The sequence below is a fragment of the Gymnogyps californianus genome, chromosome 10, assembly GCF_018139145.2.
Source record: "Gymnogyps californianus isolate 813 chromosome 10, ASM1813914v2, whole genome shotgun sequence".
In the NCBI taxonomy this organism is placed as follows: Eukaryota; Metazoa; Chordata; class Aves; order Accipitriformes; family Cathartidae; genus Gymnogyps; species Gymnogyps californianus.
Genome location: NC_059480.1, coordinates 17,640,101 through 17,701,048, shown reverse-complemented (window position 1 = coordinate 17,701,048; position 60,948 = coordinate 17,640,101). Strand labels below are relative to the sequence as shown.

General features: G+C 53.6%; 2 protein-coding genes and 1 long non-coding RNA gene across 3 annotated transcripts; 2 read left to right on the top strand and 1 right to left on the bottom strand.

Annotated features, from left to right (window-relative positions):
* Positions 1-1,438: 1,438 nt before the first annotated feature.
* Positions 1,439-3,263, top strand: LOC127020187 (receptor-transporting protein 3-like). Its single transcript, XM_050902658.1, has 2 exons — positions 1,439-1,584; positions 2,696-3,263. The coding sequence occupies exons 1-2, from the start codon at positions 1,439-1,441 to the stop codon at positions 3,261-3,263; spliced, it is 714 nt and encodes a 237-aa protein (XP_050758615.1).
* Positions 3,264-11,396: 8,133 nt separating this feature from the next.
* On the bottom strand, positions 11,397-37,102 carry MASP1 (MBL associated serine protease 1). Its single transcript, XM_050902461.1, has 11 exons — positions 36,882-37,102; positions 34,535-34,760; positions 26,018-26,195; positions 25,636-25,767; positions 24,937-25,133; positions 24,469-24,616; positions 23,850-23,968; positions 22,909-22,987; positions 18,186-18,323; positions 17,082-17,156; positions 11,397-12,480 (listed from the first exon to the last, which is right to left on the bottom strand). The coding sequence occupies exons 1-11, from the start codon at positions 37,100-37,102 to the stop codon at positions 11,585-11,587; spliced, it is 2,409 nt and encodes an 802-aa protein (XP_050758418.1). The 3' UTR covers positions 11,397-11,584.
* Positions 37,103-46,235: 9,133 nt separating this feature from the next.
* LOC127020339 (uncharacterized) lies at positions 46,236-47,332 on the top strand. The gene is made up of 2 exons (XR_007767060.1): positions 46,236-46,295; positions 46,689-47,332. It is a non-coding gene; the product is annotated as an uncharacterized LOC127020339 (long non-coding RNA).
* The last annotated feature ends 13,616 nt before the right edge of the window (positions 47,333-60,948 follow it).

The following is a 60,948-nucleotide window of genomic DNA, read 5'->3' as shown; positions in this document are numbered from 1 at the left end:
CCAGCGATGGGGCATCTACCACCTCTCTGAGCAACCTGTTCCAGTGTTTCACCACCCTCATTGTAAAAAATTTCTTCCTTGTATCTAGTCTAAATCTACCCTCTTTTAGTTTAAAACCATTACCCCTTGTCCTATCGCTTCAGGCCCTGCTAAAAAGTTTGTCCCCATCTTTCTTATAAGCCCCCTTTAAGTATTGAAAGGCCACAATAAAGTCTCCCTGGAGCCTTCTCTTCTCCAGGCTGAACAACCCCAACAACCCCAAGTCTCTCAGCCTGTCTTCATAGGAGAGGTGTTCCATCCCTCTGATCGTGTTTGTGGCCCTCCTCTGGACCTGCTCCAAGAGGACCATGTCTTTCCTGTGCTGAGGGCTCCAGAGCTGGACGCAATACTTCAGATGGGGTCTCACCAGAGCGTAGTAGAGGGTCAGAATCACTTCGCTCGACCTGATGGCCATGCTTCTTTTGATGCAGCCCAGGATATGTTTGGCTTTCTGGGCTGCGAGTGCACATTGCCGGCTCATGTCCAGCTTTTCATCCACCAGTACCCCCAAGTCCTTCTCTGCAGGGCGGCTGTCAATTTCCATGGCAAGTTGAGCTTGCCTTATCAAGCTGCAGATCTTCCTCTAACTCAAGACCAGTTGTCATTTGGCATCTTATCTGACCTGCTCCCTGTCCTGCATCGCTCTCCATGGGATATCCTGGGGGACCTGCGCACCCAGAGAGGGGTGAGCTGGGGGTCAGAGTGCTGCAGACAGCCCTGGCCCTGCTGTTTATACCTTCCCTGGGTGCTCTCAGCTCAGAGCACACCTCATCTCTTTCGGTTTTACGTGAGGTGCCATCCTCCCTGACTTTCCACCCTGCGGTTTCACATCAGGCCTTTTTTTGCTTGAGCTGGCTGAAAGTTGTTAAAAACAGCCCGTGCTTGGTGGCAGCTATCGAGATAGATAAGGCTACCTGGGGCTTTATCAGCTGCTGAGTCCTGCATTTTCGGTGGGTTTTGCTTCTGTTATTCCTACGCTGGGCATGATCTTTGCTGGTTCACCCCCGCTGCCGTGATAGTGATGGGCACGGGCAGCCTGGCAGGGGGTTTCGTTTCCAACCTCTCTGCCTACAGACACAGCAGCATCACGAGAGCATGGCTTCAGGAGGGTTGGGGGTTCATGTGTGGGGCTTGGGGAAACCCACTTTGTCCTTGCTTTGGGGGACATTTCACCCAGGCAGGACCTGGTGCAGTGTCAGCAGAGCCTGTTGACACAGGGATCGGCACGGGGCGGTGCTGCTCACGCGGGAGCAAAGGTTCCCCTCTCCAAGAACAAAGGCGTCATACAAAGAGGAAAAGTTTGGGGAAAAGACAGTTGCACACATGTATCGGCACTCAGAAGCCGCAAGCCTGACCCGCAAGCTTGGTCACTGATTCTTCCCCGGCTCCAGGTGGGACCATGGGGATCTGGCAGGACATTTTTGCAGCGAAGATTGCAGATGTGCACTTAACAGAGCCGTGGATGCTTCAGGAGGATGACACCCTGCAGGTGCACGTCCTCAAGCGTGGCTGGAAGGAGTTTGTGCAGCGCCGTGCTCTTGGGAGGTAGGGGGCTGCCGGCTCGGTTCCTGTTGAAGCATGACCGGGGACAGTGGGCTGCCATGCGGACCTTTCCCTTTCTCAAAGTTTGCTTGTAGGAGACAGCTTTTGACACGAAAGGGGCGGTTTTGAGGTGGGTGAGGCTGGGAGGGGTTTTCCCATTTTGTTCCAAGCTTGGTGGGTTACTGCCAAACTGGAAAAAAATCATGGTAATTGGAGGAGAGGGGAGTGCGGCAGCTCCACAGGGCCAAAGCGCAGCTGGTATTTGGCCAGAGTTTCTCCACGTTGGTGTCAAGATACAAAGAGCTCCTCCAGCGAGCAGGGGTAGTTATACCACACTAGAACCAAATCTTCTGGGTTTGCACCCAGAGGATGAGGAGAGGGAGAGCTGCTGTCTACTGGGACATGGGGCGATGCCTCAGCAGTCCCTGCATCTGCACCAGGCTGTGGGGTCCCGGAGCAGAGAGAGGCCGTGGCTCTGCATTGCTGGTGAGAGGCCCCATCCCAGCCATTTCCACCCTGGGCAGGACCCTGGGCATCGACCAGACACCCTGCCCGGCTGGCAGCAAACAGAGACCTTGGCTGCCAGCCCCCACGTAGATTGTGCAAGACAAAGAGCTGTGGGTTACACACCTTTCAGCTCCTCAAGATGTCTCCTCACCTGCCCTGCAGCCCCCACCCACACCTTCCTTCTATTTTTCTTTTTTTTTGACTTCCCCAGCCCTGGGTTTGACATTGGCTTTCTGCTGAGCTGTGATGAGCCAGCATGGGTGAGGGGCTGGAGATCCAAATAGACCTGGAGCCTGATACTTCCCACCCCAAGGACCCCTGCTCCTGGCAGTGGGGCTGGGATGGGGTAGGAGAGGGACCAGGGTGGTCCCAGCAGGCAGCCTGACTCCTAAAATTTTTAATGCTGGGGCCAGCCCTGAGCTCACACCTGTGTTGAACTCCCCAGACTGGCAGCATGCTGTTAGGGGGAGGACAGTTCAGTGTAAAGCTTGCATGAGTGAAGTTAATCCATCAGCCCTGGCTGCCCTGGTCCCTACTGACTGCGCGGAAAGCTGCCGGCTCAGCACAGGGAGCCTGGGATGAGCTGATTTCCTCCGTGCCCTGGCAGGTTTCAGTGTTCCCAGTGCTTTCATGAGTGGTCTTCAGCCAAAGTGCACATCCTGTTCCACATGTGCCGGAGCCGGCGCCGGGGCCAGGGCACGGTGCGGATGCGAGCCTTTCGCCAGGCGTGCAGGCGGTGCCCTGACCCCCAGCTGGCGGAGCCCGAATTCAGCCAGGAGACTGTGGAGAGGCTTCTGCACAACCTGGTGCTAAAGATCCTCAAGTACTTCTACCACATGCCCATCCAGCCCTCCGACCTCCTGGAAGTCGTGGTGGATGCACCAGTGGCGGGGCCGCACGACAGTGCCCGCTGCGAGGGCTGCCAGCTCGGTGTTTGCAGTGAGTCGCAGCTGGCCCCGGTGTCGGATGCCTGGGAGCCCTTGGTGGATGCAGACAAGGCCAGGACCTATCTCACCCCAAAACGCCGGGGCATGAGGCCCTATGCAACCCAAACCCACCAACCCTCGTCCTTCAATAGCAACTTCCCCTGGAAATGCTGCTGCATCATCATCAGCCCTTTACTCTGTGTTTTGGCAGTGCTCCTCTTCATCCTGCTTTATTTCACCGAGAAGTAGTGGACGTGGGGGATTGCAAAGAGGAACCAGGGTGATGGCTGGGGGGGGCTGATGGAGCGCCTGGAAAATTGGGTGCCCAAGGTCAGCCCTCGCTTGTGGCACAGTGAGGCTTCCCTGGCTCCTGGGGGCACGGGGACACATCGGGGTGCCTCAGCCAGGCACCTTGTCCCACAGCCTCAGGGAGCCTGGTGGGTCTGATGGTTTCTTATGGGACATATTCTGCATGAGGACGACCCTCAGCTGCCCCATGTAAAGGACGAGTGTACTTGCAAGAATAAAACAAGCCATTTCACCTCAGCCCCAGGATGCATTTGTGCTTTTTAATTTCTCCAAAGCCTTTTCTAGGTACCTGTGAGCAGCTCGGAGGGAAGCTGGGGACTGCCTTTAACCACCAGCTGAGCTCAGCTTCCAGGGAGGCACATCCCCATTCTTCCCTGCCTTTGGCCTTGATGGAACTGGGCACCCAAAGCAGCTGAGGGGCACCTAGAGCTGGAGGTTTGCAGCAAAAAGTCATGGGAGCTGGTACCAGTGGACACTGGCACTGCCTCCTATGAGCTGTGTACAGCAGCATCTGCTCTGGCCCCGTGCACCAGCAGATGTCCCTTGTGTTACCAGGTGTCCGGAGATTGTGTCATCCTCCAGAAACACCTGGGTGCTGAGCTTTCATGAGGGGACTCTTTATCAGGGAGTGTAGTGATAGGACGAGGGGTAACGGTTTTAAACTGAAAGAGGGTAGATTTAGGTTAGATATTAGGAAGAAATTCTTTACTGTGAGGGTGGTGAGACACTGGAACAGGTTGCCGTGAGAAGTTGTGGATGCCTTATCCCTGGAAGCATTCAAGGCCAGGCTGGATGAGGCTTTGAGCAGCCTGAGGTAGTGGAAGGTGTCCTTGCCCATGGCAGGGGGGTTGGAACTACACGATCTTTAGGGTCCCTTCCAACCCAAACCATCCTATGATTCTATGATTCTATGACTATGGCTCTGAAAAACACCCTGGCAAACACAAACCCCTCCCAGCTGGCTGAGTACCCTGTGCTGGGGGCAAAGGGTGCCCAATGTTGGCAAGCACAAGAAGGCTGCGGCAGCAAGTCCCACGTCTCTGCCCTGTTGGGTCGATCATGGGGAAATTGCACTTATTGGGCTACAGGGGCTGGGCCAAGGGGAGGATGCTGACTCCTGCCTGCTGCTACTTTGCCCTGCAGGGCTCAGGGGACCTGGTGGGCATCATAAAGTTGGGAGGAAACCTGTTGTCCCACTGCAGCCTGACACCCCTCAGCCTCTTACCTTCCCTGCAGGGGAGCTGCTGGGCTCCTGCAGGACTTACCCATGGGGACAGCATGTCCTGTGGGCACGACTTTGGTCCAGCCTGGACAGCAAGCCCAGCCCCTAGGAGAGATGGATCAGCTGTGGATGGAACCTGGAGGGAGATATTTTATGAACACATAGATAAGGTGAAGCCAGAGGATGAGTGGGACCTGAAGATGGACCAGAGTCTCACTCCTAAAGCCCTGCCCTGGGGCTGGACGCAGGTGGTGGAGAAGCATGGCTTGGCCAGGGGAGGGCCGCAGAGATGGGGGCAGCCAGCCCCAGCCTCCAGCAAGGGATGGGTTCAGAGGGCAGGGTGAAATGCTGCCTGCACAGGCAGAGCCGCAGGAATTACCTCTTTTATCTACGAACTGCACCAGACCCCTGTTTTGAAGGCGCACCCCTGCTGCCTCCAGGGGAAGCAGTCTGCCTCGGCTCATCTCTCTCTGCCTGCTTGCCTGGGGTTTAAGGGACACAACCTTGGGTCTGGCAGGGTCTCCTGCTCTCTCATGAGCTGTAAAACTGATGTGGTAGCAGGAGCCTTCCCCCATCTCCCATGCCTGGCCCAGCCTTAGAGACAGTCGTGTCTCAGGCGGCGCTAGGCAAGTTTGTGCAGCTGTGCTGTGCCTCAGTTTCCCCATCTGTAAAATGGCTCGCAACCCTACCTGAGCCCTGGGGCACTGGGCTCCTGCAGTGCTGTCAGCCAGGGGAAGAGTTCAGGGTGCAGCAGGGCTGCCGTTTAGCTCACACTGGGGCACCAAGACTAACGCTTCAGCCCCTCTGGGGTAATCCTGTGGGGATTATTTTGGGAGGGGGGTGGAAGCAGGTCAGCCCCTCCATCTGCGGCCATCCAGGATTTCTGGGCCGGGTGAGGAACAACCCGGGGCTGAGCAGTGACATCTTGAGTCCCTCCCCAGTACCCAGAGGGCAAGGTGGATTTTGGGAGCCTCCAGCTTCATCTTGCAGGAGGTGGGGGACTGAGCCTGATTCCCCACTGGAGGATCACCAGAAAGGGAGGGGGATGCAGTGTGGTGGGTGTTGCACCCAAATTCAGCTGCCTGGTTGTAAGAAGTAAGCCTGGGGGGAAACTGGAGAGTGCCCAAATGGCCTGTGTCACGGGCATCCGCTCACTCCCCGTCCCCTCCAGCATCCTACCACCCAGGACATGTGCCCATGGGGCAGGTGGGGGGCATTGGGTGCCTCCAGCTTGCTGCAGCAGCACAGATGCAGGGTGATGGTGTGGCTGGCCCCATAACTCTGTGCTCCTCTCCCTGTGGCAGCCTCCATCCCACCACTCGGGCTCTCCTCTCTTTCAGCTTCTGGTGCTCCCACTGCGAGCGTTTGTGGAGCTCAGCCCAAACTGTCATCCTCTTCCACGTCCACCTGGACCATACTGGGGCATGTGGCTGGGCGAGGATGAGGAACTTCAGACAGCAGTGCCACCAGTGCTGGGTGTGGGCAGAGCCAGTTTTCAGCCAGCAGAATGCCAGGCGGATCCTGTCGGATTTGGTCGCCAGCATCCAGCAGAAGTGCTATAGCGAGGATGTCGTTCACCCCCGCATGCAGGAGGCTGCAGCCCCACGAGAGTGAGTGCTGCAAGGCCTGTCATCTGGGAGTGCATCACGGGATACACTGGGGACACCAGGGACACTGTGGGAAATCCAGCTCCATGGGGCTGCAGGAGAAGCCCAGAGACGTGGCCATCCCCTGGGGAAGCGGGGTGCCAGCAGTGAGCGTGCAGTCGCCAGCCCACCGCCGGGCCCCGGATGGGTTTAGGAGCGACTCAGGAGATATCACCCCATGCTGTGCCTGTGCCATCCTCATTGTAGCTTTCATTTTTATTACATACCTCTCACAGAGAGGCTGGCCAGGGGTGCCTGGCTGGTGAATGACTTTTATTAACTCCATCAACTTCCTGGCTTGCTCTGCTTTAGTGGCCCCAGGCACCTGACTGCGCTAGGATGCCGGCTGCTGGGGTGAGGTGGGGGTTTCTAACACTCTTCCGAACTGAGCTGCCTGGCTCACTCTGCTGTTTTCTCTGGGGTCCATACACTGCCTGGGTGGTTGAAGAGCAGAAACACAGACGCTGGCAGACCTGCTGCTCACCACGAGTAGCAAGAGCTGAAGTGAACAACCCCCAAACTACTCTGGGTACTGAAATTGGTTTTTGGGCTGTCTGTCAAACGAGTCCAATGAGGGCCGGACCTGCAGAGCTGCCGAGGCAGCTCCATTCGTCCCCTCCTGACTTTGCAAATGATTTGATGCTGAAGGTGGAAATGGTAGAAAAAATTTCATGACTGAATTAATGGAAGAAAGATGGGCTGAAGGAAAGGCAGTAACCAAACCAGCATCACCAGTGCAGCTTGCACAGCATCAAGCCCTGGCTATGCAGCTTCCCAAGTGCTCTCCTCCCTGCTTGTCCTGCAGGGCCTTTTATACTGCTCACTGTGGGTTTGTTTTTTTTGCTGGTGTAAGATTCACCTGTATTTTCATATATGCAACCTGCAGGCTATTGGTTAAAAAAATAACAAGAAAATCCTGTGTGATCCAGGGGCCATGTGGATTTTGTTTCTTAAGTGCTCTGTCCTGCTCATCCCATCAACTCTCCCCCTTCCCCAGTGCCTTCCCTCCTCTGCCTTCCCTCTGCAGCCCTGGCCATGGAGCCAGCAGATGGAGCTGCGAGATCTCCAGCACTGCACTGGGAAGCACTGGGACCATTGACCCGCCAGCACTGGGACGGGCCAGCATTCCCCAGATAGGGGATGCCCTCCCCCCCATCCCTGTGCCTAGCTGTTTCCCTGTAGCATGGTCCCCCCAAACCACATCCTACATGGGTACAGTCCTGGTCTGTGGATGAACTGGTCTCTTGCTTTGATTTTCCAGTTTTGGAGCACTGGAAATGCACACATGATGCAAAGTACAGGGCCTCAAGCCCCTCCTGGTCCCCAGCTCTGCCTCGGGGACAGTGGTGCTGCAGCAGCAGAGCTGGGGACCAGCACGGTGCCACCAGCAGGGACTTCCCCAGGAAGGAGAGCCAGCATGATCTATCCTGCCTGGAGTGAATATCAGTGATGTCCTGAGTGTTTTTGGCAGGGGAACAGTGGCTGAGGGAGTGCTTGGGACCCAAAGGGTCTCCCATCTGAACGGACCTGTCTTTCTGGAGGAGGTCTCTCCTTGCTTGGGGTGGCCGGGGCTGAGTGGCTCTGCTGGGGAGGAGGAGGCTGATCCTGCAGCCTGGACCAACTCCCTTCCCTCCTGTGCGGCTCTCCCCGTGCTGGGAGCAACCCGCCCTCTCCCCGCTGGCGTTATGTCATGAAGCAGAGACATGGCCAAGTTTCTTGCTGCCATTGCCCGTAGTCCTCTTCTTTCCATGCTGAGGTTTTCCCAGCCCCAATCATCACGTCTGGCTGTCTGCAGCCTCCCCAACCACCCAGCTGCTGAGGGGGAACTCCCTTGCCTCCGCCTGGGAAGCGAACTCTGGTGGAGACCACATCCCTGTGGGGGTCCTTATTTTCTTGCTTGGGTCCCTCTGCTCTTTTACAAGGGCAGAGCTATCCTTTGCTCCTCTGCAATGCCCTCTGCACACACCCCACGCTCCTCCACCCACGGTCTTGCATGCATACGCTGCTTTTTCCCTGGTCCCCTCCTGGCCACTGCCTGCTTGCCTGCCTGTCTCCTTGTGCTGTGCATGCATGTCCCCTCCATCGTGCAGCCCCTTCATCCCCTCCCCATGACTCAGAGACACCTGTGTATACATGGGCTTCTCACCATGGCCTCATTTTTGGGGTCCTTCCAGGATACCCCTCTCCGACGTGCAGTTGTGCCCATCTCTCACTTGTTTCTTAGCAAACTGCCCTCGAAGTGCTGCTTTTCGTGGCTCTTGGTAATTTTGAAGCCCAGAGCAAGCCCCCACGGCTCAGCTCAGCCCCTAGGGATGGTGAGCAGTAGCCAGCCCCCCAGCTGGCATGGGGACAGCGAGCCCATCCCAGGGAAGGCGGCTGAGGGATGAAGGATGCTCTCTCTCCCTGTTGGTCCCAGGCTGGTCCCGGCTGTCCCCCCTGGTCCATCTGAGGTTCGTCTCTGCTGCAGCCAACTCTCAGCTCGTGCCTGGCACTCAAACGTAGCCAGGGATGGGCAAACGTCACCCAGGGACGTTTAGCTGGCCTTTCACTGCAGCCAAACAGATAAATTGCTGTCTCCACGCCTGTCTCCCTGGAGAGAAGCTCTCACCACTCTGGCAGGTCGCGAGATGCCAGCAAATGCAAAGCCCATTGTTGTTGCTCTTGCTTTTCTCCTCTGCTGCCCGTTCCCAGTCCTCCCTGCAGCCAGCTGCAGCGGCTGTGGGGCACGAGGGGTTGGCGCTCGGCAGCATGGCAGCTGGGTGAGCAGGGGGTGAGGGCTGGGTTGCGTCAGGGATTTCCCAGCAGAGCTATCGACGGGAGGCAGAGGAGAGTCTGTATTTTTGACTGATCTATTATACGGAGCAATATTTTTTAATTTGCCCAGCATCTGTCTAGGCTCAGATCCTACAGATGATGGTTTAATGCTCAGGGGACCATGCCTTGATTTTGCTTTTTCTCTCTCCTCCCCTTCATCTGTCTGATGTCTCTGGACATGTTAGCAGACCTGTGAGCGAGCGAGCCAGTGCCGCCACCCTCCTCCCTGCTGTGAACCCAGAGGATCCCGACGCTGTTATTTCAGTTCTGTGCCACAGGAAAATAGGGATCAATAACCCAGCTCTCAGCCCTGGATCCAGGCACATGGTAGGAAACTCTGCCCATGATTTTAAGCTCTCTCCAAAGGCTGGATTTTCACAGCCTGTGATGCAGAGAAGAGATGCCCGGCAGAGCTGTGTCCCTGCCTCAGCTCCCATCCGTGCTTGCTGCAGAGCCTCTGCTGTGAAGATGCGCTCTCTCAGTCCAACAGCTAGCGGGGATGGGCTGATTTTTCACCCCTTTGAAAGCAAAAGTCACATACCTGTTATTTTTTTTCACATGTCAATTGAACCCAGATTTAATTGCTCTTCTCATCATACAGGTTGCTGCACTCTCCTTCTGCCACCGCCCCCGTCTTCAGTGAAGTGCTAAGGCTATAAATAATTGAAGGGCAGGATCTCATCTGCTGTTGTTTTTTGCAATTTGTATTCACGGCTGGTCAGGGTCTGTCTCAGCCCATGAAGCTGTGCGGGCCACGGCTGAGCAGCCGTTGGGGTGAGGGACAGTGTGAGAATCCCCCTGGGAGCGCAGGCCTGAGTGGCAGAGATTAGCAACCAGCCTTGACCGCATTTCTCTTGGAATAAAAGCCTCAGGGCACAAACTCAGTACATATCAAAGTTTTATTTTGTTCTTATGAGGAAGATTACACAGAACCATCCTTACATGACATGGGCTATTTTACAGAATGTAGTATCAAAAAAGAAATATATATATATCTATATATAAAAAAATACCTTGCAGTTACATGACATAGCCAAGAGTACAGTTCTTAGCGTGTCTGCAAGTTCAACCTTCCTTAGGCCTTCTGCTCCTCTACATGCTCTACAAATGGCTTTTTGGATGATAGCAAAATGACAGAGTGGCTCATTCACTGTTGACTCCTTCCTTGCATGGCAAAACCAAAGGAGGAGGAGGAGGACGACTGGCCCAAAGGAGGCTACAGGCATGCAGAGAGGACAGCAGGCAATTTTTGCATGTTGCTTACAGCTATAGGAGGGCTTTGCTGGCAAGTGAAGGAAATGATGTCCCCTCTGAAGGAAGGTTAGCTCACCTGACCTTGTTCCTTGGTGGGGCTTACTTGTCTGCATGGGCCATGGAGATATGGGGAGATATGAATACTTCTGGTGTGTTAGGTGAGTTGGGGTCAGTCTAGAATGACTTGGACACCTGCAGTAGGCCAGAAGAGCCATGAACAAGCACTGAACACCATCAGTAACCTGTAAATCAGCCAAATCAATGGCCTTAAAAGCAGTTAAAAGGGACTAGGTTCTTGCAAGAATGAATGTACTGTCATGCAGGACTATACAGGCCCCTAAAGAAGAGGCGAAACCCCACAGAAGGGCATTTCATCTGAAATTATTCTTCTGAAAATAAGTATTGCTTAGATACAGCAGATGTGATGCTGTCTCGTGTGTTGGAAAACTTTCCTTGGGAGGTCTGCTGTGGCTGGGAACTATTCCAAGAGCTAGTCTGGGGGGAGGACTGAAGAGGGCTTGAGGTGATGGAGGGTCGGAGAAGTTTTGGTGGCTGGAGGTGAGGGTGACACTGAGTCCAAACCCCACTCCCTGTCCTTGTGTCCTCTGTGGGGCACCCATCCCACATGGTGGGGTAAGGGTAGCCCATTTGGGTTGGTGCTGTCTTGGCAGCCATTAGCTTTCCAGTCATGGCTGAAGTTTAGGGCTAATGTGGATGCACCCTCACATCCCCGGGGCCAGGTGGACATCACCTGGGACATTTGTTTGCAAATAAAAATAATAACAGACCCCCAGGGCTCTCTCACTACTCCTTGCACAGAAAAGGTGTTCCACAGCGTGGGGGACCTGTGAGGTCCAGGCCTGCCCAGCTGAGTTTCCTGCACTGTCCGTAGCCTCTGTAGCTCCTGCAGTTGCATCGTCTGATGGGAAGATCTGGCTGGAGAGCCCCGGGGGTGGGGACAATTCTCTGTGCATGGCTCAAAGCTTTGGTGGCAGGGAAATGCTGCCTCCATCGCTGTGCTTTTGTCCTGGCTTGGAGGGAGGCTCCCTGGGAGTGTGGGTGAGGTTTGGAGACAGGCAGCACAAGCTGAGGATGCCAGCTGAGATCTTGCCCTTCACTCCCTTCCCCCAGCTCCCTAGCAAACATTTCCTAAGAGCGCAAGCGAAGGGATGCGGGACCAAGCGAAACAAATGATGTGGAGAGCTGGCAAAGGCCTGGCGGGCGCTGAGCATCGTGGCTACTGCTTGCGAAAGACCAGAGTCTGGAGCACATTAAAGAACAACAACAACAAGAAAGGGAGCTGCGGCTGCAGGCTGCTTAGTCACTCATCTCTCCAGCTCTGGGTCCAGAAATGTCCACCTCTCTGAGGAGCCTGTTTTCTTCTCCACCCAGTCCACATAGTTAGAGACTTTGGTGTATACGCCGTACACCTGCTTGCTGCCGCACTCTTCCGGGCCACCCCACGAGACCAGCCCTTGGGCCACCCACCTCCGGGTTCCCGGGTCCTGGATGACGAAGGCTCCCCCGCTGTCTCCCAAGCAAGTGTCCTTCCCACCTTCATAGTAGCCAGCGCAGAACATGTTCTCGGTCACGCTGTAGTTCCCTGACCGCGACTCGTAGCTGGTCTTGCACTCCGCGTGCAGCACCACCGGCAGTTTGACGTACTGCAGGATGTCGGACAGCGTCCTCATGCCCGAGCTGATGATCTCGTCCACCGTGATGTTGGGGTTGGAGATACCCCAGCCAGCCACCAGCCCCAGCGTGTTGGGGTGAGGCCCCTCCAGCTCGTGCTCAAACTGGGGCAGGCAGACAGGCATGACGTAGCTCCCAATGGTCACCTTTTCCTTCAGCTTGACCAGAGCGATGTCATGGTTGTAGTTCTGGATGTCAAACTCCTCGTGGAGGATGATCCTCTCCACCGTCCGGTTGATGGCCTCCATCTTGTTCCTCACATCGTGAAGGGCAAGGTAGACAGTGACGTGCTCCTTGGAGACGGGGATGACAGTCTTGTCTCGCCGCTGGGAGCGGAGCACGTGGGCGGCTGTCAGCACCCAGGAGTCTGAGAGCAGGGCCCCGCTGCCAAACCATTTGTCATTGGGCACCCGGGACATGTCCTCCACCACAATCAGGGCCTGCCAGGGGAAGAAGCCGGGCTCTGCATTTCGCCCGCCAATGATGCGCTTGATGATCCCAGGCAGAGGACGAGCCGGCCGGCCGCACACTGGGGACAAAAAGGACAGGACAGTTATGCCCAGCACTTATCTAGGGAACAAATGAAAAGGGACATCCCTGTAGATTATGCCACATGGCTGGTTATCTTCAAACCAAACACTCACTTGTGTCTTTTTTTTCCATAGAGGGCAACTCTTCTCCTTTTCTCAGTGGATAAAGCCCACCCTCCCTGACATCTTTACCTTCTCCTGGCAGAGAGTGCTTCAGAGCTTGGAGCAGGCTGGGCATTACACCCCATCCCCTACGCTAGCAGGTCTTTGGAGATATGTCTGGGAAAGGAACACATCTGTCCTTCTGAAGGGTTTTGCTTCCTAAAGGCAGCCCCAGCTCCTTTTGTGTCTTCCTTGCCTGGTGGAACCATTTCTGGTGGCAACGGTTTGCCCTCCTGGAAAAGGGGCAGTCTATTGCTCTTCCATGAGGATGGTGGGGTGAACTTGTTCAGCCCTTGTGAAAGCTAGTCGTGGACAAAGAGGCCAGTCTGAAGCCTGCATGGGTAGTCCAGTTTCTTCTGTGAAGTAGGAGCCACCCTATGTTTTTCTAAGCCTGAGGGTTAAACATGAAACCAGGAGACCTCAGTGCTAGTGCTGCCTCTGCCACCAGCCTGCTACATGACTTTGGGCTCTTACCCTCTCTCTGCTGTCTGAGCAATACTTTTGGAGCACAGAGCATGTTTCTTTGCTCACAGCGCCAGGACAATTGGGTCCAGCTCTCCAAGAGTTAAAAACAGCCATACCAAGCCCTCTGGATGTCCCATGCTTTCTGTGGCTGTGGACAATGAGGCATAGATTAGAGAAGTGTCTTGTCTATGGGTCAGGAGAACCTGTTGGTTTCCAGGATTTGGGCCCCCTTTCCCCAGGTGCCCATGGAAACCCCAGTCCTGGCATCTGCTCCCACATGGCACCCTGGGAGACCCAAGGGAAGATCTCAGGCAGCTGCCCCAGGAGGTACCGCTAGGCCTTTGGCATAATCTACTTGCAATGATGAATGCATGTTGCTCAGCACCATCCATCATTGCACCTTTGGGGCCTGCAATACCTTCACGGTGGGGGAGAGGGTCCAAACTCCCCTTGCATCTCCCCAGCACACATGCACCCTGGAGTGTGGCTGTGTGGCTCCCACGGTTATGGCAGCTTGCCCAGAACAGGCCATTCTTCTGCTGGCAATGAGACAGGACTGAAACCAAGCTGAGTCACTGGACCCCATGCTGGACCAGGGAAGGAGGCATCTTCAGGGCTGGGAGCTCCCTGCTCCTGCTGTCCCAGCTCTGTGGGAGTCCATCCCGGGTTTGGTCATGGGCAGTCAAGGCCCAGTTAGTCCCAAAAGTTTGCTCCAAAACAGTAGCCTCCCTGCTGTCCTCTCCTTCCTCACCCTTGCTATAGGCTGTGAAAGGAGGATGTGAATGCTCTTGGCCATGAGACCATGGACTTTCTAGGCACACTTCTGGCTACTAGCCCAGGTGGGTCTCAGGCCCAAAGATTCTCCACTGAGCTTGGGAAGGGTCAAGCTCTTGGTACCTGTCAAGGCAGGGCTGCAGCACATGTGGCCCTGTCACAAAGGGAAGTGGAGAGCCCTTGATGAAAAGGGTGGGCTTGAGCCAAGGTCCCATGTGCTGGACCTCTACTCCAGAGAGGCTGGAGGATTTACCCTGAAAATAACAGGCTCATCTGGTGTAAAGAGTGAGCTGTTGCCCACTGGGCATGAATATGGACGGTCAGAATTGTGTATAGCACACTATGGGGCTGTGGAGGCTTTCATCCAGGGTCAGCTACCCCAAAGCTGTACCAGATCTCCTGACACTGAAGTCAGGCATGGATTCAGCAAAACACGTTAGCCAGGGTGGGACTTCAAGCACTCTAAGTAGTATCAGCCCTTTGTCTTGGTTTATATCTATGTGATCTGTGCTCCAGATGGGGACCATGGTGCTACCAGATTCCTTAGGGAAGGGCAAGTGGAGGGATCCTTCTGCTGTCTCGAAGACCTGGCAGATGCTATGATTTCTGCCAAGCCTGGATTGCAGTAAAACAGGGCTGTGACTTAAAGGGTTGTTGTACAGTTGAGCTAGTAGGTGGGACAAGGAGACAGCTTGAGGGCCAGACTATACTTTGCAATTCCTCACTTTGCAGTTCAGTTTCTGGAGTGATTTGGCTGGATCCACACCACTTGAGAAGCAGAAAGGCCAAATGAGTAATCCTGCAGCCTCACCGTGCCCCGTGAGCTTGCTTAGCCCTTCCCAGACTGTCCAGCCGCTTGTCCGGCTCCTGCTCAGTGTGCCAAGAAACCCAGGGGAACGCCGGTGGGAGGACTGGAGCCTGACATCAGCCCAGCCTCACCCTTCGCTCTGAGACCCATCACGAGGTCTGTGGTCTCATGGCCATGGCATTTGCCCTCCCAGAGGAGCTGTGGCTGGAGAAGGCTCGGCCGTGGGATGTTGCCTAGCACGATGGGCTTTACTCCTGCATCTCAAGTCCTCACCACAATTCTGGCAGCCAAACCAGCATCCCTCTGCTCAGCTCCTCAACAGACCCAGAATTAATGTCTGAATAGCCCTGATGTGCTGCCTGGTTTGCATCCAGGAGCTTCATCCAGGCACTGTGACACGGTGTGAGGAAGAGGAGGGACTCAGCATGCTGAAGGTGGCTCTGAGAGGACTGGACAGGGTGGGCAGGGACAATCCTGCCCCTGGGGAAGTTAAGCCTCGGGACATGGTTGGTGGTGGTGGGCCTGGTTCATGCCTGTGGCAGCACTGTGGAGGGGGACTCCCAGGTTGCTTGGGGGTGCTGATGTCGCTAGGAGGTTGTGGGAGCCGATTTGGGCTTGCCCTTCTACAGCTGGAAGAGTCCCGAATCGCAGCAGCTCAGGTGCTGGTCTCATCCCTCCGAGACTGCAAGGGGAACCCACATCCTCCATGGAAAGTGCCAGGACTCTGCCCCGATGCCCCCTGTGCTGCGAGGGGAGGATGCAAACCCTCGCAGAAAGAGGGTCTGACCCCCTGGGCAACGGGATCGGAGCTGAGAGTCAGCCTTGCAACCAGGGCAGGAGCACCAGGAGTTGCTAACGCAGATTTGTTGTGGCTGGGGTCTGCAGCTAGGAAAACTGCGACTCTGGCAGGGAGGGAGCCTCATGAGTGTGTCTGCGTGTGCTCCGCTCCCCTGCCTTTCCCAGTGCTGCAAAGAATAGAAAACGTGCTCAGGCAAATAATTCCTGTGTCCCAGCCCAGCCCAGCTGGTCTGCTGCACCAAAGCTGACGGCTGTCCCAGGGAGATGGTTTTAGAGGAAGCGCATCCAGCCAAATATTTATTCTATTAAATTACATATCAGAAATGCTGACCAGGCTGCAAATGCTCCCACTAATGGCAGAGGCAGGCGCAGAGTGGCCTGGAAGAGGAGCTTCTATTGATGGGGAGGTAGCGTGAGACATGGGGGAAGATCTGAAGAGCAGCTGGCCAGCTGCTGCCTGCAGATCCCGATCTCAGGAGAGCGTCACCCTCTCTCTGGGATTTTCCATTTTCCTGAAGTCTCTCTGACTTCTGCCACTAATCGGGAGGCCTGGAAATGGCCCATGAAAGCAGCTATGGCCCCAAAAGATGTCCCCGTATGCTCCCAGCTCAAATTAGTTCAGGCTGAAACATCAAGGAGAGATACAGGGAGCAGCCGCCGCAACAAGAGCAACCACAGCCCTGGTCTTGGAGCTCCGTGGGATGCAGGGAATCACAGGGGGTCCCTCCTCTGGCCTTGCAGTGGCTCAGCATGGCCGGAGAGCAGATACCCTCCATGGGGCTGAGCCAGCTCCCGAACCCCAGGGTGGTTGCAGCTGCAGCTGCTGCACGGCAGCCGGATCCCTGCATCTCCCTGGAGAGCCGTCCCTGCACATCTGATCACAACCTGCACCTGGGGCTGCCTCCAGCCACCCCGCCTGGCAACCAGACCTGGCCCCACGCTTGGCTATGGCCAGCCAATGTCCCAGGGACTTTTGTTTAATCCTGAGTGGGCGCCCGGCCTGGAAACTTGCTGGCTGCAAACATTTCTGCCACTGCTCAAAGGCTTGGGACTTTTCCTTCCCTGCAAAGCAGCTGGGTTTTTCTGCAAGGCTTGGAGAGGTGCTAATTGGTCCTGCATGTGGACACACTGCTAATGGGAGCTGACAGCCAGCGGCGCTGGGCAGGTAATGCTCTGCCCTTGGCTGGAGCCATCTCCGGTGATGTTGCGGGCTGAACATGGCCAGTGGGCTCTGCCCTGGGGCTGCTGGTTTCCGTGTCTGCTGGAGTGGGGAGCTCGGGGAGCCCTGAGAGCCAGGATGGCTGTGACCCCCTTGCTGCCCTATACTGCCAGGGAGACATGCCCTCATCACTGCTGCCCAGTGCCACCACTGCACCCTGACCGTCTGGGCCAGCTGGGATAGCAGGAGGCCTCTGTCCCCATCACCCTCCCGGCCATACATGGCAGCAGTTGGATACGTATAGCCAAGGCACATGGCATTGTCACCAGGGAGCAGGGTCCCTGCCTAGGGAAGCAGCAAGTCAGGTCAGGCATGGAGGCATCACCCCCCCGCACGTCCCTGCTCCGCACCCTTTGCCGCCCCAGCACTAGTACCTGGTCGGCAGGACGGCAGCTTGGTCCCCAGCTCCTCACTCCTCCATACCCCCGATGCATCGCACGTGTAGGTGGCTGTAAGAGAGCAAAGCATTAGCTGGGCTGTGACCCTGGCATGAAGGGGTGTCTTTTGCAGTGAGGAGACGTTGCCCAGCTGTCAGGACCCTTTGAACCCTTTTCCAGAGAAGGAGATGACCTCCCTTTTACGCTCTCTGTGCTCCATTCCCTGGGGGTCCCTGGCAGCCCTGCCCCCATGCAGGGGACTTGCCACCATCCTTGGATTCATTGCCTCGAGTTGTCTGGAGGACTGTGCTGTGCCCTCAGCCTTGGCTGGCAGCTGCCACCCCATTAATGCTGCCAGTGCCCGTTCCGCTAATGCATGCAGGATGCTGGGACCAGATGCATGGGGCCAGCGGGTGTGCAGGGGGATATGAGCAGGGAGACAGGAATGTGAGGAAATCCTTTGGCTTTGCTTGCTGAGGGAGGAGGAAGAAGGGCTGGGGTGGGTACACACCCCTTCTGCTGCCCAGAGCTGGGTCTGAAGGGTGCAGAGACCTGTGGTGCTTGGCAAAGCACCTTGTGGTGTCTCTGTGGTTGTGGACCAGGAGGATAAGGGGGAAACTCAGTCTGCCATGATCCCACTGCTATCTGTTCAGCTTTAGCTATGCTGGACTTTTGGGTGTTGGGATGGGGAGCCTTGTGGAGCCCTTTGTGAGGCTGCTAGACCTGATGGTCTCTCCAGCAGCAGCTCCTTTCACAGAGAGACAGAAAATTTCATATGCTGCAAGGAGCAGACGGCAGAGTAAGAAGGCAGAGTGCAGAACAACCACCACACTGCTCTGCCAAGGCTGTGAAACACGCAGGCAAAGCACCAGGCAGTGCTAACTCCATCCTACCTTGTTGCGGAGCAGGATGCAGCCAGTCTGATAATCCAGGCGGTGCAGATGCAGAGCATGATGTGTGTAGGCTACATCCACAGCCTGCTGCTTGCAGAGCATCCCAGAGCGGCCATCCCAAGCTCCCCCCGCTTGCAAACACACACACGAATGGCCACACACCCACCCGCACCGTGCCGTGGGGACGCGGCCCTGCCCCACTGCTCACCGGTGCTGTTGGGAGCCATGTGGTAGTAGGGGTGCTGGCAGTGGTACTGGATGGCTGCTCGGTAGGTGGTCAGGTTGTTCCTGGAGGAGAAGGTGACAAAGCCATGCTCCAGCTCCAGCGGCGCTTTGCAGTCAGCAACTGAAAGCCAACACAGAAGGGGGGTTGAGCCCTGTGCTGTTTCTTGGGGTGTCCAGCCAGCCAGTGGGCAGGTAATGCTGGGCTTTGGCATGTGACAGTGGTCCTATGGGGCAGAGCGAGGGTCCGTGTTAGTCCTGTATCCCCTTTCTCTAGGGCACTGCAGGGGGCACAGCCTGACATGGCCCCAGATGGCAGCAGGAGGCTGTCCCCAGGCATGGCAGCCTGGCCCCGTGAAACCCCACCACGGCCGCCCTGCAAAGACAGGGCATGCGGGTAGCACCGCTGAACACCAGCAGCACAGCTCACCCACAGGCTGTACGGCCAACGCCACTCACGCTGGTGGAGACCCCAGTCCTGGGAGCCCCTCCTGTGCACTTCATTTGGTGCGAGACCTCTCTGCTATACCTTTGAGAGGGGAAGAAACCTGCTCTGGCAGGTGAGATCCGTTGAGAGATGGTCCCAGAGTATGTCTTTGCATCCCTTAGGAGTGGGCAGGGAAAAACAGGCAGTGATTCACTAATCTACACCATGCATCAGGGCTGTTCCTCTATGCACAAGGCTTTGCTGAGAGCATGGTCCCATCCCTCCTGCTCTGGGTCTTGCTCACCAAACAGTGCTGATAAGCATTTACAGATCAGGCTGAGCAACCCTAGTTCCTCGCTGTCCTGCGACAGCAGGAGATGTGGAACATTGAGAGCATGGCTCGGTTTCTCTGCAGGCAGGGGGAAGGCCAGCAGATGTGGGTGAGATCCCACCGGCTCCATCCCCAGGACATGGGCAGGTTTGGCTCTGCTTCACCCATCCCTGGTGTGGGCTCAGGGTCTGGTGGAGGGAGAAGGATTTCCAGGGTGCCGTTGCCCTTTCCCATTGTCTGTCCATGGTCCCCTTTCTCCCCCACATCCCTCACAGTGCCCTGCCCAGCCTCTTCTCCCCAGCTTGTCCCCTGGTTTGGGCTTGTGCCACCCACCCCAGGCAGGACCCCAGGCTGCAAGGTGGTTCATCTGCCAAAGCCAGGAGTCACCCCGTGGGAGCTGCAGCTCCCCGCTGCGTGGGCAGTTCACAGCACGCTTGGCTGATGCTGTGCAGCCTCCCCCTGCCCTGTCCTGGGGGACCTGCCCCAGGGGAGGGCAGGAACCGGGGTCTGATCCTGCCGGGAAATGCAGTGCTGCGGAGCTGGGTTCTGCCGCATTTAAGATGAGGGGTTGAGTAGGGGATGGGTGACTGCAGAAACCAGGTCCTGTGGATCGGGGATGACGTGAGCTCTGTGGGTCTTCACGTGCTCCAGGATGGGAAGGGGGCAAAGACAGGAGCCCTAACTCCTCACGCAGTGATCCGGGCTAACAAAGAGAGAATTCACTAGAAGCAGTAGCTGGCCCCAGGGACATGTACTGATGCTCAGGGTTAACCACCTGCTTGGGTGAAAAAAGCCTGGTTTATGGCAAAATGCTGCAGCTCACTGTTCATCAGGGTCCCCTCCACTCCCCCTGTAGGGACAGCAGGTGATGGGATGGGTGTGTGGGGGCAGCCAGGTTGGGTGGAGGCTCTGGGTACCTGTGCCTTGCAGAGGGGCAGAAGAGGGGACACAGACCACTCTCACCAGCCCCGGGGGTCCCCGGCTGGCCTGAGCTTTCCTGCTCTCTTCCCATGGTGCTTGGGTGCACGGCGCTCCCGTGCCACGGTGCCAGCAACCATGGGACCTTTATAAGGCGCTGGTGGATGCTGGGGCTTGCAGGAAGGAGGGAATGGATGTTGGGGGACCAGCCTGGCTTGCACATCTGCTCTGGGGTTGTTTATGGCTGCAGGGCAGCATCCACTGGCCTGCACAGCCCGTCCCCTCCCTGTGTGTCCCCCAGGCCTGGGGCAGGCCTGATGCCTGGAGAATGGGCTCTTGCACAGAGGTGTTGCCCCACCAGTGTCCCGGGTCCTGCTGAAAGGGTGAGGGGAGGGAGTTTGTGCTGTAAGCCTTTCCAGACTTTTACCTTGGGAAAGCGGCCATTTAGCATCTCTGTAGGACCAGAGGTGGACTGAGCTCCCCAACACACACCTCCTCCTCCGCTCCCAGCCTCTGGTCCACATCTCAGCATCCCAGTGGAGCCTCCGACGCTTCGGGGAGTCCAGGGTGCATGCCCTCAGCTCTTGGGGACATGAATGGGGCCAGACACCGGGCTCTGACCTCCTTCAGCTGCAATCAGCCTGAGGCCAGCCTGCCCTCGCCTTTGCCGGGCCAGCAGTGGGGAGCAAAGGGGAGGCGGAGGAGCATCCATCCCCCTGTGCCGGTGCCAGGGCTCGCTGCCTGCAGGAAAGGGCTGGTGATGCCAACCCATCCTCCAGGCCTCCTTGCGTGGAGTGTCTGAAAGGCACCAGGACTCTCAGAGAGAGGAGAGGAAGGAGTGTTTCTTATTTGCGACGCTGGGCCAGGGAGGAAGGGCAGCGGGAGGCTGAATCCAAACAAACAAACAAACAAACAAACAAACAGGCAGCCATGCCGCGCTCCTTGTGCAACCGCCGCCTTGGAGGGGGAGCCAAGCCAAGCCGAGGCATCCGAGCGGAGAGGGAGGGATGCAGAGGACATGCCGGGAGCTGGCGGCAGCGCGCAGTCCCCAGGCAGCAGAGCTGGGGCCAGGCAGGCACCCTTCCCATGGGGCGGCACGGCAGCGGGAAAGGGGGGCTCGACTCCAAATTTCCTTCCCCCTTCTCGAGATGAAGTTAAGAAAGCACCAGGCGCGGGGGGGTTAAGAGTGCCATGCCGGTTAGACAAGCCACGGAGATGGATTTGGCAGCCGGGCCAGGGGCAAAGGGGACCTGCCCTGAGTACCGGACAGATCAGAGAGGGGCATCGAGACAGGCTGCCCGTCGGGGCGGCGCGGCCAGTGCCAGCCTCACGCGGCCACTTGCTCCGAGCCGGCTCTTCCCTCTGTCTGGTTGTCGGCTCTATCTGCGGCTGCACCGAAAGCAGAGGGGAAGGAGGAGAGCAGAGAGAGAAAGCTCAATTAGTAGATGAGCAGAGAGAGGCATGCAGGAAACCCAGCCCCCAAAACATCAGAAATTGTTAATGAGCGCCCAGCGAGCCGTGCCAGGGTGCCACGGATGCTGGCGGAGCCATGGCCGTGCCGGGGACCCACTCGCTCTGCTCGGCCGGGGCAACCTGGGGACAGTGGCTGGGAGAAGCCGTCACGGGTTTGTGTTTAGCCTTGCCAGGCCACGGAGCTGGATTTTATCCACCTTGGCTGAGAAGTTTTCTATTTTCTGCATTGCTTTCTAAAACCGTTTTTGCTTGTGCCCTGCCTCTCCCAGACATCCCGGGGAGGTGGGAGACATTGCAGTTTGGAGGCCTGAATTGCCCATTTAGGGGCTTCTTGGCTTTCCAAAAAAAGTCTTAGAAATTTAGTGTAGTGAGTCATATCACACAAAAAGGGATCAGTTCCAACCTGGCTGGAATAATGCAGGTAATCATTTCAATTTTCTCCAAAAAATAATACTTTTTGGGGTTAAAAATATTTACCTAGATTTTTGTTCTTTTTTTCTAGACAATGCTAATTTTTATCTGATCACTGTTCAAGCTGGATAAAATCAATGGGAGACTGTGGTAGTGAGAGTTGTAGGAGTGGGGAGTTCCCTGGTAGGGCAGAGGCATCACTGACCCCACACTTTCTAAGGAGCCCTTTCAGATACGAATCTATTTAGCAGGTCTGAGAGCCTCCCAATTTCCATTTTGAGTGAGAAAACATGAATTAAAACTCCAGAAATACTCTTCTAAGGTAAGATCCACAATATCATTAAAAAAAAAAAAGGATCTGCCCAGAAGAGGAGAGCCTGTATCCCAACATCCCTTGGGAGCATCTCGTCCCGCCTCTCCTGGAAGGTCTTGGGACCTTCTCTGAGTGTGTTTGCTGCTTTTCTCCTCTCTGGGCCAGCCTTACAGCAGACTGAGCAGCAGTGAGAGCCTCCCTGAGGGCTGAAGGTGTTTGGGGGAAAGGGAAAAGGTGTTATCAGGTACTTCTCCTAAGCCTGAGCTGAGAGAGGAGCTGGCTTAGATGAAAGAAGAGATGATGCAAATCATCACCTGTCCTTTCAAATGGCATCTCCTTTCTTCTCTCCTTTTCTCCTGTTTTAAGGTTTGTAAATATTTGGGCAACTTTTCTCTCCCCTTTCACTTTACTGAGCAGCGCCCAGTTTAGGCTAGTACCTGGGACCTCTCTAATGCCCTGGGTCTTAGTAGCCTCCATTGGGAAGGAAATTTGGACCAGGACTACATTATACCAAATTGTCCCTGATTTATCCAACAGAGCCAGCTCTCAAAAGCCTTGCTTGCTCTTTCTTTGACAGGGAGACAGCAAAGGGGCTCACAAATCAAGTTATATGAGTAATCTAAATAAAAGCACTAACCTTCTGCTTGTGGCATTTGGAGCGAGCCCCGTTATGTTATCCAAGAAAGAGCCAAAAGAGCTTTGCAGAGTTACGTAGCCTCTCTGGCTGGGCTTGTGTCTCTGAGTAAGGAACTCTGCTCTGGCAGGGCAGCTCCCTTTAGCATGAAATGATTTCAGCAGGAAAAGGACATTGGCAGGGTGGGGAAGGGTGTCCTTACTTTTGCAGATAGGGATCTTGTTACTCCATGTCCCATCCTTTAGACACTCGATCTGGAAGGAGTCGCTTTCCAGGTTATCCTGTGCAGAAGATGCCAGCAAAAAAACCACAATCAATGTACAAGGCAAGGAAATTAATCTCTCTATAAAAAGACAATTTCTTGGTGATTTAGTGAAGATATATCCAGATCCCTCTGGAAGAGGACTTTTCTAGCTAAAAATTGCAATAAAATCATAATGAAAAACTTGAAGAGTTTTCTTGTTGCCAGCAACTCAGTGGCAGGCTGAATGCAAAAGAACTGGAGTCATTTATTCCTGTTCTAGGTGCTGGGATGGGTAAGGAAGCAGCTCTGTGTGAAGGATGAGGCTGGGAGGAGATCAGAGAAATACCCAGCTCCATGTCGGAAGTCAAAGCGGGCTACTGGTTTGGAGGGAAGACAGCCACCCCGTGAGTCACTCGTGCTCCCCGTGGTTCTCGGCTGTTTCCTGGAGAGGGCCTGCCAAAATCCCAGCCCCTTTGACTCGCCAAAGCTGTCCCAAAGTCCCGGAGGACCTCCTGGTCTGTGGAGGCTGGCCTTTGCAGGGCTGCCCGGGAAGCTGAGCCAGCACCTGCCGAGGTGGGGAGCAGTCAGAGCCCTGGCAGCTCGCCTGGGGCTTCTGCTGGCTTTTTCTCTGGCAGAGGTGCTAAGCCTGGCATCCTGTGAGCTGGCTGGCTCCGGAGGGATGCTGAGAGGGTGGCTCAGGAAAGTGCCATCTCCTCTCTTCCTCTGTGTCTTTGGAAAGGAATGTTGGTGGCTCTCATAGGAGGCTTTTTCCTTGCCCCTGGGAAGGGGGTAAGGATGGTGTGTGGGTTGTGTTCACTCTCCCAGAGATGCAATGGCTTTGGGAGGAAGGATCCACCCTTTCCTACCCAGGTGTCCAGCTCCACACCATCACCCCATACCTTCAGTACTTTGTATCCGGTGTTGCAGCTGATGACAACCTGGTCTTTGAAGGTGTACTTGGCTTGGGAAGGCTCGATTTTCCCATTGATCGGTGGTTGCACCAGTGGGCACGGGTTTCCTTTGAATAAAAAGCAAACGAAGCAAAACAAAACTCAGCTGAATAAATGGAGGAAATGTAGAGTCCCAGCTCTGCCACCCAGTCCATGTAGCAGACTCTGAGCATCCCTGCCCTGCTCTTGCTGTTAGCCTACACTGGCATGGCTCAGCCAGGCTTTTCTCCTATAAGGAGTGGAGGCTCCAGGTCTTTCCTCCGGTCTGTAATAACCTGGCTTTGGGCGTTACAAAGCTGGAAGCTAATAACAGTAGCTTGTGCAATTATGCTGCCCAAAACTGCTCTGCTTTGCAATGTGGTCTTGTTTCAGGGCCCATCTGGAAAAAAAACATCCTTTGAAGGGAGGGCTCTGTGTTATTTTATTCCTCTCTTCTTGTGATTTCTGGAACAGACTCTTTCTGGAGACAGGATCACGGACCACCAAACTCATGGTCTCCACCTGCATGGTTTATAAAGCCCTTCCCATTGCCCAAGCCCAGCAAATGGAGGAAAGCAGCAGGAGTTACCAATTGCTGTGTACGACAGCTTCCAGCCCCTGTTCTCTCCCGAGTTGTCACTGTGGAAGAGGATCTGCACGCTGTTGGTTTGGGTTTCAATGCGTCCTGGGGACTTCTCCCCGCAGAAAGGGCCAAACTCCCTATGGCCAGCTTTGATCTGCCAGGCAAAGAAGAGTGGGTGGTTTGAGGGGGATCTTTGATCCCTGAGGATTGCTTCACCCTGAGGCTAATGGATGGGGCTGCAGTGGAGTCAGCGGGGCTTAAGCACCATGTGTTGGGTGGATGTGAACTGAAAGAGGGCCACTATTGGCTGAGGGTCAAAATCAGATGTGGTAAGAGACACGGGGTCGATTGAGCACAGGGCTCCTGCTGACTTCATCACCCCTGTTTAGACCGGGGCAATTTTGGTCCCATCACCAGGGCACCGGGGAAACGACAGGAGAGCAGGACAGGAGGAGTGTGCAGAGCGCAGCTCACCTTGATGTAGTCATAAGGACAGGTCACCTCAGGGTGGTCTTCCACGTCGAAGCTGTCCTCGAAGCTCAGGGTGATAAAGAAACCCTCCTCCAGCTCGATGCGGTACAGGCAGTCCGAGCTCTTGGGGTAGGGGCTGGGGAAGTCAGCGCTGGCGACCACCCCGCTCCTCTGGGTGTAGAGGTTGTCGCTGCACTCCACTGAAACACAGCCACGGCTCGCTCAGCGCCCCGCCAGCCGCATCCCAGGCTGACCACACTCAGGAACCCTCCCAGTGGAGCGGGGTCTGGTGGGTGGGTCCATGGACCCCGAATATGGGTCCATGCAAGGAGAACCTCACACAGCCAACCTCCAAATATGCCTATGGCATAGAGGTACTGGGCTGAGAGCTAATCCCAGCTAATCTACGTGATGCAGATTCAGAGCAGAGACTAAACCTTTTAATTTCTCTGATTTGAGGAGGTCTGTAGAGCTTAGCTGAGGAGCACAGCCCATGGGAGGAACCACATCTCCTTCCCACACAAGAGGACTGCAGGCCTTGGGCACTCTCCAGTCCCAGGCTATTGGTTTGTAGGGGAAGAGACACCTTGTCCCTCCTGGCAGCAAAAGAGGGCAGTTTTGCCTGCATCTGGTAGGTCTGTTGCCTGCTCAGGGACCCCTCTGTGTGACCATCCCCATGTCCGAGCTGTGCCTGGGTGGTACCTTTGCAGGTCCTGTTGTCGGAGTGGAGGATGTAGCCAAACCTGCAGGAGCAGTAGTACCCGCCGATGTAGTTGTGGCAGTAGTGGTCACATGCCAGCTCCTCGTCACTTTTCTCCAGGCACTCGTCCACATCTAGGATGGAGATAACAAGGAAGCGAGGTCACCCTGCAGCCCTCCACACATCACTCCTCATGGGGACATTTGCCACAACACTGAGAAATTAGCTGTCCCATGTGGTGGGTCACACAAGCACCCAGTGAGTCCCATATGGCCCAAGGGCTGCACACAAGGACTTCTCTTGCTAGGGTCCCCCAGGCTGGCCTGGAAGGTGTTCCTAGCAAATTTGTTATGCTACCCTAGCAAGCCGGTCCTGCAGGCTTACCCACGGCGGTGTAATGGGCGTCAAAGCCGGTGAAGCGTTCCTCGTTGGAGAAATCGGACCTGAACGTGAGCCCCATGTAGGGCCCCGGGGACAGGATCACCTGCTGGCCAGGAGCCTGCTCTGTGTCGGTCGTCTCCCTGCCACAGAAGGTTGCCAGCTCCTGGTCCTCAGCTTCAACCTGTTAGCAGAAAGAATGGGTGAGCACTTGGCAGGGCTTGGGACTTGCCCCCTGGGCTCTGCTGAGCGCTTGGATAGCGCAGGAGTTTGACATGTCCCTGGGGTGCTCCTCAGTGCTGGTCACCTCTGAATTTTCTCTGCGTGGGGCTGTGGGTGTCTGCGAGCCCGGAGAGCCCGTGGTGTTTTCCTGGGGGAGGCCAGGCTGCGCTTGCAGTCATGCTCTGCACCTGAGAGCTCAGGTCCCAGCCTGTCCCTTGCCAGGGCTCTGCAGTGTCTCCATGGGGCAGGCTGCCTGTCTGGCAGCCTTTGATGGCCACAGCCTAAAGATGCAGCTCTGCACCCTTGGGTGCCCCGTCCTGCTCAGCCCTGTGCTGCCTTGGCCCTAAAAATCAATTTCCAGCCATTCCCGCTGCATTCACCTCACCTTCTGCAGCCAAGCGTGACCCTGGGGATGCTCAGAGCATGGCAGGTCTGACTTCCACTGCTGCGGCTCTCTGAGATGCCGTTACTGCAGTTAAGCAATTAAATGGTTTCTGCAAAATGAACACAGGGACTCAGGTCTGCCCACTCCTGCCTGTGGTCACCCTCTGAAGCAGATGCTGAGAGAGCAGGTAGGATCTGGGATGCAGGGAGGAGCTGGAGGGTGTGAGGGGAGGATGCAGGGAAGGAGCCTGTTTGGGAGGTGGGGTGAGGACGTGGGCAGGAGGCGCGGAGGAAGGGGAGTGAAAATCAGCCCCGGGCTGTGTCGTTCCACTCAGAGCTGTCGGTACCTGAGATGCTCACCCTCACCGCCTCCCTCGGCCCAAATGCTGATCCAGGCAGCAGCATCTGTGTGAGGGGCTGTGCTGCTGGGAGCGTGCTGGGACCCCAGAGGAGGCCCTGAGCATTGGTTTTGCATCAGCTCAAAGCAGCAGCTGTAATTTGGATGGTGTTTCTGTCCCCTGAGCTGGCTTGGACAAGCTTGGTCCTGTCCCTGCCACCCAGGGTCCCTGCCTGGTTCCAGACCTGCAGTACCAGGCACTGTCTGGACTCAGAGCTACATGCCCAGAGGGCTACAGGAGGGGATCAATGAGCCAACATGCCCATGTCATGTCAGCATGCTCACTAGCCTCTATGTGCATCCCTTTAAAGCACAGCCATGCCTGTGCCTTCAAGCACTGTAATACCTGCAGAAAACCCTCCGGTTTTCCCTGGAAACCCCCTCCCTTCCTTTTTCCTCACCATTTTCCCCAGGACCATTTCAGCATTGGCCCCATCTCCTCCTGCAAATCCCACCCCCAGCCCCTGTCTCCACCACAACCTCTCCCAGCTCATTCCCAGCACCCTGTCTGCTTTACCCCAGGAGATTTGAATATGAATAACCCCTCGGCTGAGGAATGTGATGAACACCACCACGCCAGCTCCCGCAGCTCATGCCAAGCCAATGCTATTGAGGCCATGACGAAGCGTGCAGCCCCCCAGCCCATCCATGGGAAAAACAGCCGCCTGCTTGGGGACCCACGGGGTCCCAGAGGTGTTGCAATGCCGTCCCTGGCTTGCGTGGCCTTGGTGAGGCCAGACCCTCCTCTGGCTCCATCTCTATCTCCTGGAGACCCTCAGGATGCGCTGGCCGGGGAGGGTCTGGGGCTGAAAGGGAAATTTCCCAGGGCTGAACAAGCAGGCGGAAACTCGCTCACACCAGGGAAAGCCAACGTGGAAATGGTAACTCAGCATGCCTTGACATTGCCTCCAGATATTTTCCATCCTCTCATACAAGCTGGAGCTGGCCAGAAAAGAGAGAGACTTTCCGACGATAAATTTTGAGAATTTAGAGAAAAAACACGCGCCCCGCATTGGGACAAAAACCCAATTGAATTTTATTTTTTTTTGTGAAACAGTGTTCTGAAAAAAAAAAAAGGAAAACAAGCAATTTGGGATCCATCTGGTTTCAATCCCTTTGAAATACATTGTGGTGCTTTAGAATCTCTTTTAAATCCATGAAATGAAATAGTGTTTCAGACTGAAAAACGGGAGCACCATCACCAAAAGCAAATGAAAACGGCATTTCGGCCCCGACACGATGTCTCGGCTGTGGCAGCGTGAGCACGCGGCACGCAGCCTTTTCTGCAGAAAATGCTTTTTCTTAAGGAAAGCTGTGGGAAGGAGCGTTTTCCAGCTGGCTCCTCCATGCGGGGCCAGTGGCTGTCACCTCTGCAGGGACACGAGCCACGGTGTGAGCTCCCATCCCTCTCCTCCAGCCCCAGCCGGTGCAGGACCCACAGCACAGTGTCACCAAAGCGCGGGAAAACCTCCCCGGTGCCTTGTGTCTTGGCCCGAGGATGCTCCTGCCACGGGGCCAGCCCCAACACTGCCCCCAGCATCCCTGGATACAGCCCCGGAGTGGCAGGATGAGGCCCGGGAGAGCTGTGCTCTCCTCGCCGAACGTATCCACGGCCCCTTATCTGTGACGGGTCCCATGCCCCGAGCCACAGGGAGCAGAGACAGCCCTCCAGCAGTAAACTAAACAGAGAGGTCATCATCCCTGGTTAATATTTGCTGCTTCTGCTGAGGACTGTATACTTTTTCGTAGATCATTTACATCCAGCGAGCAGGCTGGTAATTAAATCCTGGTTGTTTGTTTGGAGTTTCTCCCTCTCGGGTCATGATGTCGACGTTTTCACTAGAGAAGATGTGTCCCTGAGGGAAATATCAATTGCCGCAGAGAAATTCCCTATAAAAATACGCTGAAAGAATCCTCCTTTGAAAAATAAAATATAGTGACACTCTCGTGCCTTAAATTTACCCTTGCGACTGCCTCCTGCCGTCTTCCCTGTTTCCGCTTGCCTCATTCCCTCATTAAGATTCCTGCCCCTCTGGATGGAGGCAGATGGGGGTCCCTCCCAGGCTGTGGCTCTGTCCCCCTGCATTTCAGCTTGGCGTGTGGCTAAGAGAAGTGGTGACCCAAGCTGTGTGGCCTCCCGCTGCCCCATATGAATTTCCCGCTTCAGGGCAGGAGGCAGGAGCTGGGGTGCCCCAGCTCGGCAGCAAAGAAACGCTGCCCCAGGACATGGGCTGCTGGGGATGCCGGAGCAGCGATGCTCTGGAGATGCCTCCTGCAGCGGGTGGGTTAACGAAACACCACGAACACCAAGGGGAATTTGGCCCGGCAGTTCAATGTCTGCTGCCGGAGAGGAGCAGGCAGCCGACAATACGGAAATGCAGCCGCCACCCCCCCTTTCCAGCCCTCCAGGAATGCACTAATTGGACTGATGAAGGCCAAACATACCACTTGTAATATATATAAATGGCTCATTAGGCAGAGAAATCGCAACGCTGGGCTGAAGACACTGGGAACATGACATGGGGAGGAGACGCTCAGAGACAGGGAAGGGCATGAAACAGCCCCTGCCGAGCTGCCTTGCAGTTAGAGTACATGCAAGAAGGCAACACCCAGATGAATGGGTTTTTTTTGCAAAATGACTGATGCTGATGCTGATGCTGACTGTTGGAAATGAGGCAGGGAAGGGACAGCCCCAGCAGGAGCCTCCATCTAGGTCTCCTGGAGATCCTCTCCCCAACACGCATGCGTCCTCTCCCCGATATACCTTAAGGGTCCTTTTGTGTGCAAACATGCACCTGAATTTCCACAGGAACATACACGGCAGCTGTGCCGTGGGCGAAAGGGGAGGATGGCTGGTTTCCCCTGCTGTGGACTTGGCTCGGCGTCTGGAGACCGTCACCTCCTGCAGGTTGCTGCACCCACATGCCCTATTCCTGGGCCACGCCTGTTCCCTTGGGGGGCTGGGGGTGCAAGGAGAGCCCATGCTGGGTGCTGATGGAGCTGCTGGCTTGCTCCCATGCCTGATCCTCCTCCTTCCCCTGCATGGGGGATGACTGTGGTCCCCAGCAGTGCAGGGGGTGGCCGGTGCCACCAGGCTCCTCTGCGCAGAGCCAACGGGATGGGAAAGGCGAGCAGCAAAGTCCTTGGCCCTCCCTTCCTCCCAGCTGCCTCCTGGGATTTGAAGTGCTCCTCTTGGGACCCCACACCCCTGGGGCATGGGTTACCCCCTGGCTGAGGCCGGCTGACAGCACCAAAAGAGGATGCTCTTCTCCTGACCCCCCAGTTCATGCCAAACCCTGATTTGTGCTTTTTCCCCCTCCTTTAAGCAGAGGAAGGTGTAAATGGGTCCCATGCACCCTTCTCGCAGCCCCAGGCTGGGCATGCACTGCCCTGAATGCAGCATTGAGCTCCTTCCCTGGCCCTGCATGGCCCCTGCCAGCGCCGTGTCGAGCACCGACGGTGTCCCTGGGGACAGTGCCACCGAGCACTCGGCACGGCACAGCACGCGGCCCTGCCCTATGCGAATTGCCTGTGGAAGGGGATGGCACACGGGGAGCCCAGGACACCACGTGCAAAGCCAATCTGCTACGCACCCTAAACACCATGCCAAACCTTGGGGGGATGCAGCTCCGTCACATCACAAATCTTTCATAATCCCCCTCCCTGAGCACCGTTTCCCAGAGAGGTGGCACTAGCTGATGCTCTGCCTGCAGCCCTGCCTCCCCAGCTTGGCCCATACCCCTGTTTTTCCCCTCACCAGCCCCTCACTGGGGCCAGCAAAAACTGCCTCCTGCACTCGGTTGGGCCCTTGGCCACCCTTGAGCAAATTTGTTTGCAGCCACTGGTTTTGCCTGAGGTGCCTGGCCAGCTCCTCGGCACCCACATGTGGGGTTAGTAGGAGTCCTGCCTGGGTGAGCACCCAATGGCACAGATCCTCCCTGGGGACACGGGTGTGAATAGCAGCTGCAGAAAAGTGTCCCAAGTGCCATGTGTGGGCAGAAGTCTGAACACAACATGAAGAGGTGCATCCAAGGGAGACTTGGGTTGTGTCAGGGGAGATGGGACCCACCATGGACCCCTCTGCCCTCCTGCCCCCATGCACAGTTGGAGACACCCATCACAGACGGCCCCTGGGCTTGAAGGAGTGAAGGGAAAGCCCTGTGGCATGTGCTGAAACCTGCCAGGTCTCAAGCATGTGCCATCCTGAATCAGGACTCAGTGCTAGGGATTGGGATGAAGAGATGTAACCCCACGAGGACCGTGAGCCAGCAAGTACTTGCCATGGGCTCACTGGGGTTATCGATGCTCTCACCACAGGCCCCATCTTCACTCCAATCAAGGAACTGGTCCCAAGCTGGCTGCCCAGCCCTCAGGGGCTGATTTCATTCCAGAGCTTGACCAAGCGACATGCAAAACCTCTTGGACAGGACCCCAAGCTGAGATTTCCCTAATAAGCTCGGGGATTTACTTGTGAAGGCGCCTCAGAAGTCAGGATTTCATCTCCCGTCTCTGGCCCTCCACTGGGATTTCATCTTCCATCTCCCTGCCTCTGCCACAGCGCTCCTCAGTGACACTAGTCAAGTCACTTAGTCTTATTTCCCGGTCACGGCTGTGGCTTTTGGGGTGCCCTGAGCCAGTGCTGGAGACTTGTGTGCAAAAGTGCTCAGTGCTGGGTGGCCCCAGAAAGGAGCTGGGCAAACCACGGTGAGACCCCCTGCAAATGAGGAGCCCCCAGATCAGCTCCCTGGGGACAGTGATGAGCCAGGCAGAGCCTGCCAAGGAGCACAGCAGAGGGCAGAAGCCAAAAGCCCAGCGCGGATGGCTGCTCCTTCCACTTCCCCTGGACCTGGCAGGCGGCTGAGGGCGGCCATCCAAAACCCGGGGAGAGGCTGTCTCTGACACGCCGGGGCCCGGAGCTCGGCTTCCCGAGGCAGCGTGCGGCTGGTGTTTCTGACCTGCATGGGTCTTCTTTGGGTGGGCATTTTGGGGGTGGCTGTTCCTCCCGTTCCTCCTGGCTCACTTCCTTACTGAAGTACCACTCCCCCTCTCTGCCATCCCCATTTGCACAAACAAACCTCCTGGCCTGTGAGCATTTCTTTAGGAGCCATGTTCTTTTTATATATATACACACATGCACGCATATATGTGTATATAAATAAATAGCTATTGTTTTACTTAGCCATTGTTTCAGAGCTCTGGAAACTGTTCCCTTCTGAAGACCACCCCGAAGGCAGAGATCTGCATGGGTTTACAGCTCGGCTCGCCCTGAGCTTGCCACTCAGGATGACTCTACACTGCTCGAGAGCTTGGGCACGTGGGCAGCCAAGGAGGTGAGGAAAGCAAAGGCCAGGGCATGGTGGCTTTCTGCCTGTCCTGAGCTGGGTCCCCACCTTGCATCGAAGCTGTTCAGCCCCCATTTTGACCTCCTTCTTATGGCAGTCAAGATGATGAAGACCCTGATGGACAGCCCATGGTCAGAACAAACAAGAAGGTGTTTCTTCACACACACACACACACACACGCATGTGCGCGTATGATCATATATTTAACCTGTGCAACTCTCTGCCACAGGATGCTGCAGAGATTAAAGTCACCCGTGAGTTCAGAAAGCAATGGTACAAGTTCATGGAGGGGGAATCCATTGAGCACCATCGAATGCAGAGATACCACCTGTGGCTTTCTGAGCGTCTTCACTGGGACTGGCAGAGTATTATAGAGAAGCACCTATATGTGTTGGGTCTGTAATTATATTCTATAGCCATGCACTGTTGGCCTCTGTCAAAGAGCAGGCTGACGCTGTTTTTAAGTCTTGCGCTGATGCAGACAGAGGCTGAACGCACAGACCCAAGGAGGAAAATAGCCATGGAGTCATTTGCTGCTCTCCTTAATGTTTTCTAAGCTGGTGGTTTAGCAGCATCAAGATTGCACCCCTTCCCAGCAGAGCATCGTACGGATCTCCCGTAATCCGTCCATTTTCATCACTTTTCAAATGTAATTCTGTGGTGGAGGCTCCGCAAGCTGAGTTACAGCCCTGAGCAAATTTATACAGCTGAGATCTAAATCCCTGTGAAAAATACCGCCTTCTTATGGAAATCCAGCGGCAGGGAGAGCTATGGTGCCAAGTTGGCACCATGGCCAAATAACAGGGAGCCTTATGAAAAAGGAAAAATGAGCAGGGGGTGAAGTGCGGGAGGAGGGGTAAAGCATGGAATGGGGAAAGTTTCCAAGAAATCTGCTCCTTGAGCTTATTGGGTTTTTAAAGCAATATATCTCTATATATGTCCCTGGCCCTTGTGCTTGGAGAAGATCCAGGAGAAGCAGAAAGAACTAATCAAACCTCAATGAGAGCTGTTAGTAGCAGAATGAGTGCCAGCACAAAGGGGAAATTAAAGCAGCAAACAACAGATCCTAGGGGAAAAAACACATAAATGTTTGCTTTGTTTTCTTACGGAAAGAATAAAATAATAATTTCAATTAGCTGGCAACTAGCACCAGGGCTGAGTTCTGTGGTTCCAGACCTGGGTGCAACCTCCACCTGCCTCCGTGCGGAGGGGCAGGGTGAGGCTTGTGCTGGGCGATGGGGTAAGGCATGTTCAGCCAGGCAAACCTGGAAAGCACCTGCTTGCTATGGCTGGTCTGCTAGCATGCACCAAATCTGACCAAGTTCAAAGATATGGAGAACCCAGCTTGTCCTGGATGCAAAGGAGAGCCCTGGTTGAAGAGACCTGTGGTGCAAGAGGCAACGATGCTCTGTGGCACTGCAGTGTGTGGCCCACCGCAGTTTCTGATGGGTTACTGCCCAGCAATGAAGCAGACTGAAATCTTTTGTGGTTTTGGCCATGACAGCTCCCTGGGAACCTCCATAGCTTGTTTATGCTGCAGGTATTTGCCAGCAGTGGCCCCAAAATTTGTATCATCTCAGCTGTGAAATGGGTTTGCATTGAACCCAAGGGAACCTTTGGATCTGTGCCCTGTGGCTTGTGGGAGGCTCTGCTTGCGGACCCCAACTTGAAGCCTCAAGCTCAGGTCTAACCTTTCCCTTTTGCTTCCCTGGGGGCTGGACAGGGTGTCCCAAGAGCCTGCAAGCCGCAGCCAGAGATCCAGGCTGGCTGCAAGGTGCACCCACGGCCATGGTCTGGCAAAGGGTGCCCAACTCAGGGATCCTCCTCGCACGTGGCTGGCATCAGAGTGGCACAGACTGGGAGTTTAGCCACAGGGGTTTCATCAGCCCATAGGTGTGTAAATCCCCTTGAGTCCAATGAGAATTAGGTGTCCAGATACCTTCAGAAATCTGGTCCTCTGTGGGTAAGCTATGAATCTGGTGTCCCACTCACTGTTAGTCGAATGGATGTTGTCAGCTTACCTGTGCTCTCCCCATTGTCCACTGGACTGACAACTCCTGTTGCCCAATAAATGGGGAAAACCAGCTTGTTCCCGGCTTCTCTAGCACTAGCCTCTCTCAGATGGCCAAACAGGTCTGCTGTCTACCCCACTATCTGCCCCGTGATATCACAGCTCACCTTCACATAGTCGTATTCACAGAGGTAGGATGACTCCAAGTCAAAATGCATGAAGTACAGCTTGATTTTAAATCCATCGGGCACAGAGATGTTCCACGTCACTTCTGAGTCGCTGGGATAGGAATCGGGGAAGTTGGGAGACTGGATCTCCCCAAACATGTCTGTCAGCTCGATGGCATCTGCCACGCAGAGCAGCAAGGCACAAAAGGACCAGGTCAGGGGATACCTGGAAAACACATGTGAGGAGACGAAATGAAACTCTGGCAATGCCAAAACCTGTTGAGGGCTCAGTCTCTTTTCCCAAGTGGGTCGTGTAAGGTCACACACTCGAAACGGCTGGGAGAGGAGGTGCAGCACCATGTCACCATCAGCAAATCCCCTGCCAAGCCACGGGGAGCTGGAGGTGAGGGTGGGAGCTGCAAGTGGCTCCCAGGAGGGGAAAGCCCCTTTGAAAGGTGGGTGACGCAGGTGCCACACGCGATGCCAAGGCACCTCCACAGCCCCCAGCCAGCTCCAGGGGCCGTCAGGAGCTTGGTGTTTCTCACGCTTCTGGGAGCAGCAGCCGCTGGCAACATGTCCTTAACTAATGGGGCTCTGATGGGCAAATCTTCATTTAATGGAAGAATAAACATAAGGATGCTTAATAAAATAATGACGCTTTCTAAATCGGTTTAATGAAACCATCATGGCAATAACTGCTAAGTATCATTATTATTATTACTGCTTAGCCTCATCCTGCCAAATTGGGATTGTTGACTCTCAATAAACAGTACATGTCTTTGCAGCTGGGCAAGGATGGACCGGGGCCCCAGCAGTGTAACCCAGCATGTTACTCTCCGCTATTCTCTTCTCTTCTCTTCTCTTCTCTTCTCTTCTCTTCTCTTCTCTTCTCTTCTCTTCTCTTCTCTTCTCTTCTCTTCTCTTCTCTTCTCTTCTCTTCTCTTCTCTTCCCCCTCCCCACCCCTCCCCTCCCCTCTCCCCTCTCCCCTCTCCCCTCTCCCCTCTCCCCTTTTTATTTTCCTTTCTTCTCCTTTTTTCTTTTTCTCTTCAATTCTTAGGGTACCACTCACCCCACATGGAGAAGCATACAGATATTGAGATCCTTAGAGATCTTTTGTCATCAAATTCAGCTTTTAAAAAAATCTCAGCCTAAAGAGTTTGTCCCAACTTGGTAGCAACTTGTTTGTCCCAGAGGAGGGCGGAGAGGACAGGTAAATCAGTGGCCGTCCGGCTGACCTCGCACCAGCCTCGAGCTCCATTTGAGCATGAAAATGAGCATAAACCAAGTATTTCTCCGTGCAAGGGGAGAACACCGCTTGTGCTGGAGGTGTAAACATAAAAGCCTGTGCCATTGCATGGGACCCAGAAAGAGGAGCAGACCTCAGGCTCTTTACACCCAGTGGAGTGCACAAAGCAAAAGAAACATGCAGGAAATGAGAGCCATTAGAGACGAAAATTTCCACTTTCTAAAATAGGTACTAGGGCCTGGCAAAGGCTTGTAAGTGTGTATTACAGGCGCTGGAACTACTCACATGTACACGTACACCCGTTTTCAAAATCAGGGCTTGATTTAGGTATGCTCATGAGGAAATTGAAGCTCTATGAGTGGATTATTTTTTAACCTGTCTGTGTTCTTTCAAAACCAGGGCAGTAGATTTCTGAGGGTCATTTGTGTAGTGCCATCACTTTTCCCAGCTCTTCATTACAAAGCAAAGTTAATGGGATCTGAGAAATTTGGATCGATTTTTCTTTCAAGCAGTGTGAGGTTTAACATGCCTTTTTCTGACAGCTTGTCTGAAACCACAAAAATGTGTGAAGGGAAAATCTGTTTCTCCTCTGGTCAGAGTACATGCACGGGGCTGGATGCTCAGCTGGTGTAAATGGGCATCACCTCCTCTGCTTGAACGGGCCGCTTGCTGGTGCAACTCTCTGCTTTCCCTTTAAACAGGGGAGGCAAAACAACATCAAACTTCTTTCCCATGCCAGGAAAGTCTTAACCTCACGTAAAAGTGATAAACGACCGTGGCGTGCACAGAAACCTGAAGCCCGTGCAGCACGTCCAGCCTCGCTCGCACCTTTTGCCCATGGACCATGGCAGAACGGTACGCCCGGGCTGCGTGCCCATCACCCGAGGCTCCCTTCGGCTCTGCCGGGATGCCGGCACGCAAGCTGGGCTGCAGCACGAAGCCGAGGCATGAGCAATGCCTCGTTCGCTGGCGGATGGGGAAACCGAAGCCACGGTCATCACAAGGAAACCTTCCTCAGCGGGATGGCCCCCCCTGCCTGGCCGTGCCCCGAGACCACGGCATGCGGGACCCTGGGGTCAGCCCATCGCGGAGGTACTCACCTCATTTTGCTGCCGGGAAGGTTTGCCGGTGGGTTTGGCGCAGAGGATTGCTGGGTGGTTTGCGGGGGACGGCTTTGCCTCCTTCCAAACGCTCCGCTGTCCGCCTTATCTCTGTCCGGAGATTTGTGAGCGTGTGTGCGCCTATGTGTGTGCGCGTCTGGAGTTGTCTGGCATTTTCCATGCAGGTCACGCCTTCCCCTGCCTGCAACCGTTCCCCACATCCCCACAGGCACGCAGGCAGACCTGCCTGCATTGGAACCGTCCTCCCCGCCGCCGCCCGCCCGCCCGCCGCTCCCTCCTCTCCCGCCGCGGGGCTGCCCGTGCGCTCCAGCAAAAGCCGCGGCATTCAGCGAAGTTTTTGTCTTCCCTAATCTCCAGAGTTTTGTGTGTGTGTGTGCCCATGCACATTGTGTTTTCTCTCTCTTTTTTTTCTTCCCTACAGCCTGCTTTGCCAGATGGCTAAAATTTGCCTTTCAATAGGGTCGGAGGCTCCAGCAAAAACAGAAGGCAAGAACGTGTGAAAAAAAAAAACCTGTGCGGGGATAAATAGCTTTAGTGGTGGTGCTGCAGCTGGGATCGGTGCTCGGGACTTGCTTTCGGCTTCTCCGCTCAGTGCCATGCAGTGTTTGGGACAGGAATCTGGTTTCCAAGAAACTTTCGAGTTGTGACAGTCCGAATACAATCAAGACCTAGTTTGCAGCCTCCTGCAGAACTGAGGAATTGCTGGGTTCAGCATTTTGTCCCAGGGCAAAAGAGCAGCTTTAGATGCGGACTCTGCTTGGGAGCGAGAACTGTAAACACTAAAGTTACAGGCTTTGAGCCTGACTCCCTCCTGTCGAGGAAACAGGTAAAAACATGAACACTCCCCACTAAGCCACAGCAGATTAATTTCCCCTCCCTTTGCCAGGCACAAACCAACCCAAACCCCTCTTGTCTGCATAGCTAAGTAGGAAGAAGATCTATTTGGGCTGCAAACAAGGGAATAGCCCATAGGAAGTCAAAGGATGCAAGTGACTCCCTCGTCCAGAAATGACACCCTTGGAGATATGAGGAGCAAAACTTTAACAGCTGTTTACCAACTTCAGCTTGATCTGGTTAAGGTAAACCCTGCAGACATCCACTGGCAGGCATGGATACATATGCGGCGTGTTAAAAGGCACACACAAACAAGAGCGGGGAAGAGGCAGGGAAACAGGGATGTGTTGGCACCACTCCTGGAGCAGCAGCTCCCAGCCCTCCCCGGACTCCCCAGCTCGCTGATGTCAGGCTGCCGCGCCGCCGTTAAAGGGGCGATGTTAACTCCAGCCTCTGCGGCTGCTGCTGCCCCTCCAGCCATCCCGGAGAAGCTGGGAGGGAAGGGGATAGAGTGAAGAAAATAGGGTTTTCCTCTTTTTCCATTTCTTGTCTTGGTGCTCTGGGCAGTGACAGTTCCTTGGCTTCCCATGCAGAAGCTGCTTCTCTTGCTCCTGTGGGTCTCTGGTTCTGTGCTGGGGAAGAAATGGTACCTAGGAGACCCAGTCAAGTAACATAGAAAAATATGAGTGGAAAAGCACTAGAAAAATGGTAGAAAGGCTCTGGGCAAAGGGAAGATCTCAAGCTGCCATTATTTGTAGCTCTATTTGGGAAGTTTTAACAGCTCATCACTGTGCAGACACGAGCTCTCACTCATGTTAACACACCCAGGCAAGCTGATCAAACTAATTAATATGTAAGCAATGTGTCAAATGCAAGGCTTTATTTTTGCAGGCAAGCATGGACTTGTCTGAGCCCTGAATACATTGTGATCTATTTTTTCCCCATCTGTTCTGCAGGGTGGGTCCTTCATACACTCATTTTTTCATCATGACAGCCTTCTATAGCTTTTTGGAACAGCTCTTCCAATTCAGGGACAACTTTAATTCTGAAGTGACATTTTCTTTGCCTGCCGATGCCTCTTTCAAGCCAGATCATCGAGGGTCAAAGTCTGTGTTTACACTGTGAGGCTGGACTGGGACAAGTGAAGTGGCAACACAAGCTCAACGTGTTTTTGGACCATGTTGCTGGGTGTAGCATGGGCTTAAAGCAATCCACGCTGATCCTGTAGGCTCTGGAGGGCAGGAGAGGATGCCCAAGAGGCATGTCACTGTAGACCCCATCAGCAGCCCTCTGAGCTGATTTCCCTGCCAGACTGCCATATCCTGGGGTGTTTCCTTGCCCCAGGGCTTGTCCCCATCCACCAGCCTCCCAAACCCCTTGGTGTGCAGAATCGTAGGTCCCTGCAGGCTCACGCTGACCGGCTTCAGGGATCAGGGTTTTTTGTGGCCAAATCTGACCTGAGACAGCGTGGGCTCCTAAAGAAGGTTTAGAGGCAGTGGCTGAGTGGCCACAACCTCATTTCTGCTATCCCCAAGTGTCTAAAGCTATCTGCAGCCTCATGCACCCCCATTCCCTCCTGCTCCAAACCCCAGCCCCAATGCGTGCAGTGTCCCAGTCCTCTACTAAGAAGTGGCTCAGTTCTCCAAACCAGTCCTATTGGAGCCCTAATTAGCCGGCCTGGGTAATTGCACTGCCTCCCTTGGTTACAGCACGTCAGCACCGATGGACTCTGCACCCCACTGCTGCTGTGGGTCTGGGGCTGCTGGGCAGGGCTCTTCCCACTGAGGCACGGTGCCACCCAGGAGCCGTGTGGGCTGGGCACTCCAGGTTGTTCCCAGCCTCTGTAGCAATACAAACCCTGTGCTGCAGTCTGCTGGTGGGGAGATGGACAGGGGCCTGCAAAGGGAAGGTGGTGGAGAATCTGCTCCGGCTGCAATGCCTTCTCCAGTGTTATTCCCACCTGTCTGAGAGGAGGGTCCGCCGTGGCCAGGCCTGGCCACTCACACGGCTGTGTCAAGTGTCCCCCAAGAGTAAAAGGCAAAAAAAGATCACTGAGAGGAGGATCTGGTGCTGGCCAGGCAGAGTGCTGGGCAAGGGTCGCCTTGTCTCGTGTACGCTGTTACCTGCTTTTTGCCTAAAACATCCAGCTAACATACAGCTATCATCTCAGTGATGCCAGGGGTGTTGAGTTTTGTCCCCACCTTACTGGGGGACTTGCAAAAATGTTACCTGAGGCCTCACCACTCAGTAACGGGAGTGGGCATGCTGAGTCTTTAACAAGGAGTGTTTTCTTCCCCAAGTGCTGATGGGACAGTAGAGTTAGACTGTGACAAACCAGCAGATGGACTTGGACCTGCGTTCTCACCAATGTCTCCCATACTTGAAGAGGTCATCCCTGGAGTTACTTCTGCATGTCCATGATGCTCGCCAAGGAGCAAGCTCAGCAGTGTTACCCAAAGCATTTCTTGAATGTTGGGGTCAAATTCACCTCCTGGAAATAATACCCCTACACTTAGTGGAGTTAGACAGGGATAAAACTGCTGTGAGGGATAAATGTGGGCCCGCAGGAACAAGACTGTGGGATGAATCCACAGCTGGTGTAAATGATCATACACTGAACACCAGTGTCCTGCAAGAGCTTGTGGCCCTGCTGCCCTCTGGGTCAGGCCAGCACAGCCCACACCACAGCCTCTCTCAGGCCCTGTATTGGGCACATTGCGACATGTGCACTGCTCCTTGGCATGATGTATGTGACAGGGACAAAAGTTCTGGCAAATTCTGCTCCTCAACAGAGCTGTGACATCTCTCCTGCTCTCCCCCACCCTAGATGCTGGAGGAGACCCCATCCTCCAGAAGATGTGAGCTCTGCTCCTAGCATCTCTCCTCCATCCTCCAGGAGATGCAAGCTCTGCTCCTGGCATCTCTTCTCTGGGCTCAGATGGGTTCCTGGAGCCCCCTCGTGGCTCTTAGCACTGACGAGGTCCCACCAAAGCCATTCTTGGGGAGCTGCTGGTGGGGCCCACAGCACCCTGCTGCAGGGTCTCTTTGCAGCCCCAGTGCTAGGGAGGCAGCAAGACCCACCTTGGGGATGTCACTGGGGGACAGGGCACGGAGGTGACAACAGAGACACTCAGGAGCCTGAACAGAGCAGATATAGTCCCATTGCAAATCCATCTCCCTGCTTTGTGAGCTTGGGATGAGACAAGTCCTTCGGAGGCTTTGCTGTCCCCCGCCCTTGGAGTCTGCTGCACGGTGCTCTGTGATGGTCCCAGGCGGAGATGGCCCAGACCTGGCGGGATGGAGAGGAAAGATGTACGGGCATGGAAAAAGGGTGATATATGACAATGGGGAAAGGAAGGCACATGGAGATGGGGAAGGGAGGACACACGGGGGTGGGAAAAGGAGGCAAAGGGAGGCTCTGCGGAGAAGAGGGGATTGCAGCTTGGAGGCAGCGCGCACAGAGGCGGTGAGCAGGGGAAGGCTTGCTGCCCGGGAGGCGGGGACACCCGTGTGTCCCACGGGGCCCCGCATGCCGCTAGATGGCACCTGACCCTCTGCCGGGGGAGCCGGCGGGGACAGCGGCCCGAGCGCCGTGCGACACGGGGGTCCCCGGGGACGCCGGGGCAGCTCGGGGGGCGCTGGGCTCCAGGGGGCTTTCAAAATTGCTCCTTGCAGGCAGTTCCCACGGATAATTCTGCCCTGTGGGCTGGATAAGGAGAAATTTCAGAGGTGGGATGGCTTTTTGGGACAGATGAGTTGCACCCAGCTTTCCCTCCCTGCCTTTGGGCCATGCTGGCCCTCCTCTGGCATCTGCCCTTCAGTAAGGCTCATACCACAGCCCTTTGCAGAGATAACTTGCTGAGGTAGCACGCAGCATCGACTAGAAGGTACCTAAAAAAAAAATCTAGTGCAGTATCAGCACAGCCCAGTGGCTATTTGCAATAAATCGATGCTTCGTTTGGCTGCAAGAGAAAATCAGATCCATAACGCTGTGGATGGAAATATTGAGCCCTCTTTTTCCCCTTTTGAGCCCCATCCTCTGCCCCTACGTGCACACCGTGAGACACAGGTCACGGGATGCACCCTGACTGTCAGAGCGTGTTCACGACTGATACAAGATGATCGGGATTGTTTCAGCAACCTGGCATTCCCTCCTCTGCTGAGACTGGGGGATGCTTGGGGGAGCCCAAAAGGGTGCACAGCGGAAAAGATGCATATAACACTGAAACAAAACCAGAGAAATCAGAATGTTGTGTCATATATTGGCCCAGTCAAATATATCTTCTCCTACTGCTGGGTCCCAGCCACTGCATCACTGGTTCCTGACAGCTCCCAGAGCTGTGACTTTGTGCTGGTATTTAACCATGTGTTGATGGGTATTTTAGCATTGGTCCTCTTTGTATTTCACTGGGAGGGAAGCCCCTAAATGCTTTTGAGAGTGTGAGATTTGAGGTGCCGAAGCATCATCCACCATAACGGGATACAGGCTTGGCTGTGCCTATGCCACTGTTGAAGGACAGGCACAAGACTTGTGAAGGGTTTAGGCACTTAGTACCCACAGAGGCAGGCAGCAGAGCATCCGTTACACACCTTTGAGAAAAAAAGACCTCTGAAACTTTTTTTGAGCAGTCCAGAAGACAGCTGGGGCAGGGACAGGCTTTGAAGCCTACAGTCCTGCCTCACAGCCTGATGCCCCATGCCCTCCCCAGTCCAGGGGAGCTCTTGGCATGGGAAGGGGTCTGTTTTCCATCCCCAGGTGCCCAGACCCAACACCCTTTGCTTTTCCAAGCCCTTTTGTCAGTGGCAAGTGAGTCCCTGGGGAGCTCTGGGTCCTATGAGGGTCTCACTGTGGCCAATCCCTCTCCATGCAAACCAGTGTCCTTTTAAAAGGCAGCGCGCAGTTGTAATGCTTTCAGACAAGCCCAAATCACTGTGATTTCCCCCTGACCGAGCGGCCGTGAAATTGCAGCGGGGGCAGAGCGTGGCGTGACTGAAGTGATTACGCGGGTGGCAGGAGATGATAGCAAATCCGCGGCGTTGGAGGGGACTGCACGCTGTGCCGTGCTCTCGAGCACAGATAGCGTGAGCCGGCTGAGCTCAGTCAACAGTTTGTTTGCAGGACCTTGCTTCCCTGGGCAAAAAAAAAAAAAAAGACCCAGAAAAATCTCAGAGCATTGTTTCCTTCTCTTTTTTCATTTCCAAAAGCTTGGCCTGGCTGAAGCTGGTGGGTGTTGAACCATGACGTGAGTCATTGCTGGCCCTGACAGCACCAGCCCCTGCTCACATGCCCAGGGTTCACTGCAATTCCCCGTAGCTCGTAGCTCCCAGCATTTGGGTCTGCAGCCCCTGTTCTGGGTGCGTAACTCTCTGCCCTAAATGCAGCCTCTTTCTCTTCTTGGGAAGCCTGAAAACCAACAGCCTGGGGAACCCAAAGCTTCCTGCTACCGGAGAAGACGGATGTCCGTTTTCTCTTGGGAGCAGTAGACTCTTCAAAGCTCCCCCAAGGGGAAGCCCGCTCTACTGGGTTGCTGCAATCATTTCTACACATGGTGGTGGCGAGGCTGTGACAGAAGTGGAAGCCTGCAGGTCTTTGCTAGCTGCAGTGATGAACAATCCTGTCCCTGCAGGTGATGTGTTGGGTCCTCATGCTTGCTGAGGTCTAGATTATGGTGGCACCAGGTAGGATGCTGACCAGGGAACAATTCACCATGAGTGGTGGCTCCTGGTGGTGCCATTTGGTCCTCGGTGGAGCTGGGGCAGGCAGGCAATTTGCTGTGTGTCACTGAGGCTGGGAACACTGCCCACGTGTGCCATGACCAACGCATATTTATGCTTCAGGCCCCTGTCTGTGTCCTTGGTAGGAAGCATTTTCAAGGCTGGTGGTGGTGTCCTCACGATGTTGGCTACCTCAAGCAACACGGCCTGGAAAGAAAAGGACCCAAGGAAGGTCTGGTGTATAGAGAAATGCCACTGTGACATCCAGCGCTTCTGGATTTGGTGAGGCCAAAACTGATGGCAAACCCCTGGTGCTGGACTGGTTCAGCAATGAGGCAGCTCTTCCTATACAGGCGCCAGTGCCAAGTGACTCATGTGCTCCCAGTCAGGAGTGGAAACATCCCCTGCTGCCGCCGGCATGGAAACTCACACGTTTGCAGGGCCTTTCAGTCGCTCCAGGAATTGTCCCTCTTGCTTCTGACATGTGGCCACCTCTGGGGTGGGACATGGCAGCTGAGTTGCTGTAGAGCTGCAAAGGCTGGAAGGTAATACAGATGTATGGGGGAGGTTGCAAGAAGAAGGTGTCTCGGACAAGTCCTTTGACCGTTGATGGTAGTGCACACCCTGTTACTGCCGAAGAGACCCACAGGTCCCCACAGTCACAGCTGGATATGTGCCTCGCCTGAGAAGCCGCACCTCACACACAGCGTGGCATCCATGGCGGGGGCCTGATGTCCCCTACCTCAGTTTCCCTCGGTGTTGCTTTCTCACGGTGAGGATGACTATCAAGGCATGTGAAATGCTTTGGCGTTGGAAGGGCTGAGCCATTAATCATAATGGCAATACAAATGTTGAAACCGTTGCTCCACTAACTGATAAATATGCTTCCCAGAGCTGCTGCCTTTAATGTGGCCAGCTGAAGGGCCAGCTGTCCCAGCCCTCTGAGCACCCCCATCCAAGGAAGGTCTGGACAGTTAAACCTTCCACTGACCATCCCTTGGAGCAGCAATATGAAGACTGAAAACTCGTGGCAATGCACAGGGTAGGAGAGGACTCGGCGAAGGAGGGATGCGGGGAGAGGACTGCAAGCTGTTTGCCTGCCACTGTGCGTTACTCCAAACCAGCCCAGGAGCAGTCATTCTTCATGTGCACTGCGTGGGTCTTGCTGTGGAGTATTATCGACAAAGACCAGCTCTGCTCTCATTAACAACCTGTTAATCATCTGCCGCCTGTCGTTAGGAGGTGTGCAGAGACCCCGCGAATGGCAGGCAATGCATAACATGTTCTGTAGGCTGGAGGGGGAACACAGCTTATAGATCACATAGCTAGAGACAGGAGTGCTGGGTGGATTTTAACAACCCACCTGCATTTATAAGATGCAGCAATGGGCCATTAGTTATCTTCAAAATCTGCTGTGGCTTGTGCTTTTACGGACAACCGCATTTACGATGTCATTCAAGTCACGTTTCGGTTCTTACTCATGCCCCAACCAACCCCTCCAAGACACAAAAACTCAGCTGACAATGAGCTGTAGGTCTGGGAGAAGCAGAAGATTGTTAGTCCTGAGGCAGCAGTGGGCAGAGAGGAATGGTGCCCCGGGCTGTATTTGTGGAGAGCAATTTCTGCATTATTCATTCATGAGTGAGCTCTTTGGGGGTGTATTTGAGCACAAAAATTGATACTGAATATTTCTAGCATTGCAAAATGATTTGCACACAGGTGATTTCACGCTGTCAGGATGCAGCCACTTCGGGGGCAGAGTACAGGTACCAAGAGCACATTATCAGTGCAGAAACAAAGCGGGGGCATGATGGTGAAGGGAGAAGTCTGAAGCCAGTGCCTGTCTGAGACACCATCAGGCAGTGACACACCTGTGCCTTGGCTTACAGAGAGAAGAAATTTGTCGTGGTTTAACCCCAGTCAGCAACTAAGCACCACGCAGCCGCTTCCCCCTTCCCCCTCCCAGTGGGGTGAGGAGGAGGAAAGAGGGGAAAAAAAAGTAAAACTCGTGGGTTGAGATAAGAACAGTTTAATAACTAAAGTAAAATATAATACTAACAATAGTAATGAAATATAATAATAATAATAGTAATGAAAAGGAATATAACAAAAAAGGAGGGGGAGGAAGGGAAAAAACCAAACAAACAAACAAAAAAACCACCAGTGATGCACAATGCAATTGCTCACCACCCACCGACCAATGCCCAGTTAGTTCCCGAGCCACGATCCGCACCGCCCGGCCAACTCCCCCCTGTTTATATACTGGGCATGATGTTCCATGGTATGGAATACCCCTTTGGCTAGTTCGGGTCAGCTGCCCCGGCTCTGCTCCCTCCCAGCTTCTTGCACACCTGCTTGCTGGCAGAGCATGGGAAACTGAAAAGTCCTTGGCTTAAGATAAGCGCTACTTAGCAACAACTAAAACATCAGCATGTTATCAACATCATTCTCACACTAAATCCAAAACACAGCACTGTACCAGCTACTAAAAAGAAAGTTAACTCTGTCCCAGCCGAAACCAGGACAAAATTTAAACATCAGTTTTACACCTCAGACAAAGCTCTGCAGCCTCGGGGCATAGCTCAGGACTGTGCTCCCATTGCAGAGCAGGGTGCTGAGGGTGCCTGGAAACCGGGGGTTAATGCTGCTCCCTGGTCTGACTCAGGTGCACTGGATTTGCCTGGGGACAAGTTAGAGGGAGCCTGGAAATTGCATAAATAGCTACAGAGCAGCTAGGGGTTGTGTTGTTATACTGAGCCTTGGGAGGACTTTCTCCATGATTCCTCTACTCTTTCTCCCTCGTCTGCTGTTTCCATCGGCATCAGGCTCAGGGTGTGCAGGAGCGTGAGTAGCTGCTCAGAAAGCTGAGGGATGCAGTCTGGGTGAGGTGTGGTGTGCCTGGTCCTTAGGAAAGCCTGGTGGTGTGGGTGGGAACACCTCTGACCTCCTGCAGGAGAAGGATGTAGGCTTGTCTTGCCATGGAGGATTTTCTTGCAAGCCAGCTATGTCCATTTTCTCCTTAATACTATCTTTATACTGCTTGTGGGGGCTGAGCTGGGACACACAAATGTTTGCTCAGCTCCCAGTCTGGGCTCCCTGGGGAAAGCCAGTTTGTGATGACTGAAGGCTGGAGGGTGCAATGTGCAGGGGATGAGCTGTATCTATAGCCAGTGTAGGTGGGTGAAGATGCTGTGTGCTACCATGCTATAAACAGTGATAAAGATACTAAACCCACAGGAACAGGCCACTGATGAGACTCCAGCAGCCTTAACAAGCGACTGGAGGACCATCCAGCCCTATTGCTTGCAGCAGCTACTAGGGGTGAGCTATGCTTCATGTCTCATCAATGCTGGGGGAGTGCTGGAAAAGAGAAGCAAAAGGTGAAACCAGGGATGGAGAGGGAGAAGGTGGACGGAAAATGTGACTTAGATCCATTTCTAAGTGAGAAGATATTGAACATATTACAGGACCGTGAGGGGATGGGGTTGGCTCACTCAGAAGGTTTTGGGTCACCCCACAGCAGCGCTGGAGCACGATCGACTATTGGTGTAGCCAATAAGAGCACCCAGTTTGAACTGTACATCTATGGAGGGACTCTACCAAACACTTGTGCATGAGTGCTGTGAGCAAAGACGAGATGAATCCCAGCTCCTGGGCCACTTAGTGCTGCAACTGTCAACCTGGGAATGTCCTGTACCATCCTCTGAAGCAACTAACTTCGGGGACAGGGTGATGAGGAAGGACATGGCATGGGGTGGCTGCCAATTCCAGTCTGTCCCAGCTGCTTTGTGCCAAGGTCATTATTGTTTTGTGGGTTTTTGTTTGTGTCCCCCCCAGCTGTGTAATTTCACTTATAAAATGCTGGTGTCAGCTGGGATCAAGTCCTGCCTTTCGTTTTCTGTTTCTGCTTAAATGAATATTGATGTAGTGTTTATCTTTCTTTAATATTCATGGTGATAAAGAACTTGGAGCCATTCACTTTTAATTACACCCTTCTCCAGGAAACAGTCTAGTGCAATTAGAGAGCTTCCAGTGCATGAAAGAAAAACAAACAAACTTTTTGCCTCCCCTTCCAGAAGTGCCAAGTGGGGTTCCCAGGGGTATCCCCTTCCCCTCTGCTGTGGTGGCCTGGGAGCGGGAACTTCTGTGCAGGGCTTCTCTGGGCTGTGCCACCTCCCTGCTGTGCTGTTAGAGAGCCCAAGTCCACAAAACTTGGTGACCGTTTGCAGCCCTCCAACGTGGGGCAGTGGCCTGGAGGGGTGGGAAGGAGGCAAATGCACAGCTCCAGTGGATGTGGGTAGGTGGCTTGGAACAGAAGGAAAAGCAGTTGGGTTTCCCAGGTGGGGGGTTGTGAAATGGGATTTCCATTTCAACCCTTGCAGCAGCCTCCCTGTGTGACTATAAACAAGTCACTGTCTCTCTGTGCCTCAGTTTCCCCAGCAATGAGGAGGAATTGGACCGCTTGCGCTGCCTGCCCTCCCTTGTGACTGGACATGGTCTTCCTGCCCTTGTGCAGCTCAGAGAGTCTCTCTGTTCTCCTGCAGCAGTAATTAGCCATTTAAATCAAATCTGGCAAAATGATCATGGAATGATGCCTTGGTGGCAAGGCAATGACCAGCTCTCCTTTTTAACACTCAGGCAGTATTGCTTCCCCTTCCCCTAACATTATCCATGAGCAAATTGTTGTATTGAACTGTGCGAATTGCCCAGGAGCTTCTGCTGGGAGCCTGAACCTTCTCTGACACACAAAACCAATCTGTCTGAGCATGCCTGATGATCAAACCTGGCCCGGTGAGGAGACGAGCTCTCCCCTATCAGCATCTCTTTTGGCAGCCGGGGCAGTGGTGGCTTCTGCTCTTGGTGTGGTCGATGACAGGAGGCAGCAAGCCTGAGGACTTCCCATGGACCGTAATGACTCTCCTGCTGTCTCAGAGCTGGGTTTTCACAAGTCTTTGAAAATTGGAGCCCTTAAGAGTTATATGTCAGCACCCTACACGGAAACATCCCATGTTATAACTCTGTTTGGAGATTCCTGTGCCAAACAACTTTCTGTTCTTGAGCTGCCTTTTGATCAGCAATCAGACATTATTGGTCATGTTGTGCTCAAAACCAGCTGAGTGCTAGTGGGTCTTTCTCACATTTAGTGGTTGTTTTCAGCAGCGATGTCCTTTGGCTGAGATACCACCTTAATGAGATGCTCTTTAATGTCTCTGTTCTGTCGTGTGCAGGTAGGGCTGAATAGTGCAACAGGCTGATCATTTTCATCGTGTAAAATATACATCATTCTGCTTTACATAGGAGCTAATCATTGCAGAACTGACTCTTTTTTTTTTCATCCTTTTCCTGCTGTAATTACTATCCTCCTGCTGATGTCTGTGCATGATGAAATGAGTGAAAATTTAAACTGCCCTGGGTGATGGGACATAGACCTTGCTGAAAAATTTAAATGTCTCCTATCCAGAGGAGGCTGCCCCATAAATAAAGAATGAAGTCCCCACTGCAGGAGGGGGAGAGCTAGTGCAGCTCCGGACTTAACACCTTCCTGCCCGCCTCCAGCCACGCCTAGAGCTGTGGTTCTTCTCCTTGCTGGAGTCTGGGAGCGTGTAGGAGCCCCAGGGTGTCAGGGGATGGAGACCCAGGGCTAGGAGGCTTGGCTGGGTCACTGTGTGTCAGAAGGAAGCCTTGAAGTTAGGAACAAATTGAAAGCAACCATCCTGAGCTTAAGTGGGCATGTTGATCCATTTAGCCTATGAGCTAAAGCCACTGGTACCTGTGGAGCAGAGAGGCTTAGCCAGAGCAGAAGCGATAGGCCAGTTTTCTCCATTGGAAAATGAGGGATACAAGTAATTAATCTCCTTGCAACATGGAGGGGATGCTGGGAGGAGAGAGATTATAACATGCTATGACTCCTATGCCTTAAAAGGTCAGTGATTTTTAGTTTTCCACTGGAGGACTGTTTCTATTCCCAAATCTCTTTGGAGGTATTTTACAGTTGTCTTTTGCAGATCAGCCCAGACAGTCACAGATAAAATAACCGCTTGGTGAAAAATCTCTCCCAGTAGTAAGTTGCTATTTCTGTCCATTACTGACTGTGCTGCCGAGTTCACCATGGATCACAGGGATTAGAGACCTATGGCATCATCAGCTCTGACTCCCTTCTGTCATATGCCCAACATCACATAGACTTCAGGGATCCCTCCCTCCTCCATCTTCTGCTGCTGGCAAGGGCTTATCCAGCATGCAAACGTGAGGCTCAGCCTCCCCCTGGACCTTTGCCCTCAGTCCACACTGATTTAAGCAGTTGCATGGAGGAGGAAATTGTGTAGGATGGACCAGTGTTTTGGGAGGAGGCAGTGCCACTTCTTGTTTCCCAGGTGGTAATTTGCTCTGGATGTGAAATCTCTGTTTCCAGCTTCATGTCCCAGGAATTAGCTGAGGAGCTTGGCTTCCCATCTCTCACCCCAGCCCCAGGCACCTTGAGCCAATTGCCCCACTTCAGCCAAAGCTGTCATGGGGCAGAGTCTCAAAGATGTTAAGTTCCTCTTCAGTTCAATGAAAGGGGGAGGAGAAAGACCCAAATTGGTGTCTCCAAGGGGTGAACTCACTAGCATCAGACATGTGAGAATCCACTCAGAAAAGTCCCTGAAAAACCGCCTTCATGGGCTCTGCTGCCTGTGGAAGAATGGGTGTGAACAAGCGGGATGCAGATGCAGGCAGGTCACAAGCTGTGCTTCGATGGCTCCATGGCACCTTTCTGCCACAGGACCTCGGGGGTGGAGAGACAGCAGCAAGGCAGACAGGACAGAGTATCTGCTTCCATGAATGTGGCTAATTGCTTTGTAATTCCCTTTTCAGAGCTGGGTGCAGTGAGCTGTGCAGAGTGGATGAAAATTGCATCAGCACAATTTGGGGGTGATGCAGAAATTAGCTAAGCTGCCAGGGCATCCTTTGCTGGGGTCCCACGGAGGTGGGTGCCCTCCACTGTAGTGGGTGTGCAGCAAGAGCTAACAAACCCTCTGGGGGTTGCAGAGCATGGGGTGGGATGGGGCAGCAGGGATGGGGGTGAGCTCATTCCTGGGGCTTGCTCTTTAGGGAGGTCTCTGTGGGTTCTTCCAATTAACCCACTGTGTTTAATTAGCAGGAGCTCCCTGTGGAGGCAGATAACTAGGTAATAGACTTGAGGGTTGGTCCTTATTAACTCTGGGTTAGGATATTGGATGGGGAAGTGCAGGGTGCTCTGGGATCTGCTGTCTGAACCCTAGAGAAACTCAGCTCCCATCTCCTGAGTGTCCCTGTCCCCAAAGTGGACAGTGTCATGCAGTCCCTGTGAGCACTCTGTTCTCTGCAAGGTGTTTCCACAAGGTGGCCCATCTGCTTCCCATGACCCATGGGGCTGTGGGTTTTGCAGGATCACCTCATGGGCCACAGATGCCTGTTTGCAGGGCTTCTTTAGAGGGAAGCTCCCAGAGATGGAACATTGCCCTCAGGGTGCAACCAGCAAAGCTCATGTTGGTGGCTTGGGGCCTCTGATGAGGAGACCTACAGTAACAGCCTGGTGCAGATGACCAGAGACCCCTGCCTGTCCCATCTTCCTGGGTTCCAGCTATTGCCTGTGCTGGAGACTTTGGAGGGAGGTTTGCAAAAGGCCAGAGCAGTCTACCCAGCTCTATTCCGGCTGTATTCTGCCTGTGGCAAGTAGTTTGTGGCAGCTGTTGCCTCTTACAGCATCTAGCCTTCTAATGCCTGTTCCCACCTCCCTCGGGGTGGCCCATCCTCCCCTATGCGCAGTGAAGCAGCCCTTTCATTTTGCAGCTGCACTGTGGAGAAACAAGGAGCTCTGGTTTTTTATTAATTTTGAAGAAACAGATATTTTGATTGTCAAGTCAATCCTGGATTATTTTGGGCGAATGCAGTTTGACAGACCATTATTTTGAAGGGACATGGATCATTTAACCAAGCCTAATTGCCTCTGTGTCACAATTAGTCACTCGGGCTGAGGAGGAATTGGTGTCACCATCATTTTGTATTGGGAGCCAGTGACTAAATCTAACGAAAGTGTTTGAATCAGAACTTTTATGTACGTACATTCATTATACTGCTAAATTGGCCATATCGCCTCGTGAGACTGGAGAATACTGTGTGTGAGAGCGTGGTGGCTGCTGCATGGGTGAGATGAAGTGCTGAGGGTTTGGGAGAGGCGGGAGAGGAGACTGAGATTTTCAAGTGCCTCCTTGGCTGGAGTGATGCAGGGCTGCTCCCACAGGTATGGAGAGTGGTGCTGAGTACAAGCTTTTGGGATGCCCTCTGAGATATGATTAACCTCTTGGCAAGGGTGATGGGATCCTGTGTGCAGGACAGACCTAGGGGATGGAGGAAAATATGCAAAGGTCTGGAGAAGGGAAAGGTTCAACAATCCTCAGACCGCTCCATCACCTGGTGGAGTCACCTTGGAAAGCAAGTCAAGGGGCTTGACATCAAGAATGCAAGGCTGTTCCTCAGGATGGGGTGAAAGGGTCTGTCCCCTTTCATTTCCAGGGGGTAAATGATGCTCTGTGGTTGTGTCCTGGCAGCAGCCAGGGTTACACAGCAGGAGGAAGGGCTTGCAAGCCTCTGCTCCCACCACCATAGCACAGGCTATTTGCTATTTACATTTTAAATGTACCAGGTAAACCTTGCGAAACTTTAAGGCTGTCAGTCATCTGCTGTGTTGAGTTCAGTGATGGGCAGGTTGTGAGAAGGAAAGCTGAGAGCCTAGTGGAAGGCCAGGAAAACACTCCTGTGCTCTGGGTACCACAGGCACCGGGATCGCACTGCAAAATTGGAGGGCGGCAGGACGGTGCTGGGAACTTGCCCTCCTGGCCCACAAAGCCCAAAGTTTCAAAAGTCTTTCAATTTTTCAGAAAACATGCAGACCATCAGCCGAACGTTGCGAGCAAGCAAGAGAGCCAGGAAATGAACTTCTCCATGAAACAAAAATCAAACTGACTCATTTGTTTTCAAGGTTCTCTACCCCAGCGAAATGAAAGACATAATCATACAGGAGAAATAGGAAGATAAATTGGGTGTTATTTCAAGTATCGCTGGCTCACATACATAATTTTATTGTGATGTTTGCAAGAATGGCGTTTGTTCTAAAGCTTTGGATTCTGGATTCAGATGGAGTCTTATGGCTCTAAGCTTTTAGTAAAGAAAAGGACGTTTTATACTTCGTAATCATGGAAAACAGCTTGAATACCGTGGCCTGAGATTGACTCCAGAAGTTCAGCAACCAGAAAGCGAGTAAGGAGAACTCAGAGGGCACATTTCATCTGATTTGGGCCAGGAGGTCTTGTCTTTGAACGCCTCTGCCCACAGTGCAGTACAGATAATGAACACAGAGCTAAATACGCTGTGTCTCAATGTCTGGAGACATTTAGGTGTTGGATACGTGAGCTGATCGTGACAGAACCAGCCGCCTGGGAAGCTTGTTTGTCTGCAGCATCTCTGAAGGTTGAGCTTACTGGGAAGTGGGGAATGGAGTGTGTGGGTGATTTGTCTCACTGAGGGGGGGAAGGAGTTGGCCCTGATGGCAGGGGAAGATGTTGTGGGAGCTGACAGACCCTATGACCACTGGCTTTCTGATTTTATTCTGCCCTGATGCTGTCATCAGATGAACGGGGTGAGTTGGATGCTCCTGCTACTCCTCTGAACAGCTTTGACAGCCTCTCTGATGGAAACAAAACTGTGTTGGCCCTTTTCCTGTTTTGATCAAGATGAATTTTTCTGTACTTTCAAACAGCTGAACACACAGCCTCAGAAGGAGAGCAAATTTTGGGGACAGATCAGGTAATCTGTGTGTGATTTGGAAAGCTGTGCAACGTCAGGGGAGATGTGGGTCCAACACAAAATCTTTCTGTGCTCTTGAGAAACCAAACACCTGGACCCACTACGGCTTTGGGGAAAGGGAGTGAAGGGGAGACAGGATCAGTTTGGTACAGTTAAGGTAAGATTAGCCCAGGCTCTCTCACATCTCCATCCCACTCCCAATAGATGGGTCCCCATCACAAGAGGACCGTTGTGTTACACACACCATTTTGTAATCATCTGAGGCAAATGAAGCCCTGAATGACTGCTAATGTGCCTTGCAGAGCTTTGTCCCCTCTTCATTATTAACATTTAAATCCCTTTCAGAAGCACAGCCATTAATTTTGCTGTTGCCTTGGTGTCGAAGAGCCAGCACAGGCAATGTCGAGTGTTCCTGGCGGCAGAATGCAGAGGTCTGGCTGAAAATGGCCTCCCCCTCTGCTTGGCTGCCTTTCTCATCAACACTGTCTAAGCAGAGGTGGGTTCAGGTTGTTTGGTGCAGATGCTGCTGGTTGGAGAAGGTCTGCCTCAGTGAAGAAGGGACAAATGTCTCTGTGAATGCAGAGGATAAAAGGATGTATCTTGTCCCTGCCCTCCTCTTATCTCCTCCCCTATAACCCCATCGGCTTGTTCAGTGGCTTGTTTGGCCATTGTCCTGCCTTATCTTGCCTATGATATATTTTCTGAGGAGGGCGGCTGTAATCTGTCACTCTGAAGCATCATACCTTTGAAACTAGAAATGATTTCAGAAAAGAATAGTTATAGAGTAGCAAAGAGAAGGATCTGGAGTTTTAAGAAATAATCCCACAAGGCTTTTGGGACAATTCCAGCTTCTATTTTGTCTAGACAAAAGGGAGAAACAGTCAAAAGGAACAAGATGATATTCAGCAGGGAGAAGCAAAAATTTCTCTGTCCATGCTCCTTGGCTGGTTTTGGCCAAGTGATTCATGTTACACAGATGCAGCCGAGCCTGTCTGGACTTTAAGCCTCTAATAGAGGATGCTCTCAGCTCCGTAACAATCCAGTTGCAACTGATAATCACCTTCACCCCTTTCTCAGTATTTCAAACGTGAACTTGACTGACTTCTGTTCCTAACTAGGAGACCCTGTGCTTTCTCCTGCTGTAAGATTAAGGCCTTCCCTATAGTTAGGGAATGACAATAGGCATAAAAATGTGTAGACTGGGAACTGTTCATCCCATAACCTAAATATTTTGTGTGCCTGGGAGCTACACAGCCTGGTCCTGCTGCAGCTAAGGACTTTCCATGTAATGTTCAGAGCAGCAGGAAAGTCTCTGATGCTCTGCATGGCTGCCTGTGGGCCAGCGCTGCTTAGCTAGGAGACTGCCTCTCCTAGTGAAATGGTCAAAGCCAAAGGTGGAGAAGAAAACCTTCTTGCGTTCATGAATGGGATTTATCTGCCATATTTCCCAGCCGAAACCAGGACACAGCCCTCGAGGCATTTCCTTGTTTCTGCTTTTGGATGTACCCTTGCCCTGTCCCTGAATCTTACGCCACAGCCTGAGCTCTCCAACAAAAATGTAGTGGGGCAGGTTGATGGCAGATGTGGGTTCCCCAGCAGCTGCAGTGGCTGGCTGGACTTTAGGAGTATGGCTGCTGGGTCCCTGGGTGCATGCAACTTAAGATGAAGTATGGGGGTCCTTGCTGCAGAGAGACCTCTTTGCTTGATTTCTCTCCCCACCCCTTTTTCATTTTAGGATTTTCTAAAAGTAAAGCCGTTGCCTGAATTATTGACATAAACTGTGTTTAAATTGCTTGCAATTGCACCAGGAGCCAGTGGTTAGCCAGCCGGTTGTGCTGATGCTGTGCTGTGTTATCAGTCATTGCCCTGAAACATGGGGCAGGAAAACATTCTGTCCAACTCGTGGCAAGTGACCATCCCACACTGGTGTGTAAAGAGCTCCTCTTCTGTTTTATCTGCTACCCAATTGATTTATATGTCTGTCTAAGTGTCTGTCCTCTGATATGTCCCACAAACAGCCTGGTCCCTGGTTGCCTTTCTTATCTCATCCCCACCCCGATGCTCAACCATTAGCTGGAGAGCTCTGACTCACCAGTAAAACTGGGATGAGGCAGGGAGTGGGGATGTGCTGACACGAAGCCAAACGGCTCTTGGAGGCAGCCAGGAGGATTTTTGTCTCACTTGGCTTGTTCTACTCATTTTTGTGTCCTGTGGGAGGGGAAGCTGAAGGCCTGTGACGGAGCTGTGGCATGGCTGCAGAGCATGAGCCTTTGACCTGGAAGACAAAGTTTTGTTGGCAGAGGGGGGTCAAGACAGCAAAGGAGGCATGGGTCGTTCTGGCTGTAGATGCAACGTTAGGAGTAGGGCTGGTCTTTCAGTTCCAGATCATCCCTTCCCAGGGCGGGCCTGGGGAGCCTTCTTCCCCATGCAATGGAGGCCACTGTGCATGCCCTAGGGCCAGAGCACCCTGCGGCAGAAAGGGCCGTACTTCTCCAGATGGGGCATTAATGAATTTGGATGAATCTGCTGTCAATAGTCAGCTCCAGCAATTAGAGACTGTGCTGCAGATCCGATGGCTAACCACAATCATCAGCTGCATGGCCGAATCTGTGCTGGGGCTGGAGCTATTTCCAGCAATGCAAACGAGCCCTGTGGACATGCCATGTGGCACATTCATGAGGTGTGGGACATGTGTCTCTTGGTACCCGTGGCTGCATGGGCAGAGCAGAAGCCCATGGGGTCAGAGGCTTTTGGAGGAGTGAACAGAAGCAGCGTGCGAGAGATGGCTGCGGCAGCAGGGAGGCAAAGATGTAAACCAGGGAGGGGGAGTCCAAGGACTAATATTTATGGGCTATGGGGCAGTGTAGCAGCACAGGCTGTGGCTTATTCAGGCTGGCTGCTTTGGAGAGCAAACGTCCCCTAAACACAGGTTTGAGAACCAGTATTTCCTGGGCTGCAGCCGCTAGAGGCTGCCCTGCTCCAGCTCCTGAGCCTTCGCTCGTTAGGGCTGACAGCAGCTTTGCTGCCTGTGTTCTAAGCACTAAAAGAGAGAAGGTGGTTGGAAAAGCCCCGAAGTCTTTTTTTCCTTTCTTCTGTGCGTGGATTGAGCAGGTGTCGCAGCAAACCTGGGCCCTCAGGGGTGTAGCTTGTGTCCCTGCTCATAGACAGAGAAACTGAGGCACAAGGAGCTGCATGGAAATGGCTGGCCTGGCTGATGGCAAGCCAGCTCTGCAGCTCAGGGTAAGGGGGACGTTAACACAGGCAGAGCCCAGCACCTGGCTCTGGCTGCTGCCACATGAGGGGACAGGAGCAAACCCTGTGTATGGGGGGAATAGCTGTAAAATCCACACACCTGCTGAGAGCGCTTTGAGGGACCCGATTCTGGGGACAACTGGGCAGACCTGATGGCTGGCAACTGTCCCGAAGCAGCAGAGCTTCTTTGGGGGAACTGTAGTGTCTCCTGGTGCACATGCACCCTTGATCCTGCACTCACACACCTCTGCAAGCCCAAAGCCCATGCTGGTGTTTGCTGAGCCCCCCATGCTGGCGGGAGCTTGGCCTCTTCTTAACTCCTTGCTGAGCATCCACTGTCAGCACACCAGCTGCAATGTCCTATTCAATGGAAATCCTGCCTGTACAGTGCCCAGCGTTTGTTGCCCCCATGGTGACAGATGTAGAGATGTAGATGTAGAAAGGTAAGACCTGAGCTGTGCTGAGCAGGTTGAATATGTCCCTGAGACAGTCCTGCTGCCCTGAGAGAAAGTCATGGTGATGGAGCCATGAATTACAGGCAGGATGCATGAGCTGATCCCATGGGGATGCTGGATGCCAGAACAGATTATCCTGATGGTCCCTTACAGCCTTCAGATGGCTCGAGTGCTTCTGGGCTGATATCACCAAACCTTCCTGTCTGCTCCCTTCCTATCGGGGTATGTGGGGGTCCCAGCTCTGCTTGCCAAACCTGCTTTGCATGGTGCTACATGAGACACTGGGTTTGGCTCATGGGCCAGATCTAGTCTCATTGGATCTGGCACCTTTCTTTGGTGTCCCAGCAGGAGCTGTTTGCAGGCAGGGACCCATGTGTTCCACTGCGTGGCAGCAGGCAAAGTGCTGGGGATGGGGTAGTACCCAGGGGGTCAGGCAGGTTTGGTGGTGCTTATGGGTCAGAGCCCTCATTTCTCCTTTGTTTCTCCTGTAGTCCCTCTTATTGCTGCTCTTCCCCTTTCTCCCTGCCCTACGGAGGTTGTCATAAATCTCTGCTTCTGTCCTGCTGATGGGCTGCTTTGTCCAGAGTGGGCAGGATCCTTGGGTGATGTAAATTGGTGTAGCTGCCCTGTGATCAGGGCACTGAATTAGCCCAGGTGAGGATCTGCTCCATAATCTCTATTTCATTGTTATCAAAGCCCAAGCATTGCTTCTAGTGCCTGAAAATCGCTGCCTTCTATCACACTTGGTCTTTGGCAGACCGATGTGTTGACAAAGATGTCTTCGTTTATCTTCTCAATGCATCCGTTGCAGCCGGATGCTTCTCTGACCCTCACGTTTTCAATAATCTTTTCCCTTCTTCCCTCAGGCATTACAGAGCCTCTTATTCATTTGAGAGATAAGTATTAACGTACGTGTTGGTGAGGAAAACTTAATCAATAATGCCCATGAATAACATTTCTTTTGTGTTTTAGATCCACCAAATCTCCCCCCCCCCGCCTTTGTTTTGTTGGGTTTTTGTTGGGGGTTGTTTTTTTTCCTTTCCAGGCAGGATTCACATTCTGCTCTGGCTCTTTTTTCAAAGTTCAATTGTCAGAGAAAGCGAACTCCAAGCAAAAGCTGTCCTTTTAGAGAGACAGCAGTCTTATCAGTCCCCTCCACCCACACCGTGCCTGTCCAGAGGGGCTGCCGGTCCCACTGCCCCCAGCCTCTCGGAGGGACAGGACAGTCTCTCCCTGCAAATTCAAGGTTGCAGCTTCTGGGCACAGACTTTGCTGTTGGGAAGCAGCTCCCCAGTTCTGCAAGTTTCAGAACTGACCAGTGTAATGCAGCTGCAAAATCCTCATGCATAGATTTCTGCCCCCCCCCCCAGGTGATTTAAAAATAAGGGACAGATTGTGTCTTCCATTCCAGTGCAGGGGTCTCATATGAGGCTTCAGCCGCTCTCTTTGCAAGGGCAGGATGCTGTGGGCACTGCGACCCTTTGGCTGCTCGGGGTGAGCTGCTGTGAGCTGGGGCAGCCCAGAGGTTGCTCTGGCTGGGGAGTGTGATGGGATGCTCCGGCTCCTGCTGTAACTGTAGGGCTGGCAGGTGGGAAAACCCCCTCTGCTGCCTCTGCCACGCTCTCCCTGCTGTATTTTCTATACGGTGCCTCTGCCAGATGGGTGTCATGCAAACAGCACTGTGCTGGGACATTGGCAATCTGGGCCAGTACTCACCCACTAGTTCAGCTCAGCACTTGCACGCCTGCATTTAGCATGTATCAACTGTGGTGGACATCAGCATCCCTGTGGATCCTGCTCTGCACCACCTTGGACACGGGTGAGCTGCTTTTCCCGCCCCCTTGGAGCAAGCGTGACCGCTACATGTGTAGTCTGCCCGGTGCCTGTGCTAGCGAGAGAGAAGCTCATATACCATGGCAATGTGTGTGTGTGTGGGGGGGGAGCAGCTACAGGAAACTAATGGACCATGAAATTATCCAAGGAAAGGAAAGCGGAAAAAAAAAAAAAGAGACTGTTAGAGCAAACTGCAGTGCGTCCACAACTGTGCTCCCCTCTCAGCCAGCTTAATGTGGTGGCAAATAAGATATAGTAGTTTTATGCTGAAGACAGGACGGGCTGGCAAATGGCTCTTTCCAGGTTATCTAGGTGACCTAGTGTGAAGCTACACTGGAAACAGCAATTACCTGGGGGAAGCTACAAGGAAGTGTTATTGCATTTAAAAAAAAAAAAAAAGAGGCTTTGGAAATTGCTAGCCTGGCTTTCAGGGGAGAATAAGATAGTCATCGGCATGCTCATAATAGTAAAGTGCACTGATCCAGCAAGCTTTATCCCAAGGGATCCCAAAGTGTGTTACCATGTTGCAAAACTATGTATACAGCAGTTCCTTCCTGTTTTTCTGGAGCTACACCTCCGGCGGGGGAAGCACACACAGGGGCAAAATGTGCTTGAAAACTGAGGCTGCAGGAAGAAATTGAGAGACAGGGTGCAGCTACTTAGAGCAGAATTCAACAATGGGGCAGCATCCCCCGGTGAGAAGGAAGGAGGTTGCTAATGGCCCTGAATGAGCGCAGAGAGAGCAGCAGCAGCTTTTCATCACCAGGCTCCCTATCTAACCTAATCTGGTCTAATCAATTCTGCTTTCTACATTCCTGCCACGGCAGTGTCTGAGATGGGAAACGAAGTCGTCTGCAGTAACTAGAGCTGTTTGGGAAATGTGTTATTTTTTTCCGTCAAAAAAAGTCTGGTGAGAACATGTTTTTGTTGAAGCAAGGGAAAACCCCTCTGATTTTTATTTATTTTTGTCTATTCAAAGTCTGAAGCTCAGGGTCTCAGGTTTCTGGAACGTCTATTGGAATTAGTGCATTTCTCAACTCACAAAGAGGAATTGTCTGGGGAAACTTAAGTGTCCATTTGATCAAAAAGCTATGTCATTTCTGCGTTGCTCCAGGAGTAGAGCACGACCAGTCTGACTCTGTCAAAGAAACAGTCAGAGGTCATTCATCCACCCTGCTCTAAGCTCTTCCTGTGATGATGGCCCGCTACAGCTGCACCTTTCTCGATGTCTTCATAGAATACCAGGTTGGAAGGGACCTCAAGGATCATCTGGTCCAACCTTTCTTATGGTCTAGACAAGATGGCCCAGCACCCTGTCCAGCTGAATCTTAAAAGTGTCCAATGGTGCAGAATCCACCACTTCCCTGGGGAGATTATTTCAACGGCTGATTGTTCTCATTGTGAAAAATTTTCCTATTATGTCCAAGAATCTTATTCCTCCCCAGGTTTTGCATCCCCCAAAACAGAGCCAGGGACCCAGCCCAGGGCTCAGCATCAAGCCCCAGCCTGGCTGCAATTCCCTGTTGCCAGGTCTGAAAGGGACTTCAGAGTCCATCTGCTCAGGGGCTTCTTTTTAGCCTGATAGAAATAACTGGAGAGGGAATTTTGATTGATAAGAGGGAGTTGAAAGATCAAGAGGAACCTCTGGGGCTGTTTTGTGCTGCTTGAATCTGTGTGGTAATTTGATTTCTCCAGTGCAATGTTAGTTTTACACTGGCTGAGGATCTGAAATGTGTTTGCCGAGTTAATTCGCTTGCAAACAAGAGATAATTGAAACCAATGCTGCAGCTTAAATGCTACGTGAGAGAATGTAAGCACATGTGAAAGGGCAAACACCCCCCCAAAATAGAGGATGGTGACCGTGTGCTCTGCTAAATACAGCCCTGGCTGGGATGCAGAAAGGGGAAAACATGGAAATAAGAAAGAGGTGGAATTGCCTGATGTGGCTGCTTTGAGTCATGCACAGAGGCAGCTGCGGGAGATGGACAGGCAACCAGCACACGTGGGTTTTCCTCTACCTCTTCTGTTTTTTCTTTTGCAAAATCTTTTGTGGAAAGAACAAAAAAAAGTCCATGGCAAGTGAAGCTGTGCTGGGGGTCTGTGGTATTGCAGTGGGATGAAGCTCTCCCAGA

Coding starts and splice junctions, on each gene's coding strand:
- LOC127020187 (XM_050902658.1), top strand. CDS start 1,439: ATGGGGATCTGGCAGGACATTTTTGCAGCGAAGATTGCAGATGTGCAC. Junction 1,585..2,695: donor CAGCGCCGTGCTCTTGGGAG/GTAGGGGGCTGC, acceptor GTGCCCTGGCAG/GTTTCAGTGTTCCCAGTGCT.
- MASP1 (XM_050902461.1), bottom strand. CDS start 37,102: ATGTGGGGAACGGTTGCAGGCAGGGGAAGGCGTGACCTGCATGGAAAA. Junction 26,196..34,534: donor GTGAATACGACTATGTGAAG/GTGAGCTGTGAT, acceptor TTCTGCTAACAG/GTTGAAGCTGAGGACCAGGA. Junction 23,969..24,468: donor GCTGTCGTACACAGCAATTG/GTAACTCCTGCT, acceptor TTTTATTCAAAG/GAAACCCGTGCCCACTGGTG.